At 37.9% G+C, this 72,089-nt stretch overlaps 1 protein-coding gene and 1 non-coding gene across 2 annotated transcripts; one reads left to right on the forward strand and one right to left on the reverse strand.

Annotated features, from left to right (window-relative positions):
- Positions 1-5,423: 5,423 nt before the first annotated feature.
- LOC150086472 (glutamate receptor ionotropic, NMDA 2B-like) lies at positions 5,424-36,738 on the forward strand. The gene is made up of 15 exons (XM_090371411.1): positions 5,424-5,884; positions 18,188-18,369; positions 18,463-18,713; positions 22,589-22,772; positions 23,535-23,661; positions 25,179-25,399; positions 28,361-28,508; positions 28,942-29,128; positions 29,268-29,393; positions 29,739-29,959; positions 30,146-30,306; positions 31,517-31,698; positions 35,513-35,748; positions 36,036-36,208; positions 36,511-36,738. The coding sequence occupies exons 1-15, from the start codon at positions 5,465-5,467 to the stop codon at positions 36,656-36,658; spliced, it is 2,967 nt and encodes a 988-aa protein (XP_090227537.1). The 5' UTR covers positions 5,424-5,464; the 3' UTR covers positions 36,659-36,738.
- TRNAL-UAG (transfer RNA leucine (anticodon UAG)) lies at positions 19,121-19,201 on the reverse strand. The gene has a single exon. It is a non-coding gene; the product is annotated as a tRNA-Leu (tRNA).
- Positions 36,739-72,089: the final 35,351 nt, after the last annotated feature.

Here is a 72,089-nt window from a genome sequence, read left to right on the forward strand (position 1 = left end):
TTGGGTCTTTCTTCGCTGAAATTGATTTTTGCAGTAATTTTCGACATATTGGACCTTCTGTTGTGATGCACAATTTGCATATATTGCGGACTCGTTCTGAGTATTGATTTTCTTTCTTTTAGAGCTGCATTCTCCTTTCGTCTTCTATCCATTGTATACTTTTCAGATGATTGCTTTCGATACTCCAGTGATTTCCTTGGTTTTCACAATTGTGTAGACTAATGTAGACTTCTCGAACAACAACTAAACTCCCCGTTACATGCCCAGAACAGCGGAGTTTGGTGTAGCATATTTCGAAGAAGGATAGTCAGATCCATAATGTTTGAATAAACTGTCACTTCTGATATTTCCCAAGACATCAGAGATGACACCAGTTTATTACATTTCTAGAGAAAAATAAAAGAGACACCTGACTCCAAAAGGACGCGGAAACTTGCCATAGAGTTTTTGAGGATTCAAATCTTATCACAAGGACTTTGGCTACTTAGGTCTCCTCCTTTAACATCACCAGACTTTTTATGGGGGTTATTAAAGGAGAAAACTTAAGAGCAATTCACGAAGCATTCAGTAGCTTCCTTCTAGTCATGTTAAAAACTTGCAGAATGGTTTATAACCCTCACTTCACGCCATCTCTGGATTTCTCCCACTAAATCTGCGCTTAATTTAAAAAGGATATTTTTGCCATATAAAGAAAACATTTCTACCATTTCTCTAACATTGATATAGATACCACAGCTGATACAAAAAAATCAATGGAATGATCAATGGAATTCCACACTTTGTAGTACCCATTCTCAAAAAGAACCGTGACCAAAGTTTCCTAAAATATTATTTACTTCAACTAAGAAATGGTTCTTTCCTGGTTTGTCTACCTCATTTCATGAATCTACTTTTCCACTCTTTATCAACACCTTAGGCTCTTTCTACCCTCCTCCGATCTTGGACCTCTCTGAAGCCAATGAAAATCATCTGGTCTCGAATAAAAATACCTTTGTGACTTTCCAGAAGGTTGTGGTACAACAGACATCGGAATTTACTATCGGTCATACTTGTCAGATTATTCTAGTCCCTCTACTTGCTGACATCTATCTGTATCAGATTGCTTACACGAATCTATATTCTGTGCAGGATTGGAATCCTTTATCTATTTTAATTCCTCAATTTCTTCTTTTGTATTGTGCGAGTGAGTCTGGTGTAGCTCACTTCATTGAATGCTGCGATTTTGTTGGTTCCCTCTCCATTGGTTGGGCCTTAATAGAAAGGAAGTTGCGTTTGAGCAACTGACGCTATAAGGCGTCCTCTTGCTGGATGAAAAAACCAGATTTTTTTAGGTGCATCAGCAACTGAGGCCATATTGAGCCCGACTCAGTGAATTGCTGGAGTTCTGCGGCCGAGTTGCTGTTTGCTGGATGAAAGCCCACAGTTTTCGGAAATAAAAACCATGCTAGTCTCGCCTGAAACCAACTAACTCAGCCACGTAGTAATATAGGCCCTTCTAGAAATTGAAATAAAGGGTTCTAATATTTTTGCCAGTGCGCGTATAATCTCCCTTCTTTTGTCTCTTTCCATCTAAGGGAACTAAAATTTACTTACGCATTTTATGCATTCTATTAAAGAAACACACGTAGATATAATTATGCAAAACAATAACCAAGCAATATAAAGTTATAAAATGGTTGGAGGGAAAATCCAAACATCTCCTTCTTCTTCGCTGAATTAAGAAAGCATTAAAGATGTAAAAAACTTCCTTCTGGCGTTTTCACTCAGTTCTTTTACACTATCCTTTCGTATTGTATGATAATGTGGAAGAGAACTTCGGGAATATGATGATCAACCATCAGAAACACATCGAACCAATGTTCCTCCAGTATTTCTTTTTTCTTTTCTTTAAAGACAGGCGAATGATTTTTCTATTTCCGTCTTCCCCCAAATTAGATTTAGGAAGCTTTAAATTTGATTGTGTGTATCCCGACTCGTTTCTCTTCTGTGGGCACAATTAGATTTCATTGAACGGTACTCAAGACAAGCACGGAGAAGTCTCCTGAGAAGTACACGTGTGTTTATGTTTATAAAAATATTCTCTCCTATGTAGGCTCCTGAACACTAGATTTGCTCTGGTTGGTAACTGAATTTACTGGCTGACTGAAGATTTTTTCATATATCTGAGTGCACTGAGTTCTGCACCGCAACTACTAAATATGAACTTACTCTTCTGTTTTAGAGTATCCAAACATTTGTTTATGTCTGGTGTTCAGAAGTTGATTTACTGGAACCCGAGTTTCCGGGAGAAAAAACCATGCTGCCCTCGCCTGAGACTGATTAATTCAGCCACGTTGTGAAAAAGGCCTCCCTTTTTCACAACGTGGGACCCAAACTCAGGTCTTTTCCACCCGGTCTGTGGAGGACAGTGATCCTATCAACTGTGCTATCCACGAGCGCTCAGGTCGTGCAAGGAGGCCTGGCTGGCTCTCCTAGAGATCAAATACATCTCGTACCCACTGATGTTCACTAATTCTCTCTTGGGGAACAACAAACTGTGATTGTTTTGAGAGCGACAGTCAAGATATCAAAGAACTGGTTACCAAATCTTTGAAGAAGGTCTTCTTCAAGACAGAGTTGAAGCTCAAAAACTTGCTAGAAATAAAGGAGTAATCCTTTAAACGGCCAACTAAAACTAATTTTCAAGGCATCATTCTAAACACCCCCTAAGCGTTCAATTCCGACCGTCGACGTTCCCAAAGATATGACTCTAGATGAGATAAAGACTATGGTTTCACATTTGATAAAATTAAACAGGATAGAACTTTTCGATTTAATACCAAGGCAAGATCTTCTTCAAATCCTGTTTATTTGGTGGTTGAATTTTCGTTCACAGCTTTTGCAAATGTGTTGTCACTTATCGAGGATTTTCTTGTAATGGAGTGCCCATAAATATTGGCATTTTTCTTTTATGATAAAGTGTTCTTTTTGTCTTGGCAAGGAGCAGACATCTCAGTATTGTTCCCACAATAACCCTACATATGGGCATTGCAGCAATAGCAGTCGGTGATCTCTGAGTGTCCACATAAAGATGAGCCTCCATCATGCATAAATTGCAAGCGATCACAAAGAGAATTTCATAATTCCGTCCGTAATGTGCATTGCCATGCTTAAAGAAGGCCATTGGACAGGTACCAATGAGAACTAATTATGAATAATTCAGCTCTCATTACCTTCAGTGGAAATCTTTGTACCACATCATATTAAAATTCTGCAAATAAACAGACAGGGTTCTTTAGCAATCGCACAGATGTATGGGGTTAACTGTTCTAAGATATTAGCTCAAAACCTTTCTGTGATCAGTCTTCCTAATCAACCATTCGCTTAGAATAGCTTCAATGGAGTATAATAAAGCGATGGCTAGTGCAAAGAGAACGTTTTCGATTAACCTGATCCGTTCCAGTGGTAACGGATCAGGTTAATAAGGGTTTTCTTTATAAATTAGCTAGAAACAGATTGGACTGATACAATGGAGAGTATATTAGATAGATTATTTCCAATCGATGATCTCTTATCTGATTAACCCGAACATGTTTCTATCCGGCTTGAAACTCTAGCTTTATATTATAACGCAGTTTTTATCCCGATGACAATTTGCAGAGCTGGTGATTTGTTTTTCATCAGTTAACAAGAAATTTCAATTAAAGCTATTCTTCCTCCAACGCACTATGCTCTTAGCTTCTGTCAGAACCTGCAGGACAGTTTCAACGGCTGTTCTACAGGTACTGTGTAGTGCATTACCTCTGAATTTACATCTGGCCTTTAGAGGACTCTGCTGCAGAGTTCGCAAAAACATTCCTGTGGATGGAATTAATTTATACCGTACGGATTTATGTTTATGTGGAGATACAGAAGACTGGACAGACATCTTATACAACTACAACTTATACAGTGATTTTAGAGCATCGTTAAGCTCCTGCATTGCAAACTTTGCTCCTGATAAGGAAGTATTTCTTCTTGCACACTACCAGACTTCCCAACTCCACAAAATTTTGCAACAAATGTGTTCAATCGGCAAAGCACTCTACGCACTCTAAAGCAATCCCTATTACACTGGACTAATGGACTGCCAGTCTCCTTGAATCGTCGAATGGTAATTTGTACTCCTATAAATGAACCATCTAGTTTTTTGCCAATACTTATCATGGAATAACTTTCTTTATACAGAGTTATAAAAAGCACTTCTGTTTTCAACGCTCGGTTTCTTATTTCTTGCTAAGTTTATCAGAAAGCGAAATTTTCTGAATGATGAGTATTCGTTTTATAAGTTACAGCTCTTACTCTTTAATTTATATTTTTTCATAACACTCTAGCCTCATCTACAATCTTCTATAATATTGAAACAATACTCCCACTTCAAGAATATTCTAGAATCATCTACAACGTTCTACCACATTCCGGGATCTTCTACAACGTTCTACCACATTCAGGAATCTTTTACAATGTTCTAACACATTCAGGAGTCTTCTGTAGTTTTCTACCACATTAAGGATTCTTCTACACCTTTCTGGAATATTCGAGAATATTTCAGAAAGGTGTAGAAGGAATGTAGAAAATGCTGGATGCGTGTAATTCAGTGAAAGAATGGGCATGAGAAAGATTTAAGTGATTTGGAACGTGTTATGGTATGAGTATCTCGGAAGCTGCATTATGATGTGGCGTTATAATATGATATGGCGAAAACAGCAAGTTCGTGCACCCATCCTGCCGGGTCCTCACCATTCCAGGCTGATGGTAGCGGTATAATGGTGTGGAGAGCGTTTTCATGGTGCATATTTTGCTCCTTGGTACTAATGGAGCAACATTTGAATGCAACAGGGAAATTGTTTCGGACCAGGCATATCCCTTCAAGGCTATAGTGCATACATCTGTGAATGGGTTCTTCCAATGGGATAATGCGCCAAGTCACAAGGCCCAAATTGTTAGACTCCAGGAAGGTGAGAGTGAGTTGATCCTACTATGGTCCTCCCCATTCACCAGAGTTCAGTCTAATTGTCAGTGGAATGAGGAGTAGAAATCATCAACCATCCTGTTTGCAACAACCGTTTCAAGCAATTGAGTCAACATGGAGGGTGTATGAACATCCCCGTGGCATGCTTTCGGTTTGAGTCCATGCCACAAGTAATTCTGTACAAAGGAACCTACTGGCTATCAGGTATTCTACATAAAGTATCCATTCAATATGTGTATATATAATGATCATAAACTCATTTTATTTCAGTAACAAGTTAATTTATTTGTTATAGGTGTCATCCTGCAAGTTGTGAGCAAAGAAAATGGAAAGTGAATGGTGCCCGTTGCCCAGCAACGCCTGACATCCAGAACTCCGTGCGAAATACTTAGCAATTTGCATAGCGCGAATATGGTGACCTCTATGAGATGCCATTTTAAAAATATTTATTTTCTTCTTGCCTGGTTTCTCTTGATGGTAATTGTACTGACGAAGGCGACCCCTGTCGAGACTTCAGATCGCTATCAGAATATCACCTTTGGCGCTCTACTACCAGAAACGTCCCGAATCACCTTGAAGAGACAATACACCAAGTACATAAAGGAAACGGTAGAGAATATTTTAAAAAACCGATACACCAATTTCACCTTCACCAAGTACTTTCACATCGCATCAGTTCCAGTGTCGCATCTGTCTCTTACCCCAACCCCAGATGAGGTCATTAGGAAGCTCTGTTACGAATTGCTAGTCAACGATGTTATCGCTATCCTTTATTTTACCAACTCAAAGGTTTATGGAAGGAATGCAGCGTCTGCACAATACATCCTTCAACTGACGGGATATTTGGGGATTCCTGTGATTGCTTGGAATGCAGATAACATCGGCTTGGAACAGGTAAGGTTTTAAGTGACATAACTTTTAGAGCAACTATTCCCATCACTGCATGATAATATCAAAGATTTATATCATGTATCTTGACTTCCACTTTATTTGATTTCTCCTTTTCTGTATTATACACTGAGTTGGCTTTCCATTAGCAACACCTATCTAATACCTGCTGGGGTTACCTTTTGCCCATGATACAGCCTGTACACATCTTGGCATGGACTCCATAAGGTGTTGCGGGGTGTCCTCTGGTAATGCTACCCATGTGTTGCACAACATGTCCATAATATTCGCATATTGTCAAGTGGATGGCCACAGCATCGAATGTCTACAACATTGATGTTCACTTCCATTGAGATCGGCTGAATTGGGCGGCCATAGAAGGACGGAGAAAAAGTCATTGTCGTGTTTCTGAACCCAGTTAACAACCTGCCTAGCTTTGTGGAATGGCGCGTTGTCTTGTTGCTAGACATCGGAGTTGTCTGTGGATGCATTGTCATTGTCATCGTAAAGGGATGTAATTGGTCGGCGATGACAGAAAGGTAGGTGTTCCCATCAAGCCGCTAATTAACAGTGATCAGAGGACCTAGGGCATGCCATGAAAACAGTCCCCAAACCATAACAACACCACTACCTCCAGCCTGCCGAACACTAACAGAGCATCCAGGTGCCTTGACCTCGCCTTACTTTCTCCAAATGCGTTTACACCCATCATATGATGTCCAATGTTGGTGCTGATGTGTCCATGGCAAGGCACAGTTTCTCGCAGTGAGCATGGGCACCCGTGAGACGTTATGAGGTGAGACAAATGACGCTCACCACAGACATCGATAACACGTGACTGTCCAACGTGTGAACTTTGGCTATAGTTGTTCCGCTGTTGAGTCAAGCACGGCACTCGTGACACCACAGATCGAGAGCACTTAACACTTTGGTTGTTGTCGAAATACTGGCACCAGCACATCCTGTCCCCACATTCGAAGTCGAAAAGATCTCGACTCCAGCCCATTCTTCCTCTCAGGCACTCAAAAATCGATCGCCATGTGTGCGAAATAAAATCTTATATCAGCTATTCCTGGCTTTCAACCTTCTCGAGCTTCACAGACCAGTCTAATCCTAGAAAAGGGTGGTGTTGTTAATGCAAAGCCAACTCGGTGTAAAGGACAAGTAATAAATATTTAGGCCGGTGATTTTAATCTATCTGACTATTTTAATATTTCTATCTTTCTCCCTATCTGTTTATTTAAATAAATAAATAAAATAAATTTTTCTGTTTTTACTTCGCTGAACTGCCACGTGGAGTCAGAGAAGTTATCTATAGAAATCCAACCGCCTTGTTATTAAAATCTCTCTCTCTCTCTCTCTCTCTCTCTCTCTCTCTCTCTCTCTCTCCAATTGCTTCCGATGTGTGATAGTTCCTGAAGGACATCGCTATTTTGGGAGTATTTTCGCAGGGATTCGCTTTATGTGGCTTGGAGTGGTCTGTTTACAGTTCCCTGCCAAGAGCATCTTTTGCAGTTTCGTATAACAGCAGTAGCAGGTTGTTATTTGAAGCGATTTCATTGGCCAGTATTCAAGAAAGATAGACAAGCTAATGCACCGTGTGTCGCTGTTGCGTAGTTGCTAAAGATAAGCAAGGGACAAGGGACAAGGTATTCTTGTATTGATTGCGGCCTCCAGGGTTACCCCTATATACCGCTGTAGCATCTGTAGGTTATTTATAGCCGGCAAGTGTGTGTAAGTGTGTGTGTGTGTAAGTATATATGTGTGTTGTGATGGTTGTTGTTTGCCGGCCCTGGAGTCTTAGCAGCCGGGAGGCAGGGAGCAAGCTACCTGCGTCCCGACTCCCGTCCCTAGCCACGTGGAGGCGCTCCAGGAACTATCTAAATTACACTTAGTGGGATTCCAACAAGTGGAATCCCGGTATAGTAAATAATGAATAGGGAGGATAAAGTAGGAGAAAAGAAAGTAGAAGAAGAAATGAGAGCAAAACACTCTCTCAGGAAAAAGAAGAAACAGGAAAGAGGAAAACACTAGTTGGAAAATCTAACAAGCGAGAGAGCTTGAAGAGGTAAAATTTTGAAGCCTGAAGGCTTGTACATTTGAAAGAAAGATTCCCCAAGCCGGGAAGGAAGCCCAACTTGCACCGACAAGGGGAAAAAGAAAAGTCTCAAGGAAAGAACATAGGTAATGTACAAGTGGCTATTAGATAGCCACTTAAAAGAATAAATTAAGATAAATAATAAATACTTATGTCACCGATATGAAACATAGCAGTAAACATATTAACAAATTACACTGCATAAGCAGAGAGTAAAATATACAATATTTACAAAATAAGTAATTAAAATCTTGGCTGAAAAATTAGTCAACCAAGAAATTAACAGAAATAGTCAACCAGAAGAAATGTAGAAACATATATACAAAACACAAAGAGACAAACAGAACTCACCCAAGGCAAAGATATGCCAAAGGCAAAACCAATAAATACTGTACAAATAAATTAGTTAACCGAATCAAAAGCAATTCTAAATTTAAATCTAAGTATAACAGATCAAAATAATAAGTTAAGTATTAAACAATAATTAATTAATATGCAGAGAAAATGTCTCTGCACAAGTAATCTAATCTATAAACATATGTACATAACCAGCAAGTGCAAAGCTGCTAACCACAAGCTGCGAAAAACAAAACTTATTTCAAATAACAAGACACGTAGAATTAACAATAATGCATAGGTAAGCATTAAAAAAAAAAAAAATGGATGGCAATTGCCAACAAAGCAATTGGATCTGAGAGGGCGGGGAGAGGTCCATCCCACCCCTCAGAACCAAAACCCATTTACAACTAAAAATGCTAGACCAAGAACTATATGGTACTAGCAAAAACCCAACTGATTGCAGCTGCAATCAGGCAGGAAAGAAAAATACAACAAATAATCAGCCCCGCAGGAAAACAAAATTAAATCAAAACACAAGCAGCAAGAAAAGCAGCCAGCAGTAAGACAGGCTAGAGAGGAAAATCATCTCACTCAACCAGAATAGCCAACTGAAGGTTCGATCTGAGGGAGCAGGGAGAGGTCCATCCCACTCCTCAGAGCCAAACAGACAACGCAAGAAGAGAAAAACTGTCTCTTCAACATAATAATGAGCTAACTACACAAGTAATGTACAATATAAACATTTAAGATTAACTGCTGATTTAAAACACAATAAAATCAGTTACTCTCAATTCTGAGAGCAAGCAACAAATCAAACAAAAGCACAATGATATTAACAAGATAATTACAGTATTTACAAAATACATACAATTTAACACAGAAAATCATTTCAGGCAACCCGGACAGAGTTCGAAGTGGGAGAGGGGAGGTCCATCTCTCCCACTCGGCCAGGCAAAAACCTGAAACAAGTCTCCAGAAAAAGACGCAAAAACTCTGCGTCCAAAACACAAGACAATTTAGGCAAGGAAGAAACTCCTGTCGAAAAAAAAAAAAAAAAAATCAATACAGTAATATATATAAATATTAAGAACAAATAACAAAATCAAGGGTTATTCCTTGATAAAGCCGCTCTTCTCCGGAAGACACTATTAGCAAAAGAAGAGAAGGCAGAAAGAGAGTCCGCCGACCCAACCAGGCGCCAAAAATCATCTAAATTATATACATTTGTACAGATAGACAATTGTTGTCTTAAATCCACATATAAATTACAATGTAGGACAATATGTTCAACCGTCTCCTCAGAGCCACAAGAGCAGAGAGGAGAGGGGACGAGTCCAAATCTATACAAACGGGAATTAATTCCATGTCCCGTGATTAAGAAAGTGGGAAATAACCCAAGTTGAAGCCAGTTAAAATTTTTATCTTTAATAAAAACACGAGGAAAGAAAGCGTATGTGATTCTGCCGAGAGAGGAATCATCCCAAGAGTGTTGCCACTCTTCCAAAGCAAGATTGGAAAGTCTGGCCAGATCAACATTTGTAGAGTTCTCATAATTATTAGCAAAATCTCCCACCGAGGCAGGAGAGAGATATTTCCTATGGTAAGACAAGAAATGCAATATAATTTCCAGGTAGATAGGGAGACGACCATTAATAACAAGCAGGGCATCAGTAGAAACAGTTCTACATGCCCTGCAAGTATAGAGAAGGAAGGACCGCTGCGCCTGCAGAAGGTATTTTTGGACCAGTGAATTAAGAATTCTGAAGCCCCAAGCGCCAGCACCATAGCAGACGATGGGGATGAAGATACACTTGTAGTAAAGACCAAGAGAAGACGACTTAAGATTCCAGAGGGAACGGGCAAGACGCAACAGCCAGCCGGTAAGAGAACGGATTTTCTGCCGAAGGTATTTACAATGGGGAATGAAAGATAAACGATCATCAATCACCACCCCAAGGTATTTATATTCACTTACCAATTTAACAGCCTGGTCAAGAATTTTAACCACAGGGGGACGATTACGATTCAGTAGGCCTTTCAGAAGAACCTGTTTAGTTTTAGGGACTGAAATGGAGAGTTTATGGAGGGAACACCACATGTGAAGATCATCCAAGATGTGGTTTGCTTTAATTTCCAATTCTAGACGAGAATTCCCAGGTACAAGCAAGGCAAGATCGTCGGCGTAGGCAATGTTGACAATATCATCATGAGGGGCATTTAGCCATCCATCAAGGACCACGTTCCAGCAAACAGGGCCAAGAACGGATCCCTGAGGACAACCCCTAGAAACCGGCCTCGTAACCGAGCAAAAACCGGAGGAGACCACAAGGCTTCTATTATCGAAATAACTAGAAATTAGTTTGTAGATAGGACAGGAGACCTCGGCCTCCCGAAACCTCGCCAGGACACTCTGCCACCATAAGGTGTCAAAGGCCCCTTTGAAGTCTACAAAGAGACCGAGAACGTATTTAGAAGGAGATGCTCGAACAGTGCTCAGGAGAAGATTAATTGCATCTGTAGTTGATTTACCTTGCGTGAAACCAAACTGGGAAGAAGAACAAAGATTTTTTGAGTTATAGTAACCCTTGAAACGTGAAACCAGAAGTTTTTCCAACAACTTGCCAAGAAAAGGAAGAAGGGAAATTGGACGATAAGAAGAAGGAGAGGCAACTGGATTGCCAGGACTCTTGGGAAGGATTTTTAAGTTGGCAATTTTCCAGCGATCAGGGAAAACACCAAACCGAAGGCAAGAATTCATTAGGATAGAAATAAGGATAGGTTTGATTTTCCAGATTCTTTTAATTACAGAAACCTCCATGAGGTCCAGACCTGGACTTTTGCCAATAGTAAGGGTATTAATGGCAGAATCAATTTCTATATTAGTGAAGGGATCCTCAGAAGAAGAGCCTTCAAACACAAGATGCTGTAATCTAAAAAGAGTTTGCTCATTGCTCTCAGGAACAGAGATGTCCCTGAGAAGCAATTCATCCAAGATGGCATCAACAGATGCCGACCAAGTTAAAGTTTCAGTGGAATTTGGAACATGGATCGAGGTCTGAGGAATATGTGGGTGGAGTTTAGAGGCAATGACTTTATAGGGTAAACCCCAAGGATCTGATTTAATAGTTCTTTCCACGAGACGAGCCCAAGCCTGGGCCTTCTCCTCTCTAATACTGTTGAAATATCTGTTGCGAGCTGCCTTATACAAGTCAGCAAGCCTATTTACTTCAATTGGTGGCCTGTTATTCCTTCTAGCTCTATTAAGGTTTCGCCTGGTAGTCCTAAGATCTCTTCTAAGAGAGGAAAGACCATCAGACCACCAGGGAACAGAATTGATTCGACGAGATTTTTTAAGAAAACTAAGGTCAGAGACCTCAGTAATAATTCCAGTTATCTTTTCTTCCAGGGAATTTGGATCCAATTCAGAAAGATTAGAGATGAAATCCTCATTAACCAAACTCAAAAGATTAGAGTCGAAAATGCTCCAGTCAGAACCCTTAGTTTTATAGCGAGGGAAATCATGATTAACTCGAGGGGAAGAAGGCCTAACAGTGGTGAACAGGTCAAAAGTGATAGGGTGATGGTCACTGCTCGACCAAGAAGTACGAACCGACCAATTATTTATACCGAAAGAAAAAGCACGATTTGAAAGTGTGATGTCAATGTAAGATTGACCCTGCGAACTGGAAAAAGTTGGGGGATTACCCTGGACATTATGGACAATTAAGTTTTTTGCAACGATGAAATCCTCAAGGAGATCACCCTTGGGGTTAGAAGTAGGGCTTCCCCAAAGGGGAGAAGAAGCATTAGAGTTCGTCATAATGATTAACGGAAGACCAGAAAGTCTGGTTAACAACAGTTCCAGGTAATTTAAGAACGGCTCAATAGGCTGTGCATACTGCGAACATCGCATGTACAAAGAGACGGCACAAATCCTACCGAAGGAACCCTCAAGACAGGCACAAGCAGCAAACTTGGAGCAGAGACTATTGATCTTAGTAACCGTGATCAGAGGGTCCACGATAACCAGAGCAGCCCAAACCCTAGTCACCGCGTTGCCTCCAACCCCAGAAGTATCAGGGATAGATTGAACTAACTGAGATTGACAGGGCAAGCCCTTAATCACACCTTTATAGGAGTATGGCTCCTGGAGAGCCAAAACAGAAAATTTATGTAAAGAAATTAAACTAGATACATCATTAATAACAGATAAACTTCGCTGACAATTTAATTGAAGGAATTTTACACTCATATTTACAACTGTAGTATGGGTACTATTCATAAGATGTCCTGAACCTCACCTGGTCTTGGGCCCTGAGATATTCGGGACAGGAAATGTCCTTGTAAGAATGGTCAGCTTTGCGTTTCCTAATTTTACAGTTGGGACAAACTATGGGGGAAGATTTACTAGGGCAATCAGAAATTTGATGGCCCTGACAACCGCAGTGCCCACAGGTGTGTTCAGGTGACCTACAATTTTTAGATGAGTGGCCATAGCCCAGGCATTTGAAACATCTAGAAGATATTATGAAATCCTTAATACCGTGGACTGACCACCCAATATAAATTCTATTATTATTTTGTAACAAAATATGCCTGATAGGGCCAGGGACCTCAATCACCCAGTGCTGGCAGTCCTTTTGCTTGGAATTCATCTTAAATCGAAATTTAACTAATTTCTTAAGATCCTCAAGGGAATAATCAGTGCCAATGAAGTTCTTATCATGAAGATCCTGGATGAAATCATCTTCAGAAGTGTCTTTACCAATGTCGTAGATAACTACCGTAGGATTTAATTTCTTTGGAGTGTCAAGAGAAAATTTAAAGTCTTTGAACTTCTGACACGATTGCAGGGAAACAAGGTCGGCTTTAGAAGCTGTTTCGATCACAATACCACGGTCCCGGACCTTGCGGCCCGCCTTAATTTTAATCTTTCTAAATTCGTCCCTGAATTGAGTAGTAATTTCTTTCTTTACTTCCTCACTAGTTTTTAAATCCGACGATTCAGAAGCTCGAACGATGATTATGTGTTGCGGCTGAATTGGACGCTGAGAAGATTGGGTCGGTGCCGTAGATGCCATGCTGGCATAGGTATTGGAAGGCAATGGAAGAGAAGCCAAAGGTGCACTGACAGAAGGAGCTGACCTTAAGGCACAAACATCCAGGTACTTGTGTTCCAAAACGTTAAAGATCTTAGTAACTTCAATCACAGTGGTTGCAGAAATATTAGGATCTGACTCCAAGACGCGAGTCAGCAGGTCCCGCAAACCAAAAACCGTGTCCACAGAAGCCTTCACAGTAGGGTGAGAGGGAGTAGAAGAAGTAGAACCCCTCTCATTACAAAACATATTAGGGAAATCTTTACCAATGTCACTAACCATAAGTATGGGATTCATATCAGCTCTCAATTCCACAGGGCCAATAGACAGGTTAGGAGGAGAGGACAAAGTATAGGTAGAGTCAAATTCTTGTGCACTTGAAGAGTCCATTTTAATAACTCAATGACGAACAACACTATAATAACCAAAGCTGGCACACTGAAAGATATGGTAGGGAACAGTCCTCACACTAAAATCAGTCAGAAACGCCCAATAGAACAGGAATTATGGACAACTCAAAACGTTACCACTAGAGGGCGCTGTAAAAATTCCAGAAATTAAGTAATTGAATTTTAAGTATTCTCCCAAAGAATGAGCTTTATTTAGAAAAATGCAGCAGGAAAATTTTGTTTGATCTCAGTAAAAAATCAGAAGAAATCGCACTAAAATGAAAGTAATCCTTTAGTTCCCAGAACTGGCCACCAGGTGGCGGTGTCAAACCGAATAACAGGCTGGGAAAAGGCTGTATACTAAATTTCACTTAAATCGGTTAAATAGGGGCTGAGATATGCCTCCTAAACTATTTCACATAAAAATGACAATTTCCCGGGATGAAAATAGGGTTTTGGTGAACTGGTAATATCTCCGGTAATTATTAGTCTATAGAGATGAAACTTCGTGGGTAGTAAGAAATGTCTGTCTTCATTACATATATGCAGTTTCCAGAGGAATAGAGTCACTAGTTGAGGAGATATTTTAGATCTCGTGAGCTTACCACCAGAGGGCGCTGGCGATCACTCCAGAAGAAAGAGGACAGTCTAAATTTGTCATTGAAAGAAAAACCAGGATGGTAGGGTCCATAGGAGCTGAGAAATATCCAGTTTTGATAAACAGCCAAAAAAAGCCCAAAGTCAATACTTAGGCCTAAGCAGATGAGGGTTGAGCTATGTCATCAATATATAAGTCACACGAATGTTGGAACACTTATTACCTGTTTCTGAGGTAAAGTTAACTCAAGTCTCACCTAAACTTTTTCACCTCAGCATACATAAAAAATAAAAACATCTTAAAATTAGAAAAGCAAAGTGGGTTTCTAATAATATGCACTTTAGTATAGTTATAAATGCAATTAGACAAGTCACTATGATTTCTTGCACCCCAGTGTATATAGAAAACTTAGTGCAAGGCAGTATCTACTCTAAGAAAGTACCCATGCTGCATCGAGAAATGGTGCTACTAATATTTTTTCGCAAAGATACAGTTAGGCCTTACCAAAACCATAACCATAAACACTCAAAATGGCGGATACCATAGGCAGCTGAATTTCTTGGTCTAAACTGTCCAATGTTCTCTTTCTGAACATCAGAGAACCATAAAAGTGTACAAATTCTCCATTCATTTCGCCCTCGATGCTTTTAACGTTAAAGAGTGGTTGAAATATTGTCAGCGACGTATTCTCGCTTCGAAGTCTTCGTCTGAGACCTCCCACCCCTCCCATTGCTTTCGATTTTCGAATTCCAGTTGCTCATATGACAGACTGTTTCGTTCAGCTTTGAGCGAAAGGTCATTGGTGTATTCTGGGGGAAATTTCTTAAAGCGTGTTTAGATATATCCGATGTACGTACTTGGAATAATGGAAGATTCCAGTTTCCTTCAGCCATTCGAAGCAAACTTGTTTTTTTTCAATTTTTTTCAATTTTTTTCAGTCATTTACCAACTAATACACATACTAGCCAAAAAATAAGAAACTTTGTAGTAAGACAATCACAGACGAAAGAAATGCAAATAAATGCGATTGATTTGGTTTCTCAAAAGCATCCACCTCGAAGGTTTTTTATTATTGGAAAGCAAGCCTTTCGTCCACATCTCAAAGGCAGAAAACCACTTTACTGCCTTTGAGATGTGGACGAAGTACAACGGCTTTACTACTCTTGAAGTAGTAAAGCCGTTGTACTCTAAGGAGGACTATAGAAAAATAGGACATCCAGTATTCAGAAAATAACATCTGAACTCAACCAAGTCCAGAACTGCCCTATGGCAACCCGTTCTTGCGCAAGGAATTAAATAAATTGGGTATTGGCAGTCGCATGCCTATTCGGAAGCCACTTATTCAAGAAAAAACAGAAAAATCCGCCTTCAGTAGTGCTGAGAACGTCATCATTGGACAATGGAATAATGGAAGAAAGTCATGTGGTAAGACAAATTTCGATACGCTTTGTTTTGTGCTGATGGTAGGCAGAGAGTGTGGCGAGAAACTCACGAAGCAGTACTGAACCATTCGTGTAACAAAACTGTCCTCGGTTTCGGGAGTGATGTGGGCAGAGGACTATACGGGCGAACACACCTTTCCGGTTCATCTCACTGCTCAATGGGATTGAGATCATGGATTGAGCCGGTCAGAGCAGATGCTTGAACTCCTTCCAGTGTATGCTTTGTACTGGTGGTAAAGTGGAGTATAGTGGAGATTAATATTATGGGGATTAGTGGCAAATAATGCACAGAAGCAAGCGTATACAGCATTAAGTGAAAAACACTTTCCATAAACACCTGTCCATCGTCTCTAATAGTTTCTCTATAGTTCTTCCTTGAATCACATCTACAACACCAGGTGGAAGTTTGTTCCAACAATGAATTACCCGCTGGTTGAGGTCAAATTTTCGAACGTCTGTTCTTCAACCACCCTTCTTCAATTTGCATATATGCCTTTCTTCATGTGTGTAGTCTGAACAAGAAGAATGCCATCGGCACAGAGCTTGCTCAATCCATTTCGAGCCTTAAACACCTAAAACAGATTCCCTCGCGGATGTTAGTTTCCAGACTCTGCAATATGCAGAAGTGAAGTCTTTCCTGGTAAGAGTAGCCTTTGTCTGCCCATGAATAACCTGGTAGCTTTTGTCTTTCCCCGTTCTAGCATATCCACGTGATTCCTAAAATTACGTTTCCAGACCTTGTATAATACTGAAGCATCCTGTCTGCAATTGTACAGCAAGTTCTCTGAGAACTTGCTGTACAATTATCCCCAAAATCTTTTTCGTTCCACTACCTCGGCAGCACCTTGCGTTTATTAATATTAGACTTCAACTGCCACTTCTTAGTCCATCTGCCTAATTTTTCTAGGACTTGTTTTAGTAGTACGCTTTGATTCCTGTCATTAACCAGCCTTTCAGCTTTGTATCATCAGAAAACTTAGACATTAAGCTTGTTATGCCTTCATCAGTATCATTAAAATATGTTGAAAAAAATAATAATAAGGGGTCCAGCACCTTATTAGAGCTGTTAGAGTTGTTAGAGTCCCTGAGGGACTCTAACAACTCTAGTGGAAGAAAACCAATGCCCGTTAATAATCACTCTGTCTTTTACTACTAGACCACACCTTTATCCATTGTAACTAAACTTCTAATTAGGTAACAAAGGACATGGGGCGATTGTGAATAACATTGCACAAAGAAGGGAGGTGTCGCCTTACTAAAAGAAATATTCGTATTAAAAACTTGGTATTAAAAGACAAATTAATATATTGGCTGTGACACAATGGCACTTAAAGAGTTTAAATTACTACGCAAAGCACGAAAAACACCAGTTGATGCCTTCATATGAAAAAAGTGGGTGTCTTTAATCGATACGAAAGCATTTTTCTGAGATTGTTCAGAGGCCTGTATGGATTTCCAGGTCACAGTATTTCAAACATTTCCGAGGAAATTTCCTTCCTTCGCTCACCATATACAGTTCCCTTTTATTTCTTACATCTGTGTAGACTGCCACCACTGTAATAGCACAGACTCAGAGCACATCCTCTTATCAAAGTCATATTGACTACTGTAAGATAACGATTCGTCTCAGTAATCCCTTCCATTCACCAGTGTGTGTGTATTGCTTTTTTTGGAAGAGTTTCCAGAGAAGTGAAATCGTAGATGTTGTGTGGTCAATAGTGAGACCCGATATATATTAAAAATCGAATTTTTACTCCTACATTGAAGTATTCTGTAATTCTGCTGCAACTTTTCTTGTGAACTGAGCAGCAAAACCTGTTCATTTCTGTTTTATCCAATACTGTGACATGTATAAATACTATAAATCTCAAAATATATCAGCTTAAAAGCTATCAAATGTATTTTTAAAAATTAGTTAGTGTTAAGGTCACTAGATGGCGTTAATTTACACACCACAAAAAAGTTCTATCACTGCTCAACAGGTGTTGCGTTATTCTCGTCTGTAAGCGATAAAGTTATTAAAGTTCTCATAATAAACTGTAGATGGCGCTAGTTTCGCCTATTAAAATACCACTTTTATTTTTAATCTGGTAATATATATCTAGGATGAAAAATTATTTCTTAATAATTTCTGTTTTCTTTCCTTTTTTCCTGCTGACGAAATGGATACAGAATCAGGTACTGTCAATATATTTTGTGTATTTAAATATAGTATAAAATTAAGCCTAATTTATTGGGCTAAAATATATCCATTCAGTTACCATGGCGACTTATAATATTACCAAATTTAAGCTGCGGTTTCCTTCTGCTTTTGAAAACTCACAAATTGCTTTGTTTACTGTAGCGAGGATCTGAATCCAGAGTTCTGCAGTTAGCGCCCTCTGTCGAGCATCAATCGGCAGCCATGTTAAGTATACTTAGACGCTATTCGTGGTCTCAGTTCTCAATTATAACGACTCAAATTGGAGGTCACAATGACTTTGTGCGAGCTGTCAGAGATCAAGTATTGACCGTGAATGATTATAAGTAAGTTTCTAAATGTGAATGAATTGACTTTCTCACCAATGTAAAATCAAATGGTGGTTCTTCTTTGATCCGTTGACTTTCTCCCTATTTCAGGTACAACATCCTCGGTATTTTCCTCATCAAGTCCACAGAACGACATGAGATCGAACTTGAGCTGCACGAGTTAATTAACAGCGAAGCCAGAGTTATTCTCCTTTATTGTAGTAGGGATGAAGCGGTAGGAATCCTTGCAGCAGCCAATAATCTTCTTCTAACAGGGAAAAATTATGTGTGGATTGTCACCCAGTCTGTGGTCGGAACTCCCACTGATATTGCACCATCGGAATTTCCATCAGGAATGTTAGGTACATGTAGTTAATTCATATTGCAAATTTATAAGTTTTTGTGTTTCGCTTGAAAGTTTTTCTAGTGGTTAAAGGGTTCATCATGTAATGTTCCAATAAAGAAGTAGGTGTCCATCGACACCATCCTAAGTCGATGGCATCCTACTATGCTATTAAAATTTGCATAACAGCCATCGACAGTGTCCAGTTAATTATAATTTAAAATTAAATCTCGATTTTTTAAATAATTTTTGTACTTGGAGCTGGTTGATTAACAGGACCCAATTCTTGCACCCATTCACGTATTTCGGGTTTTGTTTCAATTCTATTTTGGACATATAATTTTGTGACAGACGAGACATAAAATAAAGAAATAGTCCTGTAGTGAATATTTAATAAATAAATAATAATTTTTAATAAAAGTTATATGGCAGTGGTGGGATTCGAACCCACGCCTCAATGAGACTGGTGCCTAAAACCAGCGCCTTAGACCGCTCGGCCACACTACCCCAATGGCGAACTTTCGATACCACCTTGATTAATTTCCAATTATCATACCCTGTTTGAAGTTTTTTAGATTGCAGGATAGCTAACAAAACGTTTCGAAGGGTTTAAACAGGTTTTGGTGTATGTATAATAATGTCTGACAATGAAGTGAAGAGAATAATTTTATTTAAAACGTGGTAAACTTTAATAATTTTGTTCAACTTCAAAGTACTCTCCTTCTGATTTTATAAAGTACCCCAATACCTATTTACTACCTGTAAAAATATAAAAAATTAAATCAGCATGGTTTTGACCTTCAACCTTGTCCCCTCCTGGATTTTTTCTGCCGTATCACTAAAAATTTAATGTCGATTATTTTATGAAAAAAGAAAATACTAATATCGCAAAACAAGCGCCAAAAAAAACTCGTATTATACGATGCAAATATTGCTTTGTTTACTTTATTCTTTAACCTCGTATACATTTATAAAAAAAACCGGTAATAAACAAAAAAAAGACACGGGTTGTTAAACTACTCAGATCGTCAGTGAGATAATTGTATTACAAAGACTATTTTAAAGCTTTTTTTTCTCTCCTAATTTATAACGGTATTATTACTGCTACTAGATACCCCCTGACGAGTACGATACAACTATTTAACTGTTTCTTTCTTTCATTTCCACACTTCAGATTTAATTAATGAAAGATTATTTATTGGTCATGCGTGAGCACGTGCATATACTGCCTCTGTTTTCTTTTGTGTTCTTCTTCTCTATTTTTGCTTTTAGGAGAGAGAGAGAGAGAGAGAGAGAGAGACTTCGCCCCCCCCCTCAGACGTGTCTTCTACATGCGAGTCTAGCGTCTTCCCATAACCTCAGAACATCCTGGACCGTTGAACAAACATGAAAGTGACACTGGTGTTCTTAAACCCTTGGGCTTCCTCCATTACATGTCACTTCTTCTCTCAGGAAGTACGTGAGAGTTGGCCTCTTCCATGCCACAATGTAAACACACCTAACGGAAATTCTGCATCTGCTGAAAATGGGCAGGTGTAGAATTAATTCCTTGAGGACACTTTGGAAGGCAAGGCCACCAGAAAATTTACTTTTTGCCAAGAAAAACTTTCTTCTTTTAAAAAGAAAAAAAAAATTAAAACCACACCACAACCTCTTGATTTTATTTTGTAAAAATGACAAAAAGCTTTGTAGGAAAAAAGAAAAACTCAGCCTGTAAGAAAATTCGTTTAAAAAAAAAAACAAAAAAAAAACAGAATATCGAAATTAACACGTTGTTATGGTTACTTGTTGCCATGACTAGAGAAACACACGATGCTCAGCCATTAAAAGTTCGCTAAAAAAAAAAAAACCGAATCGAAATGAACGCGTTATGGTTATTGTTGCCATGACTACTGAAACACACGAGCTCAGCCATTAAATTCACTAAAAAAAATTGAATTGAGATTAACACATTGTTATGGTTACTGTTGCCATGACTACTGAAACACACGATGCTCAGTTCACAGAATAGTAAGATACAGAGTGGAAACTCCCATAGGAGATAATGTTAAACTGTTTATTGCCAGCTGCAATAAACATTAATAAATACAGAATTTTATTTTATGTACACACTACTGGGTTCAGGTAGGTAATAATAAAAGGTTTGAGAACAGTGAGACAGGTGCACTGGTCTCACTGTACCGAAACCTGCTATAATTACCCACAATTTTATATACAGTAGTATATATATAAATTCTTTATTTGTTAATATTTACTGCAACTCGCACACATTGACTGTCATCTTAATCTCCTTCTGGGCTTCATTTTAACCAAGTCTCGCCATTATATTTTAAAATATTACTTATTTGATCTTAATTACATAAATCTACATCTGGTCACTTTGATTAACCTCAACTCTTGTTTTAGGTTTCGATTTAATGAACTGAACTCCCTTTGACTTTGGTTTTAATTTTTATTTAATTCTTTTCCTTTACTTATTTATTGTTTTAGGCCTGGCATCCTATGAAACGATCTCTGCATCATTTAGCTGCTAACCAGAGCCACTAATATATATATATATTTATTTTTTTAAAATATTTTTTATACTAAACAAAAATACAAAGATCTGGAATCAATGGAAAATTTTGGACACAATTATCTGTGACTAAATTTTGAGTGCCTTATTACTGAGTTAGTTGTTATCTTTAGCAAAAGTAATTTACCATTTTTCATATATATATAAATGAATGAATATTAAATGTAATTCATCAAAGGTAATGTTTAAAAAGTTACGTAGGATATATTCAGTTGATAAAATGGTTTCAGTAAATGAAAGATTAATAAGTCAGGTATGAAAGACCCACCTAAAAGTGCAAAAAGAAGCATTACAGGATGCAAGATGGGCTTAATTACTAAGCTAATAGAAGGTGAGAGAATTATAAAGTAAAATTAGTACAGCAAACTATTAATAAACCAAAAATAAAAGTAAAAAGTGGTACAGCTGTCGTCAGATATGGGGGAGCATATTTAGATAATGGTCGAATGTAGCTAATGCAAATGTGCTTGATCTGATGTCAGCTGTACCACTTTCTTCATTTATTTTTGTTTTATTGGTATTTTTCTATACTAATTTTACTTTACAGTTTTCCCATCTTCTATTGGCTTAGTAATTCAGCCCATAATTTCCTTAATTCATCATAACTTTTAGGATATTAACATTCTTTTACTTTTCACAAATCTACACACTTCTTTTTCAACTTTCACATCCATTTATGCATACTTTATTCAATATATTAATACAAGCTTATATATATAACACATTGCTATGGGTACTGTTGCCATGACTACTGAAACGGATAATGATCAGCCTTGAATTCGCTAAAAAAAATTGAATCGAAATGAACACGTTGTTATGGTTATTGTTGCCATGACTAGTGAAACACACGATGCTCAGCCATTAAAAGTATGCGAAAAAGAACAACTGAATTGAAATGAACACGTTGTTATGGTTACTGTTGCCATGACTACTGAAACACACGAGACGCGTAACCTTTAATTTTGCTAAAAAAATTTAATCGAAATTAACATGTTGTTATGGTTGCGGTTGCTACGACTACTGAGTTGTTATGGTTACCATAACAACTACTGAGTTGTTATGGTTACCATAACAACTCAGTACTTAACAACTGAGTGCCACCTGGTGAGTAAATGCTCCAGAAATGATTCACACTTTTCAACATTTTATATAATAGTATTGTAAATTTAATTATAATACTATTATATAAAATATTATACAAAATACTAATATTAGTATTTATTCTTTTACTATTATTTTGATATTAATTTAGTACTTTTTTTAAATTATAATAGCGTTGTAATTTTTGTTTGTTTGTTTATTCCACTTTCGATCTGCAGGTGTGCATTTTAATAGTACGACTGCCAGGCTGTTCAAAGAGATAGAACGCGCAGTAACAATATTTGGAAATGGACTCGAGTTATTCGTGAATGATCCAAAGAACGCTAATTTCAACCTGTCCCCTAATTTAAGCTGCAACGGGTCCGGAGAGCTCAGGTGGCATAACGGAGACCATTTTTTCAAGTAAGTATTAGCAATTGATTTTTTTTTTTTACGATTTTAAACTTCCAAGATTACTTACCGTTAAAGTATTATTTGTTTATATCACGTTAGTGTTGTGTAATTGCCAATTATCGTAGCATGTTTGAAGTCCAGAAAAATCTTCCTTTTTAAAGTTTCTTACCTTGTAATTTTTAAATTACTCTCGAGTATATTGTCCGCCTCTCCTTTTTCGCTGTTATGGTCGAAATTGACGTCAAAGGAGCTTTGTGAATGCGAAGAGTTCGTCAAGACGTTGGAGTTTAAACATTATTAGGAGGATACGATTTTTTTCTTCTTATTATTTCTGTTTTCGCCTCTGGAAATTCTTGATCAAAAGTTCTGGACAACCTGGCACAATTAGTTGAAAAACAGAAAAAGAAAAAAAAAGTTCCTTTCTTATATTCCGGCGTTATCGAGTAGAGTTTAAAAATTCTATACTGCGGCATCCACTGTAGAAGCGCCCAATTAAAAATAGTCTACATTTTGTGATGAAAAAAAAGTTTCAAATATTTGTGATCATTAAAGCCGCGCAATTCTGATTCCAACACCCACAAAGCTTGTTCGAAAATGGATTCTGAAGTTAGAGAGTAGAAGGTTTAAATGGAGAGGAAGGTTCTGTAGAAGTAGCGATGTTGTATTATTGATGCCTCTACTGGCCCAACCCCTTCGTAGGTTAGGGAAGTAGAGTCTTTAAGTGCAAATCATATTTGGCTTCTCAGGGTCCGAATTTCATTTATTCCAAAGGTACCTGCGGAACGTGAGCACGAGGACGAAATTAGGACATCCCGTTATTGAGTTCAACCCGGACGGAACCCTGAAATATGTGCAGCTTGAAGTAATGAATCTTAATAATAAGGGAACCTGGGACACGGTAGGTTGTCGTCATGTTTATTCGTTTTTTCTATTAACACCTTTATTTATCACGTTTATTGATTATTCTATCTTTTTCTGTCTTTCCATTCTATCTTTTTCTGTCTTTCCATCCTTCTAATTTATATTCTCCTTCCTTATATTTATGCTCTCTGTTTCTTTCCTTCTACCTATAAATCTCTCTTTCTCTGTTTCTTTATCCATCTGTCTGTCATCCTCTCTCTCTCTCTCTCTCTCTCTCTCGTCTTTCATCATATCTATCTATCTATTTTAAATTTTTTCTTTCAAAATAGACAAAAATATTTTTAAAGATTTTTTCTTAGTATTAAATAATTATGTTTAATCATTTTTTTATAATTAATGATCAGTACTCTTAAGTGACGTTAATAAGATATTTATGTGGTTTTTATTCATCGAATGCTCAAACTTGCGCTTTTTTTTTTTTTAGTGAAAATAAACGATTTTATTTAATTAAAAATAATTTAACTGTTGTTATTATCCCATTAAAATTGTGTTTGTTGTGTTCTGGGCCGAACACTTACTCTTAAAGTCAATTTAAGGAAAATCGAAACAAGTTAAAAACTAATATAAAAAAAAAGAAACTTAATTGAAGGTGTATGAAGAGAAACAGCTTTCTTCCAACATTGAGAAAAAGTAATTTTTCCCATATAATGAAATTCCAAATTAAACTCCCGATCCGTTTAGAGCGAAGCTATAACTCCAAACCAGACCTCCCACTCCTTAGTCTCCGGGCAGAAACACCTCCTGTTTATTTGCACGCGCAGTTAAACATCCCACTAACGATCGCGCTTTCCTTCGAGAAATATAATTTTTCCATCTACAGTCTGCTCTCTTTGGATTCGTTTCCCATCAGCCGAGTTCCCTTTGTGTGTGTCTGTTAAAGAGCGAAGGGTGCCAGTTATAATTAGGGCAATTATGAAACTCTCTGAATCATCTTAACAAACAGTAATGCAGTCAAAACAGTTAAGTGTTTAAAATCGGAGTTATTCTGCCAACGTTTCCTTATTATTATTATTTAGATCTATTATTAATGATTCTTCTAAACGAGTCCATTAAACGCGAGTCTCTTCTTTCTTTTAAGCAAACGATTTTTCTATTGTACGCAAATTTATTCTCGATTGCTAAAATGATAAAAACGAACTGGAATATTTCCACTCTAAAGCTGTTTTCAGCGTTATTTTAAACCAATTTTTATCTTTTTTTTTTTAAATGATTCGCTATTTTTTGCTATCGTCTGCATTTTCATACGTGTAACGCACACGCCATAACTAATCGTTTGGTATTTTTTCCAACGATGATTTTGAAATGGACGCAACAGTTTTGGTACATTTCCGAAAGCTAATTTATTTTCAAATTAACGCAAATCGGCGTTACCATAGAAACAGTGGAATAGACGCGGTATTTTAGCGTCATCTTTAAAATCGGTCACGATTACCGCATTGCTATGACAACGCTGAAATAGACGAGTTCGTTATGTTTTCACCGTATTTATTTCAGATTGGCATATGGAGAGAAGATGGGTTGGAGATAAAAGATATCGTTTGGCCAGGAGATTCACCCGCCCCACCTTCTGGAGTCCCGGAGAAATTCAACATGAGGGTGACATTTATGGACGAACCCCCGTATGTGAACATGGTTCCCCCCGACAACGAAACAGGTGAATGTAAGACAAGCAGAGCCGTTAGATGTCGCATAGCAACCGAATCGGAACTAGTTGGGTAAGTTATTTTTTTTGTTTTTTTATCATAAAATCTATTGAACAAAGGACATATCTTATTGGTCGACCCTGGTCCAGAAGTTGAATGTCTATGAGACAGAGTGGAGAGACTTTGTGAGAGATGGGTTATTAATTAACCTGAATCCCCCTTTTTGGACAGAGTCTTGGAGACAGTTTTGGACAGAGTTTTTGGGAACTCCACCCCAAATGCTGGAACAATATCGATGGTAGGGCAGATTTAAGATTTCTACAAAGTGGGCAGATATTTAGAAGAAAAGTAACGCCGATATCGAGAAAGAAAACACAGTTTCTTTGATACAGAAGTAATTTTTGTGATTGGCTTAAACCAAGAGAGAGCGGAAATCAAGATGTTCCACACGAGAGTTAGGCGACCTTCTTTAGAAATGTGAGTGTTTCTTAAGATCAGCGTAGGAGCAATAGAATGTTTATTGCAAGACTGAGTTTTAGAAGAATTGAAATTAAGTTTTATCAACCCAATAGAGAATTTCCTGGAGATCGACGTTTAATTGGATTGGTGGTGGATATTCAAGAGATTGAAGCTGTTTGTGCATGCAAGATTTTTCAACCTGGCAGGTGGAATTTAATATGTTAGCCTTAACAAGATATAGACAGGATTTCCACTTAGTGGAAGCCAATCTATCCACAGCTGGTCGATTCTGTTGGAATCTACTGGCAAGAGTTGACGATTGATCGATTTCTGCGTTACTTTAGAAAGGTTGTAGAGGCAGGATAATTGGAAGTGAAGAATTTGTTACCCTTTAAGAACTGGTTGGATATGAGTAGATTTCCATGAAGAAAAAAACCGGTGAAATAATGAAGTGAAAAATGGTGGCGCACATGTTTTGAGAACAAATGGAGAAATACAATCTGGACTATGAAGTTGCTGAGCATCAAGATTGTTGACTTCTAATCTCCTTTTGTTGGATGATAACGGGAAACATTAAATGAAATATATTTGGTATGGTAGAATTTGTCCAGATTATCGATACAAGAGTTAGAAGAAAAGTATAATCCTAGGTATCCTAGTAAGTCTGCTCCATCGTTAGCTAAGGATGCAGTAGAATCATCAGATTTTAATCAATGTGGGAGTATAGATGGAAAGAAATTGCGGACAGTGGCTTTGGCAAGAGACCAGAATGCTCGGCTACCAGTTAAAAGAGAAGGTTTCTACTTTAGCTTGCTGAAAATCTAGTTTGGATCGATTAATAACTACTTTACAACTGTTGCAAGCTTTAGTGTAAGCAGAGAATGAACATGGAGATTTGGATTCAAGCCAATTGCGATTTACAACATTCCAGTCAATTGCGATATGCAACGTTCTTCTCTTGAACAGCTTGGCACATTTATTGGAAGAACAAGGTTTAGATAAAAGATGAGATTTTAAGCTGGAGTGTGGAATGAAGGATTTCATCCCTACAAGAATAACTTCACTGACACGTTCTGAGCAAACGTTGACAACGGAAGATTTAAGTCAATAATCCAACCAAGAAAAAGAAGAATAGACATCTCGCAGATCGTCCCATTTTGCATTCTTGTAATGCAAACAACACGAGGTTGAGTATGACCACGAGAGAAGGCTCCAGTGGAGAAGAGACCATCGACAATTTATGATCTGAGGTGCCTAGAGGACCACTCACTTCAACCGCGTACGGAAAAGTGTTGTGAGAAAAAGATCTGGGTCCGTGTCACTAGTAAACAGAAGCCAACTAGAGTTGTGAACATTAAAATCGCCAACGAAAATTACCTCGCTTTAGGACACTTAGATTTCAGACAGTCATTGAGTCACCCGTGGTCTAGTGGTTATCGTTTCCTACCACAAGTAAAGATCGTTCATGTTGAACTGTGGCTTTGAAAATTTGCCTTAATAATTCCATATGTTACATTGAATTTGTAGACTCTTCTGGCCTCGGACGTCTGTAGAATAATTTATTGCTTATATATTACAAATTTATTGATAATCTTAATGATAAATCATTATTTTTTTGCATTACCTTTCTTTTTTTATAGGACCAGATCCTATTGGATGTGGTTAAAAGCGTATAGTTACTCTAAAGGTTGCTTTTACTTATCTTTGATCTTTTCGACATCCATTAGCTCTAGTCCAGTAAGATTCTAACTTACTAAGCATCTCCCTTTCTACGTTCCTTTCTCCTTCCCTCTGCCCACACACACACACACACACGACCCCACAGTGGCTTAAGTCCGCTAAATATATCTCTATCGGCTCTGCTAGGCAACTCCGGTCTGTATCCCCTCGCAAAAGATCGATGAATCAGAGAGGATGTTCTGTCTCCGTCATGGCAGTTGAGCGTTAGACATTCTCCACACTCCTACCTACCCACCCCCAACTCGATACTCTACCCAGTTTCTAGAAAATTCACAAAACAAAAAAAAGCAAAAAAAAAGCCCTTACAAAATCAATACTCTATCCATTAAAAAGAAGCAAGATTCTTTTGCATTTAAACAATATAAATCAATTCTTTTGTCTTCTCTAACATTATCAAGGACTCATTTACATAATCCAAAACTTTTGTTGTACCACTGTAGATTAGTTCATCACACTTCGACGAACAATATCTCCTTTGTAAGCCTTTTGATATCCGAATACAGATTGTAAATTTCGTCCTGCCTTTTTCATTGTTGTCTAGCGTTGCGAGAATAATTGTGACGTAATCAGCGTGCAGCATCATGCTTCTACTTTGAATCATGCTCCTGTAATTATATTGTTTGGCTAAGCGTATTATTATGCACGCTTGCCAAGCTAAATTTCTAAGCCTACTTTGAGATGCATGCGAATGTTTCTAATAAAGTTTTCACTAAGTTAAATAACGTTTCTTTGATTGCCATTTCTTTGTGTGTACTTTGCATTTATTTCTTAAAAAAAACTATTTATATAAAATATTGTTTTTTAATTACAGTTATTCTTATCTTCTTCGTATAGTGTCAATTTAACTTTAGCTATAAGAAATCCCAAATACTACATGTGCTGTTCTGGGTTTTGTATCGACCTCCTTCAAAAGTTTGCCAACGATTTGCGATTCAGTTATGACCTTTACAAGGTGGAGGATGGAACCTGGGGTGTATTAGATGTAAGTTAACCCTCTTATTACATCGTCTGCAATCTTATCTGACTCGTATTTTCATTTTGCTTAAATGCCTACTGAAGAATATGTATTCTATATTTTGAATACGTATTCTTTGTTTACAATTTTTTTTATCTTAAAATCTTTTAAATGATTTTGGTTTTAAAGATCATTGAAATCATGGTATTTTAAACAATAGAAAACCTTTGTCGTCTGTTCGAGTTCATATGTCAATTTCATACTCGCTTGCGCGTGCACATTGTTAAATGTACGTTTCATTGGAGAAGCAGACGAAAAAAAATTCTATTTAGAAATTGACTGTTTTGTGATGATTTTTATGATTTTTGTGATGGTTTTTATGATTTTTTGCATTAAATCGGCTACTGTGTACATATTTCTTAGGATTTTTCCGTATTGTTTATCTTCGTATGTACTACAGAATAACAACACATGGAATGGTTTGATCTCTGAACTCCTCAACCATAAAGCTGACATCGTTGTGACCTCAATCAAAATCAATTCAGAGCGGCAAACGGCGGTCGATTTTACTGTGCCTTTCATGGAGACTGGGATAGCTATCGTAGTTGCCAAGAGAACTGGTATCATTTCACCAAAAGCCTTTCTAGGTAAGATGCCAATCAATGGCTGTCTGTACATTCTTTTGTTCGTTTTTTTCGAACGAGTCACTTTGTTTAAGAACGCTTTTATTGCTTACAGTAAATTATCGGATCATTCATTTAATTAATGCCATTAATTTATTTTCAGAGCCTTTTGATACAGTCTCGTGGTTGATGATTCTTCTAGTCAGCATCCAGGTCGCTGCCTTCGCCATATTCTTGTTTGAGTGGTTGAGTCCTTTCGGATACGACATGAAGATGATTCCTCCAAGAGGCAAGTATACTTTCCTAACATTCTAAGACCTTGTTGGGATTTCCGGTGGTGAGAATTGTGCTGTAAAAAGACCGGAAGTAATTAAGAGAAAATTAGCGCCATCTAGTTATTACGTCACAGAGACACTATGACCATACGATCTCTATTTTTGGATATCTCTTAGCTAATAAAATCCTATGAATTATTTAAAACATTAAATAATTAATTGGTTTTTAAAACAAATGATGAATAAGATTTTTATTTTAAATTAAAAACAACCAAATCACGTTTGAAATTAGATTTTCAGAAGCGTTTGGAACAATGAATCTGAGAAAAAACCTTTATTGTTTTTCTTTGCTTCTTAAGAACACAGGTTTTCTCTCTTCCGGACTTACTGGCTTGTCTGGGCGATCCTTTTCGGTGCCGCTGTGAACGTCGATTGCCCCAGAGGTTACACAGCCCGTCTGCTGTCCAATGTGTGGGCGATGTTTGCTGTTGTATTCCTTGCCATCTACACAGCTAACTTGGCTGCCTTCATGATTACCAGGGAGGAGTTCTATGACCTCACAGGGATCGAAGACGAAAGGGTAAGAACAAGAGAATTAAATTGTACTTGTACGTATTAATACATATTTGAGAGTAAACGTCTATGAATGGAAATGATGCAATTTGGACCAATTACATCATTTAAAATTAACACCACAACCCAGTGGGTGGTGTCTCTTCTAGAATTCAAACGTTCTCAATTTGTATAATTGTATTTCCTTTGTCAGCTGTACAATCCAAGGATGACCGAGCCCCCTTTTCGTTATGGGACCATCCCCTATGGAAATACGGAGGCAGTTCTGAGGAAAAACAAACCACAACTCTTTTGGTACATGAGGTCATTCAACAGGACCACAGTGAGCGAGGGAATCAAGGCTGTGAAGAAAGGGTATGTTTTATTTTCCCCCTTCATCTTATGATTATTGTATATTCGTTCACAAGAGACTTATGTCATCCAATACTTTGAGTGGGAAACTCTATGAATAAGGTTGAATGTCCAACAAAAAGCAAAATTAAAATTATTTATGAAGTTTAATTTTTTAAGTATTCAAATATTATTTAAAATAATTTTACAATTAAATTAAATTATAAAATAGTATTATAATTAATTATATTATTATAATATCTATTAATTTCAAAATTATAAATATCTTTTTATTATAAAAGTATTATTTAAATTAAAATTAGTATTTTAATTATAAATAGCTCTTAATTATATTATAATATTATAATATTAAAAATATTATTATAATACATAATATAATAATAATATAATATAATATAATAATAATAGCATGTTATATTACGATTAATAAATTATTAATTAAATATTAATAATTGTAATAAACTAATAGATTTTGTTATAAATTTATTACTATTATATTAAATTATAAAATAGTATTATAATTAATTATATTATTATAATATCTATTAATTATATTAATTTCAAAATTATAAATATCTCTTTATTCTAAAAGTATTATTTAAATTAAAATTAAATAATTACAGTATTAAAAATTATTATTTTTAAATTATAAATAGCTATGAATTATATTATTTTTATATTATTATAATACATAATAGGATATTATTATGATATTAATATTCATTCGCAATATAATATACTATCATATAATATATTATGATTAATAAAATATTAATTAAATATTAATAATTATTATATTTTTATAATATGTAATATCATAATTATATAACATAATAATATCATAGTAATGTCATGATCGTATAATGTAATAATATCATAAAAATATCGTGTTATATTATGATTAATAAATTATAATATGGTTAAAAATATATTTATTATTATATGATTTTAAAATATTTTTATTATATTAGGTTATATAAATGTTACAAATATAAGGACTTTTAGCACAACAATTTATATTTGTCTGTATCAGGTTTTCTATATACTTTTTTGTAATATTGTGATTCATCTTAGAAGGGCCTCAATCTTCTGATTATACCAGTCTGGTATAATAATATTTATTTTATATCTTCGGTAATTATTGAGCTTCAATAAGAAGCAAGTTTAGCAATTTCTGTTTTATAACTGAAGTACGAAATTAATTTTTTTTTAGGGAGCTGGATGCCTTCATATATGATGCTACGGTATTAGAATACCTTGTGGGGCAAGATAACGAATGTCGTTTATTGACAGTAGGATCGTGGTACAGCATGACTGGATATGGTTTTGCCTTGCCTAAGAAATCGAAATATCTCGACAAGTTCAACAAAAAGATGATTGAATACCAAGAAACTGGTAACGGTTGTTCTCATATATAGAAATGTTTGGAATATAAATTATATTATTTTATTAATTAAAATTATATTATTTTATTATATAAATTATTGTATTTAATGTATTATATTTAATTTATTTTATTTTATTATTAGTAAATTAATAAGAGGAGTTTACCTCAATATAGTACGTGGAACACTTCCGTATGATACCCTCCAGAAATTAAAACGGAAAAAACGAAAAAATCGAAAACTTACCGGAACATTAAAGTAAAATATAAATAATTAAAGAAAAATATAAATAATTAAATAATCAGTTTAACACAATTCAAAATCAATTAAAAACAATTAAAATTCAAATTAACGCAATTAAAAGAATCTAACGAAAATATTCAAAACGATTTTCCTTCCTGAAGCTGACAATGCTTTTCCACCGACTGTCGTGATCACAGGAATGAAAATTACCGAATCAGGCTAAACCTGCAACTTAAATAGCGATTATGTGTCTTCGCGCATGCGCGTAAAGGTCCACGAATCGGAGATCAAATATGGCCGCCGAACATTAACAGAATTCTCGTGTAATTTAATTTCAACGGTTTCTGCAATTAATAGTCGCGTATAATTACGTTGAACGTTAAGTATTTTGGCCTCGTTAAATAAAAAAGTATGTTTTTCGTTAATGGCATGAAAGGCTAATTCTGACGCTGCTGAACGAGAAGCACGAACTGAGGCTTCGTGTTGATTTACACGAATATTAAGAGAAAACCGCGTCGAACCCTGATAAGACGAGTCGCAATCACCGCAAGAAATGTTGTATACTAGATCATTAATTTGTGTTGCGAACGCGGAAAGAACCGAGCGATTGTTCAGTATAGTGTGTAACTTCCGAATAGGCCTAGCTATAATTTTAAATTCGGTATCTTTAAAGAATCTGTTAAGCTGTTTGTGCCACTGTTCAACATATGGGACAGAAATAAAGTATTTTTTGATATTACTATTGTTGATTGGTGCTGTATTTTGTATCCTATCCTTAGCTTGTACCCTAATTCGATTTATTGTGTTAATGGGATAACCCCTGTTCAAGAATCTGCTAGTTAATATTTGTATTTCTGAGTCTAAAGCAGAATCCGTCGTCGAATATTTATAGGCATTTAGAAATTGATTAAAGATAATCGATCTTTTGTAGGTGAACGGGTGGTAGCTATTATAATGTAGAAGCATACCGGTGTTTGTGGGTTTTCGATAGATGCTAAATTGTATTTTGTTCGAGTCCCGGGTAAGCGTGAAATTTAGAAGGTTTAGTGACTTAGTATCCGTATCTTCCCTTTCCAATGTAAATTTGAGTCTAGAATGAATATTATTAAACGAATGTAAAATGTCTTGGATAGTACTATTATTGGTAATAACTAGAACATCGTCTAAATACCTCCCATAGTATGTGATACGGGGACGAAAAGGTGTCAAATGTATCTGCTCAATCGTTGAGAGATAGATCTCTGACATTAAGCCCCTCAGGCTCAAACCCATTGGTAATCCAAAAATTTGTTTGTACACCTTGTCTCGAAAGGTGATGTAGTTAGCCTCAACTAATAGTTTAATTAAGTGAAAAATTTCCTTAATAGGCAGCTTCGTATAATTAATCGGTGTCGAGTTTTTATTTAACATATCCCAAATAATATCTAATGTGTATTCAACGTTTACATTCGTATATAATGAGGTAACATCTAATGAGAATAAATTGTCATTGTCGCCGAGTCTACAGTCTTTAAGATTATTAAATAATGTATCGTAATTCTTAATCCCAAAGTGTATAACCTCTCTAAAAGGTTTTATAATGTTATATACATGTGTGGCTAAGGCTGAAAATGCCGAGTTCCTGTAGGAAACAATAGGTCGAATCGGAAATCCAGGCTTGTGTAATTTTACCTGACCAAAAAGTGCAGGAATATTGTATGTTCTGGACTTCAATTCCTTCAACTGAACCATAGTAATGTAGTCGTTTTTACGATATGTGGTTAACGTTTTATTGTATTGATTTACCAAATTGGTAAACAGTTTCGGGTCCACTTCACGATAAGTGGAAGTATCAGACACAACTGAATCTAACTTATTAATATAATCATGTTTATCTAGTATTACCACTGTATCTCCTTTATCTGCCCTCTGTATAATAATGTCCTTATTTTCTCGAAGTTCTCGTAAAGCTGAACTGTCATGTGTATTCAATTTAGGAAGTCGCGTTTCTTTTATGTTATTCACTACTTGGTTAACTTGTTGAATAAATACATCTTTTTGTGGAACACTACGAAGTCCAAATTCAATATCAATTACGCATTGTTTTTTTGGCAGCTTTCGAGGTGGTAAATTATAATTTAATCCTTTGGATAAAAGTGAAATCTGGTCTTGCGATAGTGTACACGAGGAAAGATTTGTAACCTGTTGATATGTCGGTTCGTTGGATACTGGGTGAGGGGGTGTTCGTGAACTAGCCGACATATTCTGTGGTAGTGCGTTATGTGTCTGTGGGGGGGATGTCACCCAACTCGCGTGAACTTGGTCGCAAGCTCGCGACAATGTGTTAGAATTCGCATGAACGTGTCTTGAACAATTCGATAATGTGTGCAACTTATTAACGTGTCTGTTTTTTATTTCTGAGGCTTGTGCTTCCCGTCGCAAATCTATGGAGGTCTTCAATACAGACCAATCGTTCGGATGTAGATAATTTTTTAATTTATCGCGAAGCTTCCTAACCTGGGAAAGGTATTTTTGTTTATCCGAATATCTAGATTTTAAGGCAAGCTTAACAATATTACGTGATGTCGCCAGTGATAGTTGTTTTATGCCTGAAATTTTTTGATTTAAATTCACCCTGGCAAACTTCGGAACGATGTTGTTTTGAAGGCAATATTTTAGGAAAGAAATATGGTAACTTTGGGCCGAGTACCTTAGTGTAGATTTAATGTAATTTTGTACCAAGCTATTCAAAAAATCTCCCATAATTGTGTGTATCGATTGTATACTACTGGAGAGACAGGAAGTGAATGAAATAGTCAATAAGAGTTTGAAAATTAATTTGATAGTATGAATCAGAGCTGTAATACTCAATATTGAGTATTACAGCTCTGATTCATACTATCAAATTTATTTTATTATATAATTTATTGTATTTAATGTATTATATTTAATTTATTATATAATTTATTGTATTTAATGTATTATATTTAATTCATTTTATTTTATTTTATTACATTATGTAATAAAAATTATACCATTCTATTACTTAAAATATTTGTGAATATTCTACTATTAATTAAAATATCTTTAATTTTAAAAGCGTGAAAAATTACTATTTTTGTTATTTTTAAAATGAATCATATAAAATGTACATTAAACGAAAATGTATATAAATATTAAATTATATTATTTAAAAAATAAATTATAATTTTTAAAAGATAAATTATATTTTAAATAATAAACTATTTTTTTAAATACAAAGAGATAATTTTAAATATATATAATAAAAATATATATACGGTAATTATAATTATTTTAAATATTTAAAATTATTTTAATTATCATTTAATCTATTAATTTAGTTTCGCTTAATTTTACTTTCTTATAATTATAATTATTTCAACTTCGAAAGGTAATTTTAAAGATTTATTTTATTTATTGATTTTTAATTTCTGATTCCAGAGTTTAAATATTGGACGGAGGATTTTAGTTATGAAATTATGTATTTTTATTCAATGTTTTTTCATTGTTTTAATAATTGATTAATTAATCTTCGCTATCTTAATATGCAAACACCATTTTGTGTCTTTTTCCAAAATCAGGAGATATCGAACGTCTACAAAGGTTTTGGCTCCAAGGTGTCTCCAAACCCCAAAGCCAAAAAAGAAATGCCAGCAACCCTCTGGATATCAACCAATTCATGAGTGCCTTTCTGCTTCTTGGTTGCGGAGGATTGTTTACAGTGTTTCTTCTTGGATTGGAACATATGTACTTCCGATATTGTCGAAAGCACATGCAGAAAAAAGATAGTGGAGGATGCTTTACACTAATCAGCTTGGTAAGTATCTTGTAATTCTTAGTAATCTATTGGTAATTATTCTTGATAATAATATATTCCTTGGATAACTGCGCATACAGGGTGAGCATAAAGTAACTTCTCGCAATGATTTAAATTTTATAAGACCACAATGTCTTTTAACGAACTCTTCCTGGGAACTTATTTTTTTCTCACACTGTACACATGCTCTAAAATATACAGCAAATCCTAATTTCTCTTTAATATTATCTTGTTATACCACTCTGTGTATTCATAGCCAAGAAACCATTTCGTCCTTTGTTTCTTAGAGTATGGGCAAGTCTCTCACCTTTCGAGGGGCCGTATACGAAGCTCAAGGCTTGCTTAAACATCATCGATGTAAAGACCCAGTATGTGATACACAGCTTTGGAAAGTAAGGCACCAGTTAGACATTGCCAAATATCAAATTCGTCAACTAGAAGCGAAAGTAAAAATGCTCAGGTATGATTTTTTTGAATTTAGATCAAATCGTATTGAATACATTACCATTGTGTGCAGTCAATGCAAAAATATTGTTAACTTTCTTGAACCATTCTTTACCGGGACAGCAAAAGGCATGAAGTCTTTTTAGAACATTGAAAATCTTTATCCAACCTTTGTCTACCAGAGTTGAGAAGGATTTATAAAGGTAGAGAAGGACTGGATACTCCACCGGGATACAAAGGACCATGAAGTCTTTTTAGAACGTTGAATTTCTTTATCCAATCCTTTTTAATTTTACAGATCTTTTTTTCTTTTTACAGTCATGATCCGCTAAAGCCTAGAGATCTTACAAGAAACCATGTCACAACAAACGAACCAATAAAAGGCATTCTTCCAGCTCGATATCAGACAGCAACTTACAACAAGCCAGAATTCACTCAAATTGCAGAAATTGAGACCGTCTTATGACTGTAAAATATCCAGCCAGATCCAAGTATTACCTGTCAATACTCTTTCCTTCTGTAATATATATCCAACGCGAATTTACTCAGCTGCTTGAATAAAATCATTATATTTATTGCTCCTTTAAAATGAAATGATGCTTTAAAAAGAAATAAATAAAAAGTATATAAAACTGATGGTCTTTGGTTTTTATTGAATCGTGAGAAAAAACATTGAATTTTTATGTTTGCATCACTTAAAGGGATAAAAATTCAACTGCCAGAATGATTTAGATGACTTTACCATTGTAGTGAAAGCATTAGTAATGATTGTGGTAAATGACAAAGATTGTAACATATTTTATGATTACTGTTAAAACTACACTGAGTGGACAGAAATGATGAGATACTTATCTAGTAACGGGTAAGCCTACCTTTCGCCCGGATAAGGGCAGTCACACGACGATCCATTGAGTCCACTAGTTCACGAAAGCGTTCCACATGTATTTCCATTCATCCTTGCTGCACCACTGTCCACAATTCCGTCGCATTTCTGGGTGGAGGAGCCAAAACTCGAACGGACCTTTCCACAGCATCCCAAAGATGCTCCACAGAGTTAATATCCGATGAACGGGGAGGCCATTCCATGGTGGTAAAATCTGCGGAATGCTCTTCGAACCATGTTCTAGTCATCATGGCTCTTTGGGGGATGCGCATTATCCTGCGGGAAGGGTCCATTGCGCTGTGGGTGCAGAATGACCATGAAGGGATACAGGTGGTCTGCAAGGATAAACACAACCTGGACCGTTCAGAGATGCGTCTGGACGTATCAGAGGTCCCAACGTGTGCCAGTTGAACACACCCTAGACCATTATCGGCCGTCCACTTGCCTGGACAGTTCCTTGTTGACATGACAGGTGCATAGCTTCGTGCGGTTTCTGCCAGACACGCACCCTCCCGTTCGCTCGAAATAACTGTAAATGGGACTCATCGGACCTTGGATGATTGAAGGCGGGTCACCAATCATCCACGGTCCAGTGCTGATGTCCTTTCGCCCATTTGAGACGAAGAGTCCTGTGTTGTGGTGTTAGCAATGGGACTCTGGTGGCCCCCATAACCTATTGCTGCTAATGATCGTCTGATGGTCTTGGTGAAGACCTTTCTGGCATCTCCCTCGTTGAAGTCGGCGGTGATTTGTGCCACTGTCGCTCTCTGGTTGGCTAAAACAATACGAGACAGACGTCTATGGCCACGATCATCCACGATCATAACATCTCATCGTAGACAGCCCACAGCGCTGTCTACGATGAGATGTTATTCCGGAAAAATGGCGTATTCCCAATACACTCTTGATACTGTCGAATGTATCATCCCTCTTTCAAACTCGGTTAACTCACAACATTTATTCATACTGACATCGAATTACCGTCTACGTGAATGCAATGCCCAGATATCCCATGGATTGTGTCCTTTCAGTGTAATTGGAGTATTTTACTACAGGAATAAAAATTATTACGAATTTATGATTGCAGTGAAACACTAATATTCATTAACAAATATGATTTATTAACTACAATCGTTAATAATTATTTTAATTCAGAACTATACTTCATCAACTACAATCTTTAAGATGATTTTAATTAACTTTTGTTGTTAGATTTTTAGAAGAATCAGCGTCTAACGCCATATTGCTCTGTATATACTGTCGATTTTGTGTTTTCCATACTACCCTCGCCTCAGACCGACTAACTCTGCCACGTTGTGAAAGAGCCCCATTAAATTCCTTTGGTTATCGACCGGACTGGAATCCAGGTCTTTTCCACCCGGTGTAGGAAGGAAGGCGAACCTCCCAACTGTACTACCCACGAGGGCATTAATAAGCGCAAGAGATTAACTACAATCGTTAATAATAATTTTAATTAACAAGTGCAATCTATTGTACTTGTTAATTAAAGTTAATTAAAGTCCAACTCTTCTTGCAATAGAGAAGACTATTGTTGTTTATTCTCAGTGGATATCACACCAAGATGGCCGTTTCAGCGTATTAGGGATGTAATTCTCTTTAACCTCTAGCCCTCGTAGCTAACTAAGTGGAAAAGGCCAGTTCGAGTTCGAGTTCCGTCGATGACGTGAAGACTTTTATCGGCCTTTTTCACAACGTGGCTGAGTTAGTCGGTTTCAGGCGAGGGTTGCATGCTTTTTCCTCCCGGAAACTCGGGTTTTTCGTCCAGCAAACAGAAAATCGACCAACATACGCAATTTACGAACAGTATACATGGAGTGATGTGGCTTTAGTCGAACAACAACATCTTTAAACAACATCTTTAACCTACAGAATCCTAAAAGTAGTAAAAGACCTTAAGAGTTAGCAAAAAGAAGAGGGACAGTGGGAGACCAAAGTTTACCTCGAAATTAAGAAAAAGGGGCCATATCCATTTTACTCCCACTCACTCATTTATACCTCGAATAAGTAACGCTTCTCAAATAGAGAAGACTTGTTACCTATACTCAGTCTCAGTGTATTCAACTATAATCTTTATTGTAGTTAATCTCTTGGAAAGAAGTGTCCCCCAAAGTTCCTCGCTCGTTCCCCCTCTTCTTGATATTTATCTGAAGTTGGTTTAAAGAATATAGTATTCAGACGGATTGTTTGAGGACAGAGGTGTCCCTCATGGTTCCTCGCTCGGTCCCAATTTTTTTGATGTTTATCTGGCTTCACATTTCAAAGGCTTCTCAGCCTTTGAAATGTAAAGCCAGATAAATAAGTGTAGAGGACGCAAGAAACACTCAGTTATCACAATGATTGTAAGAAAATTTGTGATTTCAGCGAAAGCAATGGACGTGTTTATATAATCTTTAGGAATGGTTGTTAAACCTTACAATCAGTAATTATTAAAGTTAATTAAAAATTTCAACCGATGATTGTTAACAACCAGTGTAGTTAACGCTACAATCAATAATTATTAGTAAAGATTGTAGCGAAATGAATGCAGTATCTTGATAGAACTCTAATCGGATTCCAGGTTCCTGACAAGTGATTAATCACAGTCCATCGATCTATAAGTCAGATTTCCTCAGAGACCTCAGAGGATTACCAACAGTGGATGGTGTGTGCCACAGCCAGTTACAAACTTTGTGATACCGTTTGACGAGTTTGTGACACTTTTTATCTGCTTTCTTAGGATCAGGTGTAATGGGGACGCCACCTGCATTCATCTCTTTCCTTATCTTTCATCTAAAGCTGTTTTCCATGAATACCATTCGGCTCAACTGGAATTTCTGGACGCGAGGTTTTGCTCCGTTGAATAATAGATGTTGGGGAAAAGAGGAAGAGAATGATCGCGAACTCGCGCGTCTATCTGACGTCATAATGGTCCACCGTGAAGGTCGTTTGAAGGACACGATGATGTTTAGGAGGCGATATCGAATAAGTAACAATCTGTCTAACGCGTTTAGGGTTTTCTGTGAAAGAAACAAATCCCACAAATGTTTATATTTTGTTGCTTCTGTATAATACCGGTAGACGGCGCTAAGAGACAGTGGTTCTTTGTAAAATATAATCGACCAATTTTAATCTGCCGATTATATTTTACTCTATTTTATTATATTGGACGAGCAGTCCTTTTTTATGGTGTTTGACAGAACAACAAAAAAGCTACACTGCTCGACAAAATTAACAGAACACCTAGAAAACGTGGTGGAACTCGTGCAGCTTGAGTTGAAGCGGGACAAAAATTGGTATGGTGGTGTACCATAGAATAACAATTAAATCAGTAGACAGGGAAAACTTCAGACAGGTTTATAGGGGTTGTTGTATCAGGATTACCAAACAGGTCACATTACAGAAGCCGATACAAGACCCTCAAAAATATAATCAGATGACATCGGTATGTGGCGTTTGATTCCCCTCCATGGGTCTGACAGCGGTGAACTATGCTCGATATATGGGTTCTGTGGCAGCAAATCCCATTCTTCCACCAGCGCAGACCTTAGCTCACCAAATGACTGAGGAGATAGCGGTCGGCTGCAATGCAACGTCCAAGGGCTCACACATGTCCGATCGGATTTAAGTCTGGTGATAGTGCTGGCCACGGCAGTCGTTAGATATCTCCAGTTTTAAGGTATTCCTCCGTCACTTGAGGTCTATGTGCAGTGGAGTTGTCGTGGATAAAAATAAAATCTGAGCCAACCGCACCCCTAAGATGTCGCACATAGAGTTCCAAGATCTATTCTCGGTACCTCTGCGCAGTTATGGTACCCCTATCAAAAATACGAAGAGGGGTGCGCCGTTGATCATTATTCTGCCCCACACGAGAACACCGCCTCCGCCTAGTGTCCCTTTCTCTGATGTTGGAGGGATGGTACCGCATTCCTCGTTCTCTCCAGATGAAATAACGTCTAGAATCTCTTTGTAGGCTAAAATGCAAAAATACGTTATAGACTAAAACTCTTTGTAGGCTAAAATTGCAATAATAGGACCCTTCACTGCCAATAATCAGGAGTTTTACATCAAAAGCTGAATTAATGCAGAGAGCACACATCGAAATCTTCAGTCTCTAGGCTTCTACATTAGAATTTGTCAAAATAAACTTTAAGAAACAGGTAACAGAAGACAATAAACACTTTCCAGCTGGATCTCGAATGATATCACGATGGCATAAATCTCCTATCTTACAATTTTAATATTGCAACGGCATCTTTCCTCTACGTTTTGTTACGTATAAATTGATGGAGATCTGCATCTAGGTTCTTGACAGTCTGAAGCGTGCTGGTAGGTGGTCAGCTAGGTGGAGTCTGTTACAATTGCTGCAGAGAGAGAGGGGCTCTCATGGTTTGAAGTGGGTTTCTCCAATAGCAAACGTCACAGAAATCAGGAAAGCTGATGTAGCTTGGATGTGGAGGCAGGAGACCAGATATCTGAACCGTACAGGACAGAGGGCCAAATCATCCTATAGACGTATTTGATGGAAGTTGGAAACCCTCGAACTTGAAGTAGATGCTCAATCTACTTCAAAGAGCTTCAAGATGTCTGTGGAACTGCACATTTGTTCAAATATCACTCCTAAGTTTGTGTGGTGGTAGACCCTCTGGATCAAAGAGTCGTTTAGCATCACTGGAAGTTGATTTGGCTTCATTGAGATCCTCACTGCAGATTTTAAGGATTTATTTGCATATCAAAGTCTAACAAATATCGAACGAAATGCAGGACCATTAAACGGCGGGTAGGATCGAAAACGTTTCCATGGAAGACATCAATGTAGAAGTTACCACTTTCACATCTTCCTGAACAGAAATATTCATCTTCGGATTTTAATCCACTTAGGAGGAAATCTATCTTACTTTTAGAACTTTTTCTTCCAATCTGATAGAAGAAACACGAAATTTTTCTCAAGCAACTTTCACCTGAGACTGATTAATTCAATCATAGTGAAAAAGAAAGTCCCCAGAAATCTTTCTGACCTCTCCAAGCCAGTGATTTTCAAACCCGGATCGAAACCGTCATCGGAAAAGCCAGCAGTGAAAGTGTTACAGACGATGGAAACAAAACTGGAAGATTGCTTTACTGACAGACGTATTACTGTAACGTTAAATTTTTATTTCTTTCTCTGAGGATGTCCGAGTTGATCCACACCACGTAACCAGTTGATGGATGTTTAAAAATATTCACGACAATCTCTTGCCAATTATATTTCTCCTTAGGACAGTTCTGACTCTCACCAATCCATCAACCCATCTGGGCCCTCTTGCCCTCAGGTATGTCTTACCAATATCGAAGTTCTAGAAATCAATTTCGATTGAAAGAAAAATCAACGATTTCTATTTCATCGAAACAGGAAATGTCCTCTGGGTAGATATTTCTTAGAGGACTCACAAAGATTGAGTTTTTTTTCGGTTTCCTTAGGAAATGAGAAGTATTTCTCGCTACTTTAAAAATTTCCGGTACATTTTAACGGATGGTCTCGTGAGAGATGGAAACTCTCAGCAGACCAGCGCATGGTAATCATTATGCGCTGGCGCCAAAATAAAATGGTGTCTGACGCGGTATGAGACACTTTACTTTGATAATTGCCCCTTTCAATGAGCGCTGCCTTGTCAGAATGATTGCATAGTTAGGGAAAAAGCACGTTCTTAATTAACTTTTAGTGTCAGCTACTCTCTCTTTGTGGATATGAGTACGTGTTTTGTTGGAGCATGATTTTTAAAAGAACCACATCATCTTTAAAAGTAAATAAAGCTGGTTTCTTTTTTACATCCTCCTCTTAATGGATTTTTAAACAAAAGATATCGATTATTACAACATTCTCACATTGCGCTGAATTTTGGGTTTTCAATGATGAAATATTTTGAAAATAAAGAGTTTATGAATGTTTATAACAAAGCGTGTGAATATACAAAAAAATAAGCATGATCATGTGGTGTGGTGAGTGGAAATTTGTATTTTTTTGAACCAATGGCATGTTAAAAGTTTGGCGATGAACCTCGATGAACCATGCATCCAGACAGTGCCCACCACTGAAGCGGCTGGAAGTGGTATCGTGGTATCGGGTATGTTCTGTTGATGACATCATCCGCTCATGTCGGTCGAAGGTTGTTACCTCCAATGAATATCTTTCTGTCATTGGACCAACTTCTTCCTGCAATGCTTCATATTTACCCGGATTGCAATGGATTCTTTCAAAACGATAATGCAACTATCCACCATGCAAAAATAATTGCATCTGGCGTCTGGATGGTTCGAGGAACATTACCAAGATTTCCAACATCTACTATGGCCACCTAATCCTCCAGATATGAATCCAATTGAGAATGTCTGGGATATGTGGGATATCCTGATGGAAGATGATCAATATAGACTCCCTGGGACACCTACTGGAATCCATGACCCGAAGTTAGAGGGTTATGTTACCTCCAATGAATATCCACCGTGCAAAAAATTGCATCTGGATGGTTCGATGAACATTACCAAGATTTCCAGCATCTACTCTTGCCACAAGATCTTAATCCAATTGAGAATGTCTAGGATATTTTTAAAATGTCATTTCGTCTTCACAGTTCTCGATAACGATACAATAGCTGACAAATATCCTGATGGAAGGTGGTCAAATCTAGACTCACTCAGACACCTACTGGAATCCATGACACGAAGTGTACAGACTGTACTTAGAGAAAAAGGTGGCTCTACTAGACATTAAATAAAGGTTTCTAATTTTTGGAGACAGCGAGCGTAGAAATAAACATGTTTTACCACTCCTTGTACCCATGGTACAAGAATATCCAAACACTCCTTCTGCAGTCTAGCATAGAGAAGTCTTCTCATCCCTGGATGGATACTCATAGAAAGCAGAATGGCTCCATGGACTCGTGCCTTTTTGCCTCTTACGTCCTCTCATCAGGTGAAACAGCAGAACCGGGATTCTTCAGCCAGGGAATTCATTTTTCCAATGCTGGTGATTCTTATTCATAGCTTCTTTTAGCAGGTGTTTAAAACAACATAAACACCGGTATATAAGATATGTTAGTGTCTAACGGCTCCTGGGATTTCTCCCATCTCCGCGGGTGTACATTGTATCGGGGCCAGAGATTTGAAGTGTGTGGGGGTCATGTGCTGTATATTGTGTTGTGCCCTTTGTTCCTCCGGTCTATTAGCCGCCGAGCCCCTAGTGGGACCCGATATTACCACACCATGCCACGAGGAGGCTGACCGGATGTACCACTGTATCTAGAGTACTCTGGCGGGTCCTGCCACCTACTTTCCTGGGATTTCAGTGGCTAGGAGCAGATTTGAGAATGAGATGATCGCTGTTTCTTGAGCAACGGTTGTAATTTTAATAGAGCGTAGGGTTGTTCGCTGATAACTTGTTCTAGGGCCTAATAGGTAGGTCGGGCAGTAATTTTGATGTTTTTAGATTTAGACCTGTGGGGCATGAGTGTGTGTGTATATATAAATATATATAAACTAAAAAAAGAAAAAAAAAACGTTGTGCAAGAGAAAAGTAAGGGAGGAAGGCAAAAAGACTGGAGGGTAGGAAACAGAAGAAAGAGGCCAATAGGGAAGATGGCCCCTGATGACAGTGTGGCATGCCCAACGCCTCACCAGAGAGAAGAGTGGGGTGGCGGGTGGACGAAAACCACCTCCCCACAAAAAAAAAAAAATAATAAATAAATAAAAAAAATAATAAAAAAAAAATTTAAAAAAAAAATCATTCTGCAAGAGAAAATGGGGAGGGGGGAGTAAAAGAACGGATGGCAGGAAACAGAAGAAAGAAGCCGAAAAAAAAAAAATGAGAGAGAGATATACCACGCAAGTTCAGGTACTGGCTGTACAGCTAGCACGGCCAGTCAGTTGGAGCCGACAACTTGCTGGAAATCCAGCAGTGTGAGTGCTGCTATGGTGGATGGGTCGTATTCAGTAAGGTCTAGTTCAGGTGCCGTCATTGGGACTCCATTTGGTGAGTCTGTGTCGCATCCAGACTGAAGGCTGGTCCAGTAGTCCATCAGAACGAACAGTGGGGGCGGTCAAAACCGGGAGTCCAAGATTGATGGTCAAGTCCAGGGATCGATGCTAGGCCTCTTCTTGATGAGATGTGTCACGTCTGGTCGAGAGAAGTTTGTCCAGGAATCAATGATGAGGAATTTGTCAAGGTATGTGTGGACCCTGTCTTTGATTGCACTGCTCGTCAAGTCTTGTGCAAGTTGGTCCAAGGCATTAGCATCCATGGCTCAATGATGAATAGCAACAATTTGCAGTCATGGTTGTTATGACCTATTGATTCGGATACTAAGGTGGTGGTAGCGCTTTCTGCCTGGTAAATAAGTCCATTGCAAATTGAGTCAGAGCTCGGTAAGTTTCTTCATTCTGTAGGGTGAGGTGTTCTTGAATTTGGTAGTTGAAGCGTAGTTTTGTTATTAGGATCCTCCTGAAGTTCTCGTAGATTTCACAGCTGTGGGCAAGGTGCTCCCACGTCTGATCCTCTCCACAGTGGCAGCGGGGTGAGTCTGAAATTCTGAAGTCATGTAGTTTTTTCTGGAAGGAGCCATGTCCAGTGAGGAGGTAGGTAGCATAGAGTCCTGGTGAAAACCAGACAGGTGTGAGGGGGTAGGAGGCCCTGACATCAGGGAGGAATCTTTTGGTGACAGCGCCTTTAGCTGATGTCTGCCATCTTTCTTGCCAGGTGTCTGTTAGATGTTCATTAAGTCTCTTCTTTTCAGCGTTTCTATTATTTGCTGGGTCAGTGGTGAAACCTGCACAAGTAACTGCTCTTCCTTTGGCTATTTGGTAGAGCAACCCATGACGAACAATCTCCAGGTCCAGTGGAAGAGATCCAGTGAAGACCTGGAGCGCATGGGTGCTGACAGTGCGAAAAGCACGCGAGGACAGAAGGAGAAGAGAGCGCTGGATAGTTCCTAGGCGAGATCTGTTTACTAGGGTATTGGCCTTCTTGTACCAGACTCCAGAAGCATAGGTGATAACCGGATGAAAACTGCCTTATAGAAGAGTAACAGAGTTCTCTTCTTTAAGCCCCAGTCCTTCGGGGCAACTCTTGAGACTTGGGCAGCATACTTCCTGATCTTAATCCTGAGTTGGTCTAGATGAGGAGTGAAGGAAAGGTTTTTGTCTAAGATCAAACCTAGATATTTAAACTCTGTTTTTAGTTTTACTGTAACACCATTGACCTTGATTTGGGGTGGTCTTCTCAAATCAAGGGTGCCTTTTTGTAGAATCGAATTGGTTTTCTCTGGGGAGATCTTTAGGTTGTTATGCTCTGCCCAAGCTTGAAGGGTGGAGATGGCCTGGTTGGCAGTTGCTTCTAGTATAAACACCGGTAGAAGGCGCCAGTAGTATTTCCTCTATAATGTATTTTTAATTTTGTTATTGATGGAAGGTTTTTTTTTCCCAATACCAACAGAAGGCGCTACTAGAATTCCAGTAATGGATGTTTCAATCCGAAGTTCCTTTATCAGATTGGGTTGGAGCATTTTGGCTGCAGCTGAAGCTAAAATATAATTATACGAGGCAGCCAATAGATACACGAATAGACAGAATCGTAAAGAAATAGCCCTAAGAGGATGTTAATCCTCTACTGCTCGTACTATCGAGTCTTTTTAAATTCTTCCTTTCCAAAATAAGTCATGACAGGGTGTTTTAATAATAAATAGAACGCATGAATATTTCACCGAGAGTGCTGGTATCCCCGCTGAATAATATATTAGCAAAAGGCTGTTCGAGTTAGGAAGAAACGCAGGTTTCTTCTCTTAACAGATTTTCCAATGTTCAGAAAGCAGTATTTTCATAATTGAATATGTAAGATAGAGATTTCAAAATAAAAAGAAAAACGTACACGTTTCTAAAAAAGACTTCTCTTCCTCAAGGCTCAAAATTAATATTAATGACTGTAGATTTACATATTTAAAACAAATGTTTATGTTAACAGTTCTGGGCTTCGAGAGGATGCGTTACCATCTATTTAACATTCATCTTTGAAAGTATTGCGAGATTTCTTTTAGTTTCTCTCTTTTTTCCCCCCTCCCTTTGCTTTAAAGCCCTTTGGTTTGTAGGAGCCCAAAATGCGAAGCACGTACTCATTAAAATAACATAATTGTTAGAGAAGACTTCATTTATAATCCGCTGGAATTTTTTTTTGGACGCTAATATACATAAAATTTTAAATTCTTTTTTTCTTTCTTAAATCTTCGTGGATGTTTTTCTCTCGTGATTTTTTTCCTATTCTGTATAATAGCTTTCTTCTCCACACCTTTGATTGCTAGTCCACGGATGTGACTTGACAGCTGATAGGGATATTACATTTGTATACATGAATATTTCAGCGCATGTAGCTTGGATGTATGGGGGAATCAATCAACAAACCACACCAAGCCCCGAGTCAGTGGTTAAATAACTTTTGACGTATTCTTGTGCCCTTTACTTTTTTGTCGGTTTTGTGGAAGTCTGAGTTTTATTCGTAACGCAGAACGCCCATGGGTGGATAGAGATGAGACAGTAAGTGAACTGAAGGAGATGGAAAAAAGAAATCTTTACAAGTTGACATGTGATGTGCCTTGATACATATGTGTCTTGAATGCGAACAGACACACTGGGAACAGCCCGGGATGGGAGACTGCAAAGGAAATTGGGCTGGTTCTATAAATCTTCCGGCGGATTTTTATTTAAGACGCTTCGAAACATTTAAGGAAAAACTCTTTATTCCACTGAATATTTAGCAACTTAAAACGTGACTGCAAAACAGATATTTCTCTGATTTTTCCTGCTATAAACTTTACAAAAACTAAAATATTATATTCAGTAATCATTAAACAAAAATGTTTTGCAACCTAAATATCCACACATCTACAAATAAGCTATATTTAGAGAAAAACTAATAATGTGTGCTGAATTAATAACGTCGGTGCTGCGACAAAGTCGACCTGCATTCTGAGCGGACGATTCTTTGAAAGATCTTTTTTCAGGTCGTTTTGTTAAGGTTTTGGCACCAGTCTGCTCCCAATTTGCAGATCATAACACACAAAAATATGTAAATATCGAAGTCACATGGTCTGTGATGTGCATAAGAAAGCTCTGTAAAGCCATTCGAATCCACTGGCAATTGGAACCCGCAAGATCTCATGGACCTTAGTATCCTTTTAACAACTGATTGCATCGTCAATGTTTATAGTTAAAAATAAATAAGAAATAATCGCTATTTATACTCTGTAACTACGTAAGATCAGAGGTGTTCATAATACAGAGAAAATACAAGAACATCGCTGCATTTAGTAGTCACGTTGGCTTGAACCACGGTCACTCACATGCGCCTATTAAACCAACATCTAAACTGATGCACAGATGCGACTTTAATTTTGATTGAATTTTGTTTTCAGTATCGTTAATTAATCGATTTTTAATAAATTTTAAACTTTTTAGTTCTCATATAACCAGAATATGATGTTTGAAGTGTTTCTATAAAATTCCTTTCTGCAATAATTTTTGCGTTGAAGCTGTTTGAAATAACTTTGGTTTTGTTAATATACACTTACTGGCCAAAAAATTAGAATACTTTTGCAATTAATGTCAACAGATAATTAAAGGTATGTTATGCAAATGTTACTTGCCACTTGGTACGATCACAAGTTCCTTGCTATTAAATAATCACTGTACGCTTTCTTGGGGCTTCTTATTCGATCCGGTCTGGAGAAGACCACATGCTTCCAATTTTTAGAAAGCTGTTATTGCTGGAGCACGTTTAGCAGGAGTCACAATTGAGAAAACAAAGGAACTGACTGGTGTGCGTCGAAAATATACAATGACCTCAAATCTCAAAAAGTATACATTGAGTTGAAGACGAAATGAGAACGCAGCTCTAAAAGGAGGAAATGCTGCAGAGAGTCGATACTCCAAGAATCGATGGTCCAGTGTGCAGCAAATGACTGAAAAAGAAGGGTTCTTCCAACTGAACTGTGGAGTTCAGTTGGAAAAACTATGTGGCTGGAGTTGAAGACTCTCGAGTGGTACCGCTAACGCCGCTGGACTGGAACAGCGAACGTCATCTGGTCTGATGAGTCTCGATTTACACTTTTCCATCAATGGCAGAGTGAAAATAAAGCATGGCTTGAACCTCATTAAGCCATGAATCCAGATTGTCTCGTGTCCACCACTAAAGTGGCCGGATGTTGTATCATGGCAAGGGTTATGGTATGGACTGCGTCCTCTCATGCCGACAGGTCTTGTCACCTCCAATAAATATCTTTCTGTCGCGTAGGACCATCTTCACCCTGCAGTGCTTCATTGTTATTCAGATTGCGATGGATTCTTTCCAGAAAGCAACGCAACTATCCGCCATGCAAAAATTATATCTTAATGGTTCCAGGAATATTCCTAAAATTCTTCAGATCTGAATCCCATTGAGAATATATGGGATACGTTGAAATGGGCAGTGATCGGCTTTGCAGTTCTCTACCGACCACAATACAGCAGCTGACAAACATCCTGATGGAAGAACAGTCAAATCTGGAACTAGATCCACCCCCAGACATCTGGTGGAATCCATAGAAGACGTGTACAGGGTGTAATTTGGACAAAAAAAGATGGCTCTACTATATACTGAATAAATGTCTCCAATTTTTTGTCCAATGAGTGTACCTCTCGGTTGTTTTTTATGGAAGCCATCCAGGAAGCCTATCTAAGTTCGCAATGCATAAAATCCCATTTTTCTCTTGAAGAGATGCAGCGAATGGTTGTAAATTACAACAGTTACAACCATATTAACTCCATGGTATTCACGGTTGTTTTTAAAGTAAGCCAATCCTTCTGAAGCTATAAACTGCTTGTCAGAATTGTGAATTACCAGAGGAGGAAGAGCGATTTGTTTCTTTTCAATCACCAGTCAGAGCTTTCATCTAGAATGCAAGAAAAATTATCGATCCAGAGCTAGAATACCTCATCTACATCGTCTGAGTTAAATGAAGTGATTTTGCTTTTGCAGAGTTCAGACTTCAATATTTTAAAAGATCGAGACAAGAAACAGTTTGCATTTCTCCGAGTCAGCTTTTCTATCGAACCTTAGAAAACATTATTCGAAGTTTTTCATCTCTTCCTGATTTTTAATCGCAAGTGGAACTCAACTGGATGAAATGTGTAAGCGCAGCGTAATTCAAATTCTAGCTGACTTAACAAAAAAGAATTTTTTTTTAGAACTGAAAGACGTTCTTCTTTAAATACGTTAATAAACAGAAGTCAGGCTCTGCTTTCATCAGCTTAAGAAAAATACTGCACGTTGACTGCAATTGAATAAATGACAGTTCTGAGGTTTTTATAAATCTAACCGCTCTTCTGAGAAAAATATAATTGCAGAGTAAAGAAAACTCCAGGCGTACATTAAAATTAAGTTTTTTTTTCTCGGTCTTTGTTGAATTTTCTTTTACACGAACCGAAGTTTGCGCTATTACATCCAGAACAAGTCTTGGCACAGATTTCGACGAGGTATGTGAGGAACTCTAGCTCCAGGATTTGACCATTCTTCCATCAGGATATTTGCCAGCTGCTGTATAGTCGTCGGTAGAGAACTACGAAGCTGAAATATCCTTTCCAACGTGCCCTGCTCTGGCCTAGTGAGTAGCATAGTTAGTAGAATCACCGTCCTCCCCACACTGGGTGGAAAAGAAATGAGTTCGAGTCAGTCACATTGAGGAATTTTTATGGGCCTTTTTCACAACGTGGCCAAGTTAGTCGGTTTCAGGCGAAGGTAGCATGGTTTTAATCCTTAAATTTGGGTTTTTCATCTTGTTAATTTACAAATCAACAGTAGATTAACCATAGTACTTCACCACATCAAATAAACTCAACCCAGTTAATAATCAATGTTTATACTGTCCCATTTCATATTCACTGTTCCAAACACAAAATTGGGTTGTCAATTTGAGCGATTGACAATAAGCAGAGTCCACGTTATTGCTCCATCAACTCACTTTTTTATTCACATATTGGCTGATATTCAATTCTCTAACTATTTATATCACGATTACATATGTTTCTCTTCTAGATGGTAATAAATCATGACCTAAACTCTCTTTCTTTCTGAAGTCGCCAATGACTGAAATAAATGGATCAAAGTGCCCCTTTTACACACTCTTTAAGTAGAAATACAATAAAGAGACGTTTTTTTATTGCGAAAGTCTACAGAAAGCCATTACTCTGTCCTATTACCGAATTGTTTCGAAAAGACCATAAATCAAGGTGGAGTTAAGTGAAATCACCGAAAAAGTAGTGTTGTCAGCATTCTTGGAAGTTCCTTCGAACAATAAAGCTTTGTCCTCTTTGGGTACTCTGTAGCAAAAGCATAAACCTCTCGCCAATGAAATTAGTTTTCACCACCGATCGTATTTCCATAAAAAGTATCCTCGTCTATATTCCAGGGTACTTGGTAGAACGCCTTCGATGAGTTTTCTCTAAATACCCGAATTCTTACTGGGGAAAAAAAGTCCTGTTCTTTCACGCCAGATTGTCTTCATTGCCTTCTTCCAAACTCCTTGGTTTTGCATGCAGCTCTGATAGCGTTAGCGATTTACTCACGTGAAAAATGACTTTCTCTTTTCAAGCGTTCGCAGCCAAAGTAATATGGTAGCTGTCCCTCATAATGAGATTAGATTTTTGCAAAATGAGAAATGAGTCCAAGTTCGTTCTTTATGTAGTCATGAGAATGCATTTGTGCTTTCTCAAACTTAATCTCTTTAAGACGCTATTTAAATAGAAGGCTTTGCTGTTAAGATGGATAAGAAGCGAATCTAACGTGATGTCAAAAAAGTATTCAAAAATTTAAATGAAAGATGGTGTGAGGAATAAAATTAGAAACTCGTACACATATTCGAATACTTTAAAACACTCAGTGGCCAAAAAAATCGAAACCTTTATTGAATCGGTGAAAGGACTACCTTTTGTGTATAGCCCATACACGTAGTAGCATTGACCCCAATAAATGTTTGAGAGAATTCACTTCCACATTTGACCTCTTCCATCAGGATATTTGTCATTTGCAGTATTTTGTTCGGTAGAGAACTGCGAAGCCGAACTTTCCAACATGCCCCAGACATTTTTAATTGGACTCAAATCGGGAGAATTGGACGAACAAGGTAGATATTGGAAATCTTGGGAACGTTCCTAGCACAATTCAGATACAATTTTTGCTAGATGGACAGTTGCATTTGTCTCCTTGAAAGAATAATCCTGTAAAAATGGACCATTGCAGCGTGAAGTTGGTTCAATTCGACAGAATCCATTGGAGATAAAACGATCGGACCTAGTCTGTACAACAGGACATACCCCATACCACGATACCACGTCCAGCCGCTTCAGTGGTGGATATGAGGCAATCTGGCTTCATGAAGTTCACACTACACTTTCATCCTACGATTGGTGGGATGGAAGCGAGTGTAGAATGGCACTTCGACGTATCTATTGTTGTGGTGGTGGTGTTGTTGTTGTTGTAGGGTTTTAGGAGCATCAGCAACCAAGGCCATACTGCTCCAGTCACATTGAGTGTGTTCTGTGGTCGATTTTCTGTTTGATGGATGAAAAACCGGAGTTTCCAGGATGAAAAATCATGCTATACTCGCCTGAGACCGACTAACTTAGCCAAGTTGTGAAAAAGACCCATAAAAATTCCTCCCGCCATCGATGGGACTGGAACTCAAGTCTTTTCCACCCAGTGTGGGGAGGATGGCGGCTCTACCAACTGTGCTACCCACGAGGGCGCCACAAAACCTAAAATTAAACAAAAAATAAACGTCTCTATCTTAAAAACACTAATAATAATCTTCTCTAGAATTTCTTCTCAATGATATGAATACATCTTCACAAGAGCTGATATTTTAAAAGGGAAATTTCTCCCCTTAATTATTATTTCATAGATTAATTTTTTAATAATAATGTCACGCACTGTAATTAAGCTGTCCCAGATCCAATTAACTTCTCTCAACGGAAGCTTCCAATAGAAAACCCAATTAACATTCAAAATCTGCACTTCTTGTTGATGCGTGGTACCAGGGGGATATTTTCACACCAGGTTCCTCCACGATAAATTGAATAATGAATTCTTTTTTTAGCCCCTTGTGTATCGTCATCCCGGTGGTATTTGTAGCAAGGCTCAGTGCTTTCCCCAAGAGGAAATTTATTCTCCATAGCCCAGCTGTGACATGAGCTGAGTGCCAATTCTCTTCCCTGTTTTTTCTCTATCTTTCTATTATAGATCGATTGCATCTTCTAACACTCATGGAGGTGAACGTAACAGAATGTACCAGTAGTGGTCCAAGGGAGCTTTTAGCCAGTAATGCGAAAGAGTGGGGATATTTTCAAGAAAACTCTGGTTTTAATTTCGAATTTCGGGCACGTACATTGGATACCATCTTTAATTTCGACCACTTTTAAGAAGCGTTTTCTCAAGCTAAGCATTTTCAACACAAAATGATGAGCCAACATGATTTTTCTCTTTAAAAGTTGCGTGCCCGGATGTTCTCTAAGAAACCACAAATGATAAATGACGCGTTCGTCTATTAAGTCCACCAAAATAAGACACGTTGTCAGCGCTACTGTTCCCATGACTACCACAGAACCACAAACAGGTGGATAACTACCCGGCTGACAAGGAAAAAAAAAGGAATTGTGTTCCTGGATGGCATACGGAGAAATGTGAACTTGGATGCAGTTTGATGTTCGCTAATTTTCTCTGTCCATGGCATAAGTACCAACCTAATGACATCGTATGTTCCTCTTTTAAATAAATAAATAAATAAATTTTCAGTTTATACTCCGGCACGACAACCAAGTCAGTAGAGTTTACAATAAATCGTCAATACAAATATTTATCGTATTTAGTAGTCACGGGCTTGAACCCCGGTTCACTCAAGGAACGCGTGCTATACACTCTCGCTCCTGACCACTCGGCTACGTCAGGCCTATACATTGATTCTTTCTTTCTCTATATGACAACGTTATTTCGCTCATAATCGGTTTTGTTCTGAAAGAATGGGTTTCGGGTTGGACCATCTGTTTCCTACGTAATGTGGTTTCATTAATCTACCTTATGGCCACTGAATTCGCCCCATAAAAACTACTCGCAGTCAGCTCTAGCTATTGGATGTGGGACGTCGAATGACACCATCAACACGGGCCAAATCTATTTCTAAAAGGAGAAGTTTATTTTGGAATTACTGAGTTTTCTTCTAAGTGACGAATGTTCATTTGGAGAAAATATTTTTTCTGTATTTCTGCTGGAAATTTCTCTTTATACTGAAGAATATTTCAACCAAATTTCTGGTTGGTTGGTTGGTTGTAATATATTTATAGGTGCAGTAGCAATTTAGGCCCTATTGTACCGTATATGTCTGCTAATTTCGGGGAGAAAAAACCATTCCGCTGTCGTCTGAGACCAACAAAGGTACGCTGTGAAAAAAGGCCCATAAAAATTCCTTGCATCATTGATGGGATTCGAACTCAAGTCTTTTCCACCCAGTATGGTGATTATACACTGTTCTACCTTCGTACTAGTTGGATGGCTTTTGCCCTGTGAAGATGTGCTATTTTTTTTTTTTTTTTATGAAAACCCCAAACATGAAAGGTATCAAAACCTATAGTACTTAGTACCGTGCATGGGTTGAAGGAGAAGTATGGGGGGGAGGGGGATGCCGGAAACTTTGCTCTAGAGACTAAACATGGGTTTCACCACTTCAAGCCTCCAATAAGCAAAGTGGTGGTACAGTGAAACTTCTCCTAACGTACACCTCCCGTTAACGGACATCTCTCTACAACGGACATTTTCAAATTCCCCAACTCACCTCCATTGGTTTTAACGTGTTTGCAGCTTCTGTCTAGCGGACATTCTCTGTAACGGACGCGGACAGGCAATCTGCACTGTTTCGTTTAGATTAGCACTTAATTTGATATCCCCATAATGGACAGCGGGCGAGCTCACGGCCCTTTTTCTAGGAACGTTTCTTCCACGTATTGCCTCAATCGTGTTTTCTATTTCCAATTCTCTGAATTTTATCAAGGTTTACGTCGCGGTTCTAAACCCTTTTTCAAGAATTTTAAGGCACGTGTAAAACTTCTGATGAATTAGGTGTGTGCAGGGGGGGGGATATGGTCGGCCTTTCGTCTTTTCAGTTTCAGTTTTCAGTTTTGTTCAGTGTCGTGTGAAGTGCACAATGTCTTCTCGTAAACATTTAACTTTAAAAGATAGTCGAACTCATTAACGCGTATGATCGGCAAAAAAAGTGTTCGCAATCTCGCTGCAAAATTCAAAATCGGGAAGACGCAGGTAAGCGACATCCTAAAGAAAAAAATGAACTGCTCAAACAATTTTGGCAACACGGAAATGATCAGGTTCAAAAATCATTCCCGAAAATTGTTGGACTTCAAATTTGTCGCGCACGTGCTAAACAAATTCCCATTAATGGGCCTATTATTAGGGAAAAGGCTTTGGAGGTTGCGAAATCTATGGGAGTAAATGAGTTCAAAGCTTCTGTGGGATGGCTAGACAAGTTCAAAACTCGGCATAAAATTTCTTGGAAAACCGTAAGTGGTGAAGGTGGATCTGTTGATACTGGGGTTGTAACAGAGTGGACTGTCAAATTGGAAGATTTATGTCGTGATTTTGAAGCTAAGGATATTTACAACTGTGACGAAACAGGGTTGTTTTTTAAAGTTCTTCCTGAAAAAACAATGAGTCTAAAAAACGAAAAGTGCCAGGGCGGAAACATTTCTAAGGAACGCTTGACTGTACTATTTTGTACAAATATGCTGGGAGACTTTGAACAACCTCTTGTTATAGGAAATCCACAAAATCCTCGCTGTTTCAAGGGCATAAAGTTGAATCTTTTCAATGTTGACTGGAAGTCTAATAAAAAAGCGTGGATGACTCGAGATATCATGAGCGAATGGATTTAACCAAAACATGATTCGTCAAAACAGAAAAATTATTCTTTTCATGGATAATGCTGCATCTCACCCGCACATTGAATTGTCCAACATTCAAATCGTTTTTCTGCCACCAAACACATCTGCAGAGTGTCAGCCCTTGGATCAAGGGATAATAAAAAATTTTAAACTTCACTACAGAAAACGTGTTTTAAGACATCTCATTGCAAACATGAACGATGTAAAATGTGCGAGTGACCTTGCAAAGAAAATCAGCATCCTAGATGCGATTCAATGGATTTCCTCTTCAGTAAACGCAATTAGAAAACAAACTGTCGTGAACTGTTTTGTAAAGATACTGAAGGACTTTCGATGGTTTCTTCACTCCAAACAAATGTTGAAAACAAAATTATCAGCCGGAAGAAGGTGCAGAAGAAAATAAGTGATTACTGTATGTATTTTTCTTAAGATAAAGTCATAATATGCATAGCACAATTGTATGTATATTATTTACAAAAATATTGCGCAAAATCTGTATATAATTTAATTTAATTTTACATTAAACGTTTAACGATTTTTCTTTATCTCTTGTGTATGTAATTGTATATTATTTACAAAAATATTGTTCAAAATCTGTATATATTTTAATTTCATTTTACATTAAACGTTTAACGATTTTTCTTTAACTGGACACATTTTCGTTCCCCCTGGCTGGCCGTTAGAGGGAAATTTCACCGGTTGATGAAAGTACCACTTATTGATATAATCTTGTGGATTTTATCTCGTTTTGTATTGTGTTTTGGGCCTCCCCCATAGTAAGAGTGTGTGCCCTGAATCAGAATTTGTTGGTGAGTTGAAAGATACTTTTGTTTTTCTTATTGTTGAAGGAGAAGTGTCAAACTAAGAAGAAAACAAATCTACTAATTTACCGTTCATCTTGAATAATTCTAACGTTAGAAAATGGCTGACGATTAACGTGTGCTTTTCCTTCAACGATAACTTCTCTTGTTGTTTGTGATTTCTGACCCCCTCTCTAGGGGTGTTTGAGGTCAATTTTAATTCTGGAACGCGAGGGAGGCTGTTTGGAACATTTGGATATTCTCAGAACTTACTTGTGATGTTCATAGCCAGCCTAATAAAAAAGAATAACTTTGGCATTGCCCTTAAAAAACTACGTCGTAATTTTTAGAAATAGCCATATTGTCTTCCCCAATTTCCTATCCAATAGGATTGTTGAAAAAATTTTTTGGCGGGATTGTTTTGGAGAGTTACCATTAGATCATAACGTCATACTATAGGGTTGTCATGGCAACCTTTTATATGGAGTGAGTGTCTTTGCTGCCTAGATTATCTTGACTTTGAATGCATATCATGTACACTACTGGTAAAAAGTATAAGGTGCTAAGTAACATGGCTGCCCCCATGGGTACTGCCATCTTGGTATTTTTAGCTTAAAGAACTTATATATATGACTATTTTATGTATATCTGGTAAAAAATATTAGTCGGCCTTGGTAAGTATTAACTGGTGAATACTCCCAAGTCCCTGTAGGCTACTTTTTGGGCTACTTTGTGAAGAAACTTCAAAGTGCAATATCTCTGCTTGTAAGGGTCCGACTGGACTAATCTTGGTTTCCCTAAACTTGCCTTAAGACCCCCTGTCTATTTTCCAGGGTGACAGCTCCCCCTGGTGGTTAGAAGTTTAGTTTGCATTTTTCTCATCCCCTGTTCACCGGAACTGCTTGAAACTCGGTGTATACTTTCCTTACAGATGTTTACACCCCCATACCAAAGTTCAGCTCATTTGTACAGTAACTTCCCAAGATATTAGAGTTTCTTCTAAAACAGTCTTTTCATCACGGAAAAATTGCCATATTTAAGGAAAAAATTTAAACAGCCATAACTTTGCCCCTAATTGAGGGATTCTTATGAAACTTGGAATATATACAGATCCTCATTTTTGCTTTCGACTGACAGCGCCACCTAGCGTCAATTTCTTGAACTTGCATTTTTCCAGATTTGACTTCGTTTTCTAATATGGATGATTTCCCTAAGCTTGGTCCTGCTGGTAAATTACCTAGCTCTGAGTCTGATCTTACTCAGGCTCCTTCTGGAACCTCATCTGAGGTACCTAAGGATGAGGTAAAATCTCCACTTGTAGAACTAGTTGACATTATCAGGAAAGACGACCCTGTCTTCCTTTTTAGATCTATGGTTGTGTCAAAAACTTATCGTTATATTGGAACTGAACTAACTTCTTCTATTCGTAATATGAATCAATTAAAAATATTTGAAGAAGCTTTTCATAATCTCTTTGAGAAAGATGAAACCATTACTCCTAAATTGGTAAATGAAGCTGCTCATATCTGGTCTGAGGCTATGAAGACTAGCTATAACATAGCTATAGATGGTGCTAAGATTTAACGACACCTTGTTGTATTACTAGGTGCAAATGTTTCTTTAGAAACAAGTCATAATATGTGGCACATTGGCTGTGCTGGCATTGTGCAAAATGAGTTTCCAACTTTTTGTTTAAACTAGTTCTTTAACGAATTTTGCAATGCTCCAGCATTGCAATGATTCATGCACATTTTTTTGCAATTTTTATGCAGTTTTATTCCTGTTCAGGATGGAGTGTGGATGGCAGAGTGCCACTACTTTTTGAACAACCCTTTTTTTTTTTTTTTTTTTCAATATCAGAATTTTGCATTTGCGACTTCGGAATAATCTTTCTTCTGAGTATTACTCGTATTTTTTCTTTGATAAGGAATAAAATATTGCACACCTCCCTGCAGAAAATAAATTGCGCATGTGCAGTAAATGCTAATAGGATGTATTCATTCCAAGTCATCGTCGATCATGTCTTATGCTTATAACTAATTACAAACTTAATTAAAGACAATTAATATTTACAGTGCAAATTAGATAATTATAATTATTACTATAATATTAATATTGCAATAATCGTAGCTGTAAGAAAGAAGTTATTTTATCTGCTAGAAGCTCGTGTACCGGCCCTATGTCCCAAGATACGCCTCCACCTTCGCTGCTAACTCCACTGAATTAATACCCAAAGGTTCAACAAAAGAAATCTCAATTCCCGAACTCCAATGCACTGAAGAAAGCCATAAAATGTGCGCAACATCGTAGTAGGGTGAACATCTGGGCCAGATTGCTTTGGCCAATGAACACAAAGAAAGTGAAGAAAGCGATCAATAGGCGATAAAGACAGCCCGTGGGGAAAATACGTGCCCTAACTCACTACTAGTCTGCTGGAAAGATTATAAAACTCCAAAAGAAGTTTGGAAGTCACGTCCAGAAATACGGAATGAATAATCACTATCTTCTTCTGAAATCCATCTCATCTCTCTCTCTCTTCTCTCTGTCACCCGAAAATGGTATTTAAAAGTTATTTAGAGGGCAAATATAAGAAAGGTCTGATTTTATTACGGTGCGCCTCCAAAATAATTGGGGATGTCGCCTGCTGAGACACGTTTTCACATGTTTTATTATGTATTCATATTCTAAATCATTCAACGATTATAGAGTATTAGTCCACTGAATTAATGGAGTTATCCTTATTTAAAAGTAAAGATGTTTTGACTAATTCAATAGATTATTTACCATGACAATGCGCCAGCTCACAATGTCTGTAAGACAGTGTTATGAGAGATAAAAAAGGGAGATTTCAAATTTTCCTTTCCATTATTCGAAAGTTTGACATTAAAAAAAGACATGACCAGTTTCGGAAATACTGTTGTTATCACTATCGTCCGTCTGTCCGTCCATATGTAATAACTTGATATCCAATATCCTCTACTATTTATTTTCATAGAATTTTATATTTAGATCTTTTCGAGAGATTTATCGAGCCATAGCAAATTTCAGCTATAGAAGACTAATAGAAATCCGGCTGTTTTTTTTTTTTTTTTTATCTTGAGTTCTTATACAGATAAAATATGTCTTGCATGTCGCAGCAATTTTCGCAATAAACAGAATTTTCGGCTTATATTCCTTATATATATATATATCTTTCGTTTTCTATATTTTTTCTCTTTCTGCCCATCTATATTTCATTTTTATTTCTCTCTCTCTCTCTCTAGCTATCTATCTATCATTTTCCAGTTTTCTCTCCTTCTGATCTGTCTTTCATTTATTTTCCTTTTTCATTTTTGATGTAAAAACATCTTTGGCGGCACCCACTAAATTTCGGCCCGAAGTAAAACCAATTTGTCACGAAGATGTGAAGCGGAAATGACGCAAATTACGTCAGTTCCGAAATGACGCTAATGCAGTCACTAACGTTCATTCGGTAGAGTAAGTCGTGAGCATTAAACGTTACATCGTTATTTCGCACTGAAGTAAAACCGCACTGAGGGTAACGAAAATGCGAGACGGAAATGGCGCAAATGACGTCATTCCTAAATGACGCTAACCTAGTCACTAACGCTGATTCGGTAGAGTAAGTAGTGGGCGTGAGCATAAAACGTTACATCGTTCATAACTTCCGTACTTGCTGTTCGATTTTAAAGACTTAAATGGTTTTGATTTTTGTCAAAGATGTTTTCACATAAAATAAAACATCTTTCGTGCGTACAGGGCACACACTCATTTTTTATTTCCATCACTCTCTTTCATTCTGTACCTATTTCTCTTCCATTTTTTCTTTCTTTCTGTCTCTTTCTTTTATTTAAAGCCTCTCTTATTTGCTAATTCTCTCTCTCTCTCTCTCTCTCTCTCTCTCTCTCTCTCTCTCTCTCTCTCTCTCTCTCGCTTTTGATTTCTCTTTCAATTTCTGTTTCTCACTATCTCTTTGATTCTCTCTTTCTTCCTTTCTGTCCATCCTCCCCTCTCTCTCTCGCTTCCTTTCTCTCTCTCTATTTCTTTCTTTTCTTTTCTCTCTCTCTCTTTCCTCCATTTATCCCCCCCCCTTCTCTCTCTTCTTTGTTTACGTCTCCTTTTCCTGCTATCAATAATTCTTTTTCTCTTCCAACAGAGAACTGAGCTCGTCTGTTCATATCGGAAGTACCGTAAAAGGTGAACAAATCCATCGAACTAATACCCACACGGCAAACATCTTGGGGACAAGATTAAGGGTTCTTCTGGCAGCCATTGATACAAACAGTCAATAATCACGCACACGAGAAAAAAATAAAATACGAATCCACGAACAACTTCCTCGATATCAATATCGAACTTATGTACAGAGTTTCTTTCCAAGTACTGTGGATAGAAGAAAGTTATGGGGGGAAAAAATGGTTTTTTTTTTTATATGATTTAAGAGTATTTCCATTTTAAAAGAATCCCACGTCAAGGAATATTTTTTTTTAACTTCTAAAATTTCACACTCTCTTTGGGGAATATTTTACGTATTGGAGAACGCAAAAAGGGAAAAAAAATGCCATCAATGGTGTACCCTGGCATCTCACATAATCAACTGGAAGGAAACAGTCACCGTTTATCACAGAGGAAAGAAAGACTGGAGAAATAGGATAAGATAGTTTAGGACTTCGAAGAACCAGTTTGGTTGCTGTTTCATATGAAAATTATATCTTTATTTTGTGTATCACAACTGCGAATAATTCTAAAGAGGTATCTACATCAACTGGCCAAAAAATTAGAAACATTTTTCAGTTGGCGTCAATAGGTAATTAAAGGTAGATACACAAATAAACTTGTCACGTGGTATGACCATACGTTTTTTGATATCAGATTAACGCTTCTTACTCGTTGGAATATGTTGGAAAAGCCATTTCGTCTTTGCAGATCTCTATTGACCACAATCTATGCCTGAAGGATCGCAAAACGTTTTGTGCTTGTACGCAAGTTGCAGGTATTATGTACTCACTACATAATACAGTTAAGAATTAAGATGGATGGAGCTAGACTCCCTCAGACTCTAGTGGAAGTCTAGCTCCATTGACCATTCTTCCATCAGGATATTTGTCAACAAATTTCCGTTAGTATTACACCATCATGATCCCAAAAACCATCACCTTATCAGCACTTGGTTGCATCTTTGCCATTATGAGGGTGGTGGTTCTGCACGGTTCCATTGTTTTGACATTTGTTTAGTTTCTGAATCATAGTGATGGATCCATGTTTCGTCCATGATGACTAGCCTTGAAAAACGCTTCTTTTCCTAGCACATCGAGCGCCATCTAGCAGCCACTTTACTCATATGCGTATGTTTATGGATGATGTTCTCTATAGACCCTACACCAAGTTGGAGCTTCACAGCTAGTTCTTTGACGCCAATACAAAGATCTTCCAGGATTAATTCCTCAATTTTTGCAACGCTCTTCTATTACGGCAGTGGCTGGACTTCCTGGGATTTCTTCACCATCCACTGAGGTTCTCCCACATCTGAATGGTTTATACCAATGTGCAACAACACTGCGTAACCTGGACATCCTTCTCCATAAACAGCAACCATTTCTTCGTGGACTGTTTTGGACGTTTCTCCTTGCACAAAGAGGAACCGAATCACTGATAAATATTCCACTTTAACCAAAATGTGTGGTTCCCATAGAGATTTCAAGGTACCAAAAAAATTCATCTAGTTATCACAACTACTTCTAGGTGAATGAAGTCTTTTTAGAACCCCTCCCCCACCCTTCCCCTCTCTTCGTACTCTCTTTCGTGTCTAAACCCAAGTGTCTCCCCTTACCAATTTGCACTCATTGGTCAAGTTTTTTTTTTTTTTGTTTTATTCTCTTTCTCTCTTCCTCAAAAAATTCATTTCCTTTTCTGACTCTCATAAAATCGTTTTACAACCCCGAAGGAAGATTTTACTAAAAATGAACGCAATTTGTGTATTTTACCTCAAGTTTTATCGCCAATCATGGCACACGGGCAAAGATTTTAGTGGAATATAAATATTATATTTCGACTGTGGCTCCATCTTGTTGTAACCAGGCATGAAACATCACCAGAGAGAAATAAAAATTCGTTTTTAGCGATAATTGTCTCATAAATATAGGAATTGTAGAGCTAGCATAATTTAAAATTCGATTATCAGGAAAATTATCAGTTATTAGCACGTATTTCTAGGCTTTTTCATCACGAAAAGCGTAGAAATTTCTTTTACCGTATTTACTCGCGGAATTTTTCGCTTTTTTTTTTAGAAAAGTAAGGAACTGTATTATTCTGTTGCTGAAATTAGCAATTTTATTCCCACAAGGAATTTTCTAGATAGTCACTCGCTTTCAATCAATAATTTACAAATCGTTTGCCTTTATACGTTTCAAGGTAATCTTGTCATTTACACACTGCTAATTTAGGTTTTAGGAGCATTAGCAACTAAAGCCATATTGCTCCGGGGATATGCGGTGGTCATTCCCTGACCTTTCCGCATCCTCCGTATTTGGTGGTCACGGGCTCGAACCCAGGTCTAATCAAGAAGCGTCTGCTACGCACTGCTGCTCCTGCCTAAGAAGGCGCTAACGGGGGGGGGAGCGTTCCCGGAAATATAAATAAAATGTAATTATATGTATACCTGTACAGTTAATATTTTAATAAAGCATAGAGAGAGAGAGAGAGAACTAAAAAGGAAGAAAGAGAATGAAAGAATGAGAGAAATGGATTGAAAGAAAGATATGGAGACAATGAAGGAATGAAAGAATGGCGCACAGAGAGAAAAAGAGACAGACAGAAAATACGAAAATAGAGAGAGAGAAAACGAAAGAAAGCGAGAGCGAAAAAAAGAACTAAAAAAGGAAGAGAATGAAAAAGGAGATGGATGGAACTAAGAAGAGAGAGAGAGAGGGAGACACATAAATTAAAAGAGTAAAACAGAATGAAAGAGTTACAGAAAGATATGGAGACAACGAAAGAATGGCAGAGAGCGAGAGAAAGAGACAGAAATTATGAAAATGACAGAGAGAGAGAGAGAGAGAGAGAGAGAGAGAGAGAGAGAGAGAGAGACAAAATGAAATGGTGAAAGAAGGATGTAGAGAGAATGAAAGAATGAGAGAGAAAGACAATGCCTTACTGCTTGCCTGAAATGAAATACACGCAATGCAAATTCAATGGCGCAGAAGACATCCACAAAAGAGCGTTGCTGCAGTGCCAACCACGTCCGAATTATCTTAAACGATCGCCGTGTCCGACAACACCCGAACCGAACTCCGCACATCAACACACAATTAACGTAAACCCCGTATCGGGAAACGAATCGCCGGAATGATCGCCGCAAATCAACTGCTCCACAGATCGGTTGGCAATTGCACGCGAGACATCAAACGAAGTCCGCATTGCTCGCTCGCTAAATACCCCCCATTTTCGTCTGAAATCTCCATTTCTCCGTCGACGCGTCGTCAATTTGCAAACCGGGTTCAGTAGCGACCGCCGCATCTCACGTATCCACGGCAACAGATCCCAAATAGACGCACAATTTAAACGCAGATAAAACATCTTCTATTGCATTAGAGCAGTAAACAAATCCTTCCCTCTGGGCAAATGCACATTCCCCACCCCCCCTTTTTTTACTTTCTTTCTTTCTTGTGTGTGTGACATTCGAAGGAAGTAAACAAAATATTCTTTATATTTGTTGCTATGGTTACAATGCCAAGCGTCTTTCCACTTCCTTCCATACCCGAAAACAGTTTGCCGGTTTCCATGGTTACATAATTTAATCGGTAAGTAGCGTCCTTATGGCAATCCCATTAGCGCATAATTTCGAAACTGAAACTGGCGCCGATAACAAAATTAAAATCGCGCCAAGTTCCCATTAAATGATCGAGACACGATGGACCACTTATTATTTAATTATGCGCAAAACACCAAGAAAGATCCGTTGTCTTAAGAACAAGAGAGACTCAATAAAAAAGACATTTGCAACGAGCTACGCCTTATCGAAACTTTGGTGAGTAGCACACGCATTCGAAATACCACTTTATAATTAAATGAGTGACGTAACAACTATTTGTTAATTAAGTCAGCGTCGCTCCGTTGGTGACATTGTAGAAACTCCCATCTGAAGGATCTCCGTCTGATTTTTCCAATTGGGTGTCCACTTTTCTCTCTGACCTCTGTGGGTGATGATTCTCTAACTTCTCAACTAATTCTAGCGTTCTCCAAGGTTCAGTTCTTTCTCCTACTCTTTCCTTCTTGTATATTAACGACCTTCTTCCACTGACTGAAATGTTTATCCATAATTTTGCTGATGGTAACGTAATGGATTCCAACTTCCAGTTTGAGAAACGTTGTCCTGCAGCTCCCTCATTTCAGCATCACACTGATCTCTACACACGATCACGTACGTCTATTAGGGATTACCCCAATTTCTAATCTCTCTTGGATGATGCAAAGGACACAATCTTCAATCCTTAGAACTAAATATTGCTTTCTCTGCACAAAAGAAACTGAGTTTTTCCTCCAGAAAATCGACCAGAGAACACACGCAACTTAAGGACAATTCATTTGAAACCCGTCTAATCTCGCCATCCCTCTCCTCAGAGGAGGAACAATGTGGCCCCATCCTTCCCATAACTTGCATGTTCTTTGCACCAGGCGAGTATTTTACTCCGATGAACTTTGGTTAAGAGATGATGCCATAGAGGTCGTCTGCTGGTATAGCCCATACGTGCGACGCATGGTCATGCCAGATATTGTTCCGGGTTGGCCCATGTTGTATTGGGTAGTCAACTCTTCAGCAGTGCCGCGCCTGTTCGCCACGAGTCGTCAGACCCGGCACTCACCTGTAACACCAACCTTTCGCTGTCCTTTGCAGTTTTGCCGTCGGGTCGTTGTTTGACCATTTTGACGCCAATCCTGGTAACTTTAACTACGGTGGCTCTCGAACACCCCACCAGTTCAGCCGTTTGGGAAATCGAGGCACCAGCTCGTCGAGCACCCACGATCTGTCCTTTATCAAAGTCCGATAAATCCTTCCTTTTATCCATCACGCTCGGAATTTTACTACCTTCTGAACCACTGACATCTTATCTATTCTACTTAGGTCGACTAACTGCGCACTCTCGTACCTCACGTGGTCAACGGGTCGCATTCGGTTTTCAGTGATCACTCAGTGTAATATACATTTTTATTTTATTTTACTTTATTTCGGTTTTGTTTTAATTATAGTATAATGCAGTTTTTAAGATTTTATTTTATGTTTTATTGTAAATAAAGATGTATGTGCAGTTTTGAGTCAGTGGTCAGTGACATTAAAAATGAATTAATGAATTCCTAACTCAGGAGGCCTCTCTAATGGACCTATGGACATAATACGTCCACAAATTCTGAACTGCCAACTAGAATCAACCGTTCTCATCCTAGTCAATCCAAAGACATGCCTTGACCACACCACATCCAACTCCAAATTCAGAGGATTAACTTTTACTTATTTATTCCTTCTACGTCTGTTCTCTGGAACAGCGTTCCTTAAGATGTATTTCCCTAAAATTGCGATCTACAGGGATTCAAGTCCAATGTCTTTTCAAAATAAATATATGTTAAAATGGAGCTGGTAAAAGATTATTCTTTAATGGTCTTACGATGGAATAAAGGATTATCTCAGTTTTTATCTCTTTGGAGTCTCATGAAGTCTAATGGTTTGATCACTTTATTTGTAAATAAAGGTAATTTGTAGCTGGTGTCCAGATATTAATGGTAGGGCAGTGTATATTTATTATATCTTGGAAGCGACATTTTATATTCAAATGCATCTCTTGGGATTCAGATGGTATTTTTTTTACTCTTTCTATCCTTTTTCATAGAACTCTGCTTATGCATGGACATTTGTAGATCTGGCGAGTTGCCAAACATCTTCCATCAGCGTGTTTACAATGTCTGCATCCATATTGTTGGATTATATCCGATTATCGTGTTCCAAGCGGTTAATTCTGGAGATACGCTAGCTGTGCGAGTGTCTCCAAAGATTCGTTGATGTTGGCATTAATGTTTCAAGTGTATCATAAGCCAGCAGTTGGTATTCTAATAATTGTGCAGTTACCCAGCTATCAACGGTGGCTTATTACGTGTGTACCGTTTTACACGCATTAGTTCTTAATCCAGGAGATTATTTTGAGACGAGAAATGGTTTGAGGAAATTTGGAAGAAGATTAGATGATGTAATTTGCCAGCGTGAAACCCCATACTGATCTTTGCTCCATCATATCTTCTGTCTCTTAAGAGCGACAATATCTTTAATATTTAAATGAACAGAGAACGATTGTATGGTAGTGTGGCAGAGCGGTCTAAGTTGCTGATTTCAAGGACCAATTTTATGGACGCAAGGTTCTAATTCCACCCCTATCGAAATTGTCCTTTGAATTTTTAAAAACTTTTTCTTTTTCCCTTTTGGAACTGGCTTCAACAGATAAACTATGCAAATGTATGATGGCAGGTTCCTTGGTTCCTCTGATGACAAGTTCTTTTCCAATTTTCAGAGAGGTGTTATTGTTAGAGCACGTTCAGCATGAGCACCAATTGTGAAGACAAAGGAAATCACTGGTGTGTCCAAAGTAATCATCTCAAAAGTATACCATGAGTGAAAGACGAAATGAAGAAATGAGGGAGAAAGTTACAACCAAACTATGCGGTGGAAGTTGAAGAATCAAAGATGTGGTGGGAAGCAACTTCTTTCTACAAAAAAATCGAAAGATTCAAGAGAACCCCATAAAGTTATGTATCCAGACTGTCTCCAAGCGGCTGGAGGTGGTATCATGGTATGGAGTATGTTTTGTTGGTATGGACTGGATCCACTCATATTGTTAGAAGGCCGAGCTATTCCCAATGAATATCTATCTGTTGTATTGGACTAATTTGAAAACGTTTCTGGGAGAAGGACCCTGCAGTGTTTCATTTTTATCCGGATTGCGATGAATTCTTTCAAGAAGACATCTCAACTAATTACGTGCAAAAATTGCATCTGAATAGCTTGAGGAACAGTCCCAAGACCTCTAATATATTCCAGACATTCTCAATCCAATGTCTGGGATGTTGTTGTAGTTGGATTTTAGGAGCATTAAAGACCAAGGCCATATAATACTGTCTGTAAATTGCGGGTGTTCCGTGGTCGATTTTCTGGTTGCTGGATGAAAAACACGAGTTTCCGGGAGAAAAAACCAAGGCACTCTCGCCTGAGACCGACTAACTCAGCCACGTTGTACAAAAGACCCATAAAAATTCCTGCCATCATCGACGGGACTCGAATTAAGATCTTTTCCACTCGCTCTGGGGGGGACGGCGATTGTACCAACTGTGCTACCCATGAGGGCAATGTATGGAATGTATTGCAAAGGTCAATTCTCTACCGACCAACTGACAAGTTGGTCGGTAGAGAATTGACAAGCATCCTGATGGAAGAGTGGTCATATCTTAAGCTAGACTCCCTCAGAGACCCACTACAATCCGATGACCTGCACGTACTGTAATTCGGGCAAAAGGTGGTTTACTAGATACTGAATAAAGGTTTCTAATTTTTTGACCAGTGATTGTATAATTCGCTTTGTTTATAAACTATCACGAGTTGCCTCGGTATCGCACTACTTCATATATTCTTAATAACTGTAATAAAATCTGATATCTAATGAATCCATAGACTAGATTTGTGGCGTATATGCAATTCTTCACCTAAGATCTGGATTCAACTCTTTGCGTACATTGGAGAAATTTCTATAAAAGGGAATGGAAAAGGGAAGGGATTTAACTGGGAATGGAACTCCTTGTTTCAGAAGATTTCCCGTGAGGTAGTTTAAATTTTTCATCCCATGAACAACAAACCTGGACAATTTATGGATATGATATACACCTACACTGAGTGGCCATTCATTAAGGTCTTTATTCCTTAGTCTGGATTCGTTTTGTGGGATGGACTCAAAGAACTGTCGAAAGCGTGCTACAGAGATGCTGGCCCATGTTGGCTCAGCCGCTTTACTCAACTTTTGTAGTGGGTCTCTGTTCCGAAGAACTGGTTCCACCCCATCCCACAGATGCTCAGTTGGGTTGAAGACTAGGGAGGTCACCAGAGTAAGTAGAATTAAAATATCTTTAAAATTCATTGAATTTGACTTGTTACATGCAGACGGACGGACAGACATGATGAAGACAATAGATTTGAACCATGAATGGACCTAAAAAAAAAAAAAAGGATGTAAAGAGATTGTAGATTCGTTAGGTCTAACCGTCCTTAGAACACACGTGACCTATTTTCTTCATAAATCTTCATTAATAAAAGATCCTAAGCATCTGGTAAGAATAATGCGCGTGCGCAGCTATTTTTATTTATATTCAAGGATGCACCGATAGATTTATGGGTGATGTTGTTGAGGTATCAAAAAAGATAACTCGAATGAACCATGAGGCGGATGATGGACACACTGGTGTTGAATTGCAACACCAGATGACCACCACAAGAGCGCTGATGAAGATTTATTTATAATCTTGCGTGTTCTTAGAAAAGGTGAAAGCTGATCGATGATGCAAATCACTTCCGGTTTACTAATTATTGAAAAGCAGAAGCAGAACGTGTCCTCCAAAGGATGCAACACCTCGCTACAATGCCCCTGCAGGTGAATCTGCTCAAAGAACACAATTTCTAATACTTCGCGTGACACTGAGCACACCACGTGATCGACGTTCTTCCTGGATGCTTTGATAATAACCTCGCGTTAATTGTTTCTATAGCAACCGAGTTAAATAGGGTTGCTTTGCAGATATGCATCTGATCTTCTCTATGGGCATTCCGGAGCTAACGAAGATGGCTTTTTTTCTTTTTTCTTTTTGTAATTGGATGGTTGTCGTTTTAAATAAACAGAAGAATTAAGATGCATTTTATACACTACCTCGCCAGATTATTAAGATTTCCGATTCTACAATGGCCTTTTTTTTTTTATGTAGTATTTTTTTTTTTTTTTTTTTTTTTCTGCTTCTTGCATCGGGCACGTTGGGAACATTTGCTGGTTGCGCAATACCCAATTAGCAACGGGAACATCAAAATGGAAGGGAGGAGAGTCCAATGAAGTCCGTGACAACATTTGGGCGTGTCTTTGTCATCGAGAATGATTGATTAGCTGTCTTCTAAGCCTTCCGAAACTTGCACAAAAACTGTCCAAGTTGGGGGAGGACCCGTGGCAGATTCTAACCACGGTTTTAAGGGAAGAAGCAAAAGTTTTTCTATTCTTGAGAGGCGCATTCTCTACTGAGTCGGTTTAAGAAAGGCAGACAAATTTAATATAAAATGAATATCAAAATACCCCAGTGGGGGAGTCGACAAGAAGATATAGAAAAGAAAGAAAAAATAAAAAGAGAAACAGAGAGATAAAGAACGAGATAAGCAGAGAGAGAAATATATGGGCTAAAGAGAGAGAGATGAGGCGGATAGACTGATAGAGAAAGATAGAGCATCGGAGAGAGGATGGAAAAAGAGAAAGAGAGAAAAAGACTGTCAGAGAAAGAAGGATAGACGAAGAGAGAGAGAGAGAGAGAGACGGGACGAGGAGAAAGAAAGAAAGAGGTATCGGGGAAGGGAAAAGAGAGAGAGAGAGAGATAAACAAATATATCGATAGATCGATAAATAGATAGGAGGAAAAGATAGAGAAAGAGATACGGAAAGAGAGAGAGAGAGAGAAAGAGATACGGAAAGAGAGAGAGAGAGACAAACAGAGAAAAAAGAGAGAGAGAGAGACAAACAGAGAAAAAAGAGAGAGAGAGAGACAAACAGAGAAAAAAGAGAGAGAGAGAGAGAGATGAGGCGGATAGACTGATATAGAAAGGTAGAGCATCGGAGAGAGGATGGAAAGAGAGCGAAAGAGTGATGGACGGACAGATAGAAAAAATGAGGGATGGGACGAGGAGAAATAAAAAAATTGAAAGAGGTACCGGGAAGAGTAAAAGAGAGAGAGAGAGAAAAATAGATCGAGAAACAATTATATCCATAGATCGAGGGAAAAAAGGTGGAGAAAAAGATACGGGGAGAGAGAGAGACAGACAGACAGAGAAAAAAAAGAGATACGCAGAGAGAGAGAAATGGAGGAAAATATATGGGATAAAAAGAGAGAGAGAGATGATGGGGATAGATTGATAGGAAAGATAGAGCAACGGAAGGAGGAGAGAGAGAGAGAGTAGACACACAAAAAGACGGTTAGAGAAAGAACAGATGAAGAGAGAGAGAGAAAGAGAGACGGATGGATATATAGGAAAGAAAGAGAGACGGAGCGAGGAAAAATAAAGAGAAAAAGGTACTGGGGAGAGTGAAAAAGAGAGTGACGAAGGAGAGAGAGAGAGAGACGAAAAAAGAAAGACGGAGAGAGGAAAGGGAAGATGGATAGATAGGGTTTTTTTTATTTCAAACAAGAAGAGTAAATTCATTTTCTAAATCTATTTGCATTGCAATTACAATTCAGACAAAATGAAGAGACTTTGGAGGGAGGAAAACATTTCCACTCGGGAATTTCACAAGTTTCTTTGCCATTTGATCGGTCTCTTCTTGAGGTCACGCGATCAACGTGATGGACTCTTTGGCAATGGTGGAGAGGTGACCGGCACTGTTCCATTCGCTGTTAAGATGACCGAAAAATTCTGGTCTGTGATGGTGGAGTTGCAGCAGAATTCTGATCCGCAACTTTCTCCGTAGTCTCCACTTGAGATGCTTTGGTGATGTGTCAACAGGAGGAACTTTTCAAGTAAAAGTTGTAGATGATGGCCTTTGCGACAGTGAATAAGAAGTTGCACGTGGTGTGCGTTATCTGCTGAGAGTGAAGTAGGTAGTCCTCTCGAGTGTGGGTGTGGTTGTAGACTACCCTCGCAGCAGCCAACTCAGATCAGTTTGCTGTTCACACGGCAGTCCAAATACGTGTGTTCCAGGGTACCTGGAGTGGCGCAGAAGACGCAGTAGATTGAGGCACGTAATCCGAACCTGTGTAGCCTGGCTGGGGTGGGAAGGATGCCGTGACACAGTTTCCACTGGATATCAGAGTCCGATTAGAACGTTTAGTCCTGTATGGAGGTTCCACTGAAAGTTAGATGATGACTTGGGCGTGTGGAGAAGGGTGCAGGAAGAGCTCGGCAAGTGGATGACGGGAAAATCGTGGCTGTGTGGCGTGACATAATC

The sequence above is a fragment of the Mastigoproctus giganteus genome, chromosome 4 (genome assembly GCF_048544385.1).
Source record: "Mastigoproctus giganteus isolate SK-2022 chromosome 4, ASM4854438v1, whole genome shotgun sequence".
Lineage (NCBI taxonomy): Eukaryota > Metazoa > Arthropoda > Arachnida > Uropygi > Thelyphonidae > Mastigoproctus > Mastigoproctus giganteus.

What these genes read in the sequence shown, in the direction of transcription:
- LOC150086472 (XM_090371411.1), top strand. Translation starts at nt 5,465, where the DNA reads ATGGTAATTGTACTGACGAAGGCGACCCCTGTCGAGACTTCAGATCGC. An exon ending in ACCGAATCGGAACTAGTTGG is followed by an intron (nt 25,400 to 28,360) that starts GTAAGTTATTTT and finishes TTCTTCGTATAG; the next exon opens with TGTCAATTTAACTTTAGCTA. An exon ending in GATTGAATACCAAGAAACTG is followed by an intron (nt 31,699 to 35,512) that starts GTAACGGTTGTT and finishes TTCCAAAATCAG; the next exon opens with GAGATATCGAACGTCTACAA.